Below are 68,436 nucleotides of genomic sequence, written 5' to 3' on the forward strand. Positions count from 1 at the left end.
GATGTGGTCGTTGTTGTGGCAGCTGTATTTGTTGTTGGGGTAGCTGTGGTTGTAGTTGTGGCAGCTGTAGTTGTCGTCGGGGTAGCTGTGGTTGTTGTTGGGGAGGATGTTGATGTAGTTGTGGCAGCTGTGGTTGTCGTTGGGGAGGATGTGGTTGTAGTTGTGGCAGCTGTAGTTGTTGTTGGTGTAGCTGTGGTTGTAGTTGTGCCAACTGTAGATGTTGTTGGGGTAGCAGTGGTGGTTGTTGGGGAGGATGTGGTTGTGGTTGTGCCATCTGTAGTTGTCTTTGGGATAGATGTGGTTGTTGTTGGGGTAGGTGTAATTGTCGTTGGGGAGGATGTGGTTGTAATTGTGGCAGCTGAAGTTGTTGTTGGCGTAGCTGTGGTTGTCGTTGGGGAGGATGTGGTTGTCGTTGGGGAAGATGTGGTTGTAGTTGTGGCAGCTGTAGTTGTCGTTGGTGTAGCTGTGGTTGTTGTTGGGGAGGATGTGGTTGTAGTTGTGGCAGCTGTAGTTGTTGTTGGTGTAGCTGTGGTTGTTGTTGGGGAGGATGTGGTTGTAGTTGTGGCAGCTGTGGTTGTCGTTGGGGAGGATGTGGTTGTAGTTGTGGCAGCTGTAGTTGTTGTTGGGGTAGCTGTGGTTGTCGTTGGGGAGGGTGTGGTTGTAGTTGTGGCAGTTGTAGTTGTTGTTGGGGTAGGTGTGGTTGTCGTTGGGGAGGATGTGGTTGTCGTTGGGGAGGATGTGGTTGTAGTTGTGGCAGCTGTAGTTGTCGTTGGTGTAGCTGTGGTTGTTGTTGGGGAGGATGTGGTTGTAGTTGTGGCAGCTGTGGTTGTCGTTGGGGAGGATGTGGTTGTAGTTGTGGCAGCAGTAGTTGTTGTTGGAGTAGCTATGGTTGTAGTTGTGGCAGCTGTAGTTGTTGTTGGGGTAGCTGTGGTTGTCGTTGGGGAGGGTGTGGTTGTAGTTGTGGCAGTTGTAGTTGTTGTTGGGGTAGGTGTGGTTGTCGTTGGGGAGGATGTGGTTGTAGTTGTAACAGCTGTGGTTGTTGTTGGGGAGGATGTGGTTGTAGTTGTGGCAGCTGTAGTTGTTGTTGGGGTAGCTGTGGTTGTAGTTGTGGCAGCTGTAGTTGTTGTTGGGGTAGCAGTGGTGGTTGTTGGGGAGGATGTGGTTGTAGTTGTGGCAGCTGTAGTTGTTGTTGGGGAGGATGTGGTTGTTGTTGGGGTAGCAGTGGTGGTTGTTGGGGAGGATGTGGTTGTAGTTGTGCCATCTGTAGTTGTCATTGGGATAGATGTGGTTGTTGTTGGGGTAGGTGTAGTTGTCGTTGGGGAGGATGTGGTTGTCGTTTGGGATGATGTGGTTGTAATTGTGGCAGCTGTAGTTGTTGTTGGGGTAGCTGTGGTTGTCGTTGGGGAGGATGTGGTTGTAGTTGTGGCAGCTGTAGTTGTCATTGGGATAGATGTGGTTGTTGTTGGGGTAGGTGTAGTTGTCGTTGGGGAAGATGTGGTTGTAGTTGTGGCAGCTGTAGTTGTTGTTGGGGTAGCTGTGGTTGTCGTTGGGGAGGATGTGGTTGTAGTTGTGGCAGCTGTAGTTGTCGTTGGGGTAGCTGTGGTTGTCGTTGGGGAGGATGTGGTTGTAGTTGTGGCAGCTGTAGTTGTTGTTGGGGTAGCTGTGGTTGTCGTTGGGGAGGATGTGGTTGTAATTGTGGCAGCTGAAGTTGTTGTTGGCGTAGCTGTGGTTGTCGTTGGGGAGGATGTGGTTGTCGTTGGGGAAGATGTGGTCGTAGTTGTGGCAGCTGTATTTGTTGTTGGGGTAGCTGTGGTTGCAGTCGTGGTAGCTGTAGTTGTCGTTGGGGAGGATGTGGTTGTAATTGTGGCAGCTGTAGTTGTCGTTGGTGTAGCTGTGGTTGTTGTTGGGGAGGATGTGGTTGTAGTTGTGGCAGCTGTAGTTGTTGTTGGGGTAGCTGTGGTTGTCGTTGGGGAGGGTGTGGTTGTAGTTGTGGCAGCTGTAGTTGTTCTGGTAGCTGTGGTTGTCGTTGGGGTAGCTGTGGTTGTAGTTGTGGCAGTTGTAGTTGTTGTTGGGGTAGGTGTGGTTGTCGTTGGGGAGGATGTGGTTGTCGTTGGGGAGGATGTGGTTGTAGTTGTGGCAGCTGTAGTTGTCGTTGGGGTAGCTGTGGTTGTTGTTGGGGAGGATGTGGTTGTAGTTGTGGCAGCTGTGGTTGTCGTTGGGGAGGATGTGGTTGTAGTTGTGGCAGCTGTAGTTGTTGTTGGAGTAGCTATGGTTGTAGTTGTGGCAGCTGTAGTTGTTGTTGGGGTAGCTGTGGTTGTCGTTGGGGAGGGTGTGGTTGTAGTTGTGGCAGTTGTAGTTGTTGTTGGGGTAGGTGTGGTTGTCGTTGGGGAGGATGTGGTTGTAGTTGTGGAAGCTGTTGTTGTTGTTGGGGAGGATGTGGTTGTAGTTGTGGCAGCTGTAGTTGTTGTTGGGGTAGTTGTGGTTGTAGTTGTGGCAGCTGTAGTTGTTGTTGGGGTAGCAGTGGTGGTTGTTGGGGAGGATGTGGTTGTAGTTGTGGCAGCTGTAGTTGTTGTTGGGGAGGATGTGGTTGTTGTTGGGGTAGCAGTGGTGGTTGTTGGGGAGGATGTGGTTGTAGTTGTCATTGGGATAGATGTGGTTGTTGTTGTTGGGGTAGGTGTAGTTGTCGTTGGGGAGGATGTGGTTGTCGTTTGGGATGATGTGGTTGTAATTGTGGCAGCTGTAGTTGTTGTTGGGGTAGCAGTGGTGGTTGTTGGGGAGGATGTGGTTGTAGTTGTGGCAGCTGTAGTTGTCATTGGGATAGATGTGGTTGTTGTTGGGGTAGGTGTAGTTGTCGTTGGGGAAGATGTGGTTGTCGTTGGGGAAGATGTGGTTGTCGTTGGGGAAGATGTGGTTGTAGTTGTGGCAGCTGTAGTTGTTGTTGGGGTAGCTGTGGTTGTTGTTGGGGAGGATGTGGTTGTCGTTGGGGAGGATGTGGTTGTAGTTGTGGCAGCTGTAGTTGTTGTTGGGGTAGCTGTGGTTGTCGTTGGGGAGGATGTGGTTGTAGTTGTGGCAGCTGTAGTTGTCGTTGGGGTAGCTGTGGTTGTCGTTGGGGAGGATGTGGTTGTAGTTGTGGCAGCTGTAGTTGTTGTTGGGGTAGCTGTGGTTGTTGTTGGGGAGGATGTGGTTGTAGTTGTGGAATCTGTAGTTGTCGTTGGGGTAGCTGTGGTTGTCGTTGGGGAGGATGTGGTTGTAGTTGTGGCAGCTGTAGTTGTTGTTGGGGTAGCTGTGGTTGCAGTCGTGGTAGCTGTAGTTGTCGTTGGGGAGGATGTGGTTGTAATTGTGGCAGCTGTAGTTGTCGTTGGGGTAGCTGTGGTTGTTGTTGGGGAGGATGTGGTTGTAGTTGTGGCAGCTGTAGTTGTTGTTGGTGTAGCTGTGGTTGTTGTTGGGGAGGATGTGGTTGTAGTTGTGGCAGCTGTGGTTGTCGTTGGGGAGGGTGTGGTTGTAGTTGTGGCAGTCGTAGTTGTTGTTGGGGTAGCTGTGGTTGTCGTTGGGGAGGGTGTGGTTGTAGTTGTGGCAGCTGTAGTTGTTGTTGGGTTAGCTGTGGTTGTCGTTGGGGAGGATGTGGTTGTAGTTGTGGCAGCTGTAGTTGTCGTTGGGGTAGCTGTGGTTGTCGTTGGGGAGGATGTGGTTGTAGTTGTGGCAGCTGTAGTTGTTGTTGGGGTAGCTGTGGTTGTTGTTGGGGAGGATGTGGTTGTAGTTGTGGCAGCTGTAGTTGTTGTTGGGGTAGCTGTGGTTGTCGTTGGGGAGGATGTGGTTGTCGTTGGGGAAGATGTGGTCGTAGTTGTGGCAGCTGTATTTGTTGTTGGGGTAGCTGTGGTTGCAGTCGTGGTAGCTGTAGTTGTCGTTGGGGAGGATGTGGTTGTAATTGTGGCAGCTGTAGTTGTCGTTGGTGTAGCTGTGGTTGTTGTTGGGGAGGATGTGGTTGTAGTTGTGGCAGCTGTAGTTGTTGTTGGGGTAGCTGTGGTTGTCGTTGGGGAGGGTGTGGTTGTAGTTGTGGCAGTTGTAGTTGTTGTTGGGGTAGGTGTGGTTGTCGTTGGGGAGGATGTGGTTGTCGTTGGGGAGGATGTGGTTGTAGTTGTGGCAGCTGTAGTTGTCGTTGGTGTAGCTGTGGTTGTTGTTGGGGAGGATGTGGTTGTAGTTGTGGCAGCTGTGGTTGTCGTTGGGGAGGATGTGGTTGTTGTTGTGGCAGCAGTAGTTGTTGTTGGAGTAGCTATGGTTGTAGTTGTGGCAGCTGTAGTTGTTGTTGGGGTAGCTGTGGTTGTCGTTGGGGAGGGTGTGGTTGTAGTTGTGGCAGTTGTAGTTGTTGTTGGGGTAGGTGTGGTTGTCGTTGGGGAGGATGTGGTTGTAGTTGTAACAGCTGTAGTTGTTGTTGGGGAGGATGTGGTTGTAGTTGTGGCAGCTGTAGTTGTTGTTGGGGTAGCTGTGGTTGTAGTTGTGCCAGCTGTAGTTGTTGTTGGGGTAGCTGTGGTTGTCGTTGGGGAGGATGTGGTTGTAGTTGTAACAGCTGTAGTTGTTGTTGGGGAGGATGTGGTTGTTGTTGGGGTAGCAGTGGTGGTTGTTGGGGAGGATGTGGTTGTAGTTGTCATTGGGATAGATGTGGTTGTTGTTGTTGGGGTAGGTGTAGTTGTCGTTGGGGAGGATGTGGTTGTCGTTTGGGATGATGTGGTTGTAGTTGTGGCAGCTGTAGTTGTTGTTGGGGTAGCTGTGGTTGTTGTTGGGGAGGATGTGGTTGTAGTTGTGCCATCTGTAGTTGTCATTGGGATAGATGTGGTTGTTGTTGGGGTAGGTGTAGTTGTCGTTGGGGAAGATGTGGTTGTCGTTGGGGAAGATGTGGTTGTCGTTGGGGAAGATGTGGTTGTAGTTGTGGCAGCTGTAGTTGTTGTTGGGGTAGGTGTGGTTGTCGTTGGGGAGGATGTGGTTGTCGTTGGGGAAGATGTGGTTGTAGTTGTGGCAGCTGTAGTTGTTGTTGGGTTAGCTGTGGTTGTCGTTGGGGAGGATGTGGTTGTAGTTGTGGCAGCTGTAGTTGTCGTTGGGGTAGCTGTGGTTGTCGTTGGGGAGGATGTGGTTGTAGTTGTGGCAGCTGTAGTTGTTGTTGGGGTAGCTGTGGTTGTTGTTGGGGAGGATGTGGTTGTAGTTGTGGAATCTGTAGTTGTCGTTGGGGTAGCTGTGGTTGTCGTTGGGGAGGATGTTATTGTAGTTGTGGCAGCTGTAGTTGTTTTTGGGGTAGATGTGGTTGCAGTCGTGGTAGCTGTAGTTGTCGTTGGGGAGGATGTGGTTGTAATTGTGGCAGCTGTAGTTGTCGTTGGTGTAGCTGTGGTTGTTGTTGGGGAGGATGTGGTTGTAGTTGTGGCAGCTGTAGTTGTTGTTGGTGTAGCTGTGGTTGTTGTTGGGGAGGATGTGGTTGTAGTTGTGGCAGCTGTGGTTGTCGTTGGGGAGGGTGTGGTTGTAGTTGTGGCAGTCGTAGTTGTTGTTGGGGTAGGTGTGGTTGTCGTTGGGGAGGGTGTGGTTGTAGTTGTGGCAGCTGTAGTTGTTGTTGGGTTAGCTGTGGTTGTCGTTGGGGAGGATGTGGTTGTAGTTGTGGCAGCTGTAGTTGTTGTTGGGGTAGCTGTGGTTGTTGTTGGGGAGGATGTGGTTGTAGTTGTGGCAGCTGAAGTTGTTGTTGGCGTAGCTGTGGTTGTCGTTGGGGAGGATGTGGTTGTCGTTGGGGAAGATGTGGTTGTAGTTGTGGCAGCTGTAGTTGTTGTTGGGGTAGCTGTGGTTGTAGTTGTGGCAGCTGTAGTTGTCGTTGGGGAGGATGTGGTTGTCGTTGGGGAGGATGTGGTTGTAGTTGTGGCAGCTGTAGTTGTTGTTGGGGTAGCTGTGGTTGTCGTTGGGGAGGATGTGGTTGTTGTTGTGGCAGCAGTAGTTGTTGTTGGAGTAGCTATGGTTGTAGTTGTGGCAGCTGTAGTTGTTGTTGGGGTAGCTGTGGTTGTCGTTGGGGAGGGTGTGGTTGTAGTTGTGGCAGTTGTAGTTGTTGTTGGGGTAGGTGTGGTTGTCGTTGGGGAGGATGTGGTTGTAGTTGTAACAGCTGTAGTTGTTGTTGGGGAGGATGTGGTTGTAGTTGTGGCAGCTGTAGTTGTTGTTGGGGTAGTTGTGGTTGTAGTTGTGCTAGCTGTAGTTGTTGTTGGGGTAGCAGTGGTGGTTGTTGGGGAGGATGTGGTTGTAGTTGTGGCAGCTGTAGTTGTTGTTGGGGTAGCAGTGGTGGTTGTTGGGGAGGATGTGGTTGTAGTTGTCATTGGGATAGATGTGGTTGTTGTTGTTGGGGTAGGTGTAGTTGTCGTTGGGGAGGATGTGGTTGTCGTTTGGGATGATGTGGTTGTAATTGTGGCAGCTGTAGTTGTTGTTGGGGTAGCAGTGGTGGTTGTTGGGGAGGATGTGGTTGTAGTTGTGCCATCTGTAGTTGTCATTGGGATAGATGTGGTTGTTGTTGGGGTAGGTGTAGTTGTCGTTGGGGAAGATGTGGTTGTCGTTGGGGAAGATGTGGTTGTCGTTGGGGAAGATGTGGTTGTAGTTGTGGCAGCTGTAGTTGTTGTTGGGTTAGCTGTGGTTGTCGTTGGGGAGGATGTGGTTGTAGTTGTGGCAGCTGTAGTTGTCGTTGGGGAGGATGTGGTTGTAGTTGTGGCAGCTGTAGTTGTTGTTGGGGTAGCTGTGGTTGTTGTTGGGGAGGATGTGGTTGTAGTTGTGGAATCTGTAGTTGTCGTTGGGGTAGCTGTGGTTGTCGTTGGGGAGGATGTTATTGTAGTTGTGGCAGCTGTAGTTGTTTTTGGGGTAGATGTGGTTGTAGTTGTGGCAGCTGTAGTTGTTGTTGGGGTAGCTGTGGTTGTCGTTGGGGAGGATGTGGTTGTAGTTGTGGCAGCTGTAGTTGTCGTTGGGGTAGCTGTGGTTGTTGTTGGGGAGGATGTTGATGTAGTTGTGGCAGCTGTGGTTGTCGTTGGGGAGGATGTGGTTGTAGTTGTGGCAGCTGTAGTTGTTGTTGGGGAGGATGTGGTTGTAGTTGTGGCAGTTGTAGTTGTGGCAGCTGTAGTTGTCGTTGGGGTAGCTGTGGTTGTCGTTGGGGAGGATGTGGTTGTAGTTGTAACAGCTGTAGTTGTTGTTGGGGAGGATGTGGTTGTAGTTGTGGCAGCTGTAGTTGTTGTTGGGGTAGTTGTGGTTGTAGTTGTGCCAGCTGTAGTTGTTGTTGGGGTAGCAGTGGTGGTTGTTGGGGAGGATGTGGTTGTAGTTGTAACAGCTGTAGTTGTTGTTGGGGAGGATGTGGTTGTTGTTGGGGTAGCAGTGGTGGTTGTTGGGGAGGATGTGGTTGTAGTTGTGCCATCTGTAGTTGTCATTGGGATAGATGTGGTTGTTGTTGTTGGGGTAGGTGTAGTTGTCGTTGGGGAGGATGTGGTTGTCGTTTGGGATGATGTGGTTGTAATTGTGGCAGCTGTAGTTGTTGTTGGGGTAGCAGTGGTGGTTGTTGGGGAGGATGTGGTTGTAGTTGTGCCATCTGTAGTTGTCATTGGGATAGATGTGGTTGTTGTTGGGGTAGGTGTAGTTGTCGTTGGGGAAGATGTGGTTGTAGTTGTGGCAGCTGTAGTTGTTGTTGGGTTAGCTGTGGTTGTCGTTGGGGAGGATGTGGTTGTAGTTGTGGCAGCTGTAGTTGTCGTTGGGGTAGCTGTGGTTGTCGTTGGGGAGGATGTGGTTGTAGTTGTGGCAGCTGTAGTTGTTGTTGGGGTAGCTGTGGTTGTTGTTGGGGAGGATGTGGTTGTAATTGTGGCAGCTGAAGTTGTTGTTGGCGTAGCTGTGGTTGTCGTTGGGGAGGATGTGGTTGTCGTTGGGGAAGATGTGGTCGTAGTTGTGGCAGCTGTATTTGTTGTTGGGGTAGCTGTGGTTGCAGTCGTGGTAGCTGTAGTTGTCGTTGGGGAGGATGTGGTTGTAATTGTGGCAGCTGTAGTTGTCGTTGGTGTAGCTGTGGTTGTTGTTGGGGAGGATGTGGTTGTAGTTGTGGCAGCTGTAGTTGTTGTTGGGGTAGCTGTGGTTGTCGTTGGGGAGGGTGTGGTTGTAGTTGTGGCAGTCGTAGTTGTTGTTGGGGTAGGTGTGGTTGTCGTTGGGGAGGGTGTGGTTGTAGTTGTGGCAGTTGTAGTTGTTGTTGGGGTAGGTGTGGTTGTCGTTGGGGAGGATGTGGTTGTCGTTGGGGAGGATGTGGTTGTAGTTGTGGCAGCTGTAGTTGGCGTTGGTGTAGCTGTGGTTGTTGTTGGGGAGGATGTGGTTGTAGTTGTGGCAGCTGTGGTTGTCGTTGGGGAGGATGTGGTTGTTGTTGTGGCAGCAGTAGTTGTTGTTGGAGTAGCTATGGTTGTAGTTGTGGCAGCTGTAGTTGTTGTTGGGGTAGCTGTGGTTGTCGTTGGGGAGGGTGTGGTTGTAGTTGTGGCAGTTGTAGTTGTTGTTGGGGTAGGTGTGGTTGTCGTTGGGGAGGATGTGGTTGTAGTTGTAACAGCTGTAGTTGTTGTTGGGGAGGATGTGGTTGTAGTTGTGGCAGCTGTAGTTGTTGTTGGGGTAGTTGTGGTTGTAGTTGTGCCAGCTGTAGTTGTTGTTGGGGTAGCAGTGGTGGTTGTTGGGGAGGATGTGGTTGTAGTTGTAACAGCTGTAGTTGTTGTTGGGGAGGATGTGGTTGTTGTTGGGGTAGCAGTGGTGGTTGTTGGGGAGGATGTGGTTGTAGTTGTCATTGGGATAGATGTGGTTGTTGTTGTTGGGGTAGGTGTAGTTGTCGTTGGGGAGGATGTGGTTGTCGTTTGGGATGATGTGGTTGTAATTGTGGCAGCTGTAGTTTTTGTTGGGGTAGCAGTGGTGGTTGTTGGGGAGGATGTGGTTGTAGTTGTGCCATCTGTAGTTGTCATTGGGATAGATGTGGTTGTTGTTGGGGTAGGTGTAGTTGTCGTTGGGGAAGATGTGGTTGTCGTTGGGGAAGATGTGGTTGTCGTTGGGGAAGATGTGGTTGTAGTTGTGGCAGCTGTAGTTGTTGTTGGGTTAGGTGTGGTTATCGTTGGGGAGGATGTGGTTGTCGTTGGGGACGATGTGGTTGTAGTTGTGGCAGCTGTAGTTGTTGTTGGGTTAGCTGTGGTTGTCGTTGGGGAGGATGTGGTTGTAGTTGTGGCAGCTGTAGTTGTCGTTGGGGTAGCTGTGGTTGTCGTTGGGGAGGATGTGGTTGTAGTTGTGGCAGCTGTAGTTGTTGTTGGGGTAGCTGTGGTTGTTGTTGGGGAGGATGTGGTTGTAGTTGTGGAATCTGTAGTTGTCGTTGGGGTAGCTGTGGTTGTCGTTGGGGAGGATGTTATTGTAGTTGTGGCAGCTGTAGTTGTTTTTGGGGTAGATGTGGTTGCAGTCGTGGTAGCTGTAGTTGTCGTTGGGGAGGATGTGGTTGTAATTGTGGCAGCTGTAGTTGTCGTTGGTGTAGCTGTGGTTGTTGTTGGGGAGGATGTGGTTGTAGTTGTGGCAGCTGTAGTTGTTGTTGGTGTAGCTGTGGTTGTTGTTGGGGAGGATGTGGTTGTAGTTGTGGCAGCTGTGGTTGTCGTTGGGGAGGGTGTGGTTGTAGTTGTGGCAGTCGTAGTTGTTGTTGGGGTAGGTGTGGTTGTCGTTGGGGAGGGTGTGGTTGTAGTTGTGGCAGCTGTAGTTGTTGTTGGGTTAGCTGTGGTTGTCGTTGGGGAGGATGTGGTTGTAGTTGTGGCAGCTGTAGTTGTCGTTGGGGTAGCTGTGGTTGTCGTTGGGGAGGATGTGGTTGTAGTTGTGGCAGCTGTAGTTGTTGTTGGGGTAGCTGTGGTTGTTGTTGGGGAGGATGTGGTTGTAATTGTGGCAGCTGAAGTTGTTGTTGGCGTAGCTGTGGTTGTCGTTGGGGAGGATGTGGTTGTCGTTGGGGAAGATGTGGTCGTAGTTGTGGCAGCTGTATTTGTTGTTGGGGTAGCTGTGGTTGCAGTCGTGGTAGCTGTAGTTGTCGTTGGGGAGGATGTGGTTGTAATTGTGGCAGCTGTAGTTGTCGTTGGTGTAGCTGTGGTTGTTGTTGGGGAGGATGTGGTTGTAGTTGTGGCAGCTGTAGTTGTTGTTGGGGTAGCTGTGGTTGTCGTTGGGGAGGGTGTGGTTGTAGTTGTGGCAGTCGTAGTTGTTGTTGGGGTAGGTGTGGTTGTCGTTGGGGAGGATGTGGTTGTCGTTGGGGAGGATGTGGTTGTAGTTGTGGCAGCTGTAGTTGGCGTTGGTGTAGCTGTGGTTGTTGTTGGGGAGGATGTGGTTGTAGTTGTGGCAGCTGTGGTTGTCGTTGGGGAGGATGTGGTTGTTGTTGTGGCAGCAGTAGTTGTTGTTGGAGTAGCTATGGTTGTAGTTGTGGCAGCTGTAGTTGTTGTTGGGGTAGCTGTGGTTGTCGTTGGGGAGGGTGTGGTTGTAGTTGTGGCAGTTGTAGTTGTTGTTGGGGTAGGTGTGGTTGTCGTTGGGGAGGATGTGGTTGTAGTTGTAACAGCTGTAGTTGTTGTTGGGGAGGATGTGGTTGTAGTTGTGGCAGCTGTAGTTGTTGTTGGGGTAGTTGTGGTTGTAGTTGTGCCAGCTGTAGTTGTTGTTGGGGTAGCAGTGGTGGTTGTTGGGGAGGATGTGGTTGTAGTTGTAACAGCTGTAGTTGTTGTTGGGGAGGATGTGGTTGTTGTTGGGGTAGCAGTGGTGGTTGTTGGGGAGGATGTGGTTGTAGTTGTCATTGGGATAGATGTGGTTGTTGTTGTTGGGGTAGGTGTAGTTGTCGTTGGGGAGGATGTGGTTGTCGTTTGGGATGATGTGGTTGTAATTGTGGCAGCTGTAGTTGTTGTTGGGGTAGCAGTGGTGGTTGTTGGGGAGGATGTGGTTGTAGTTGTGCCATCTGTAGTTGTCATTGGGATAGATGTGGTTGTTGTTGGGGTAGGTGTAGTTGTCGTTGGGGAAGATGTGGTTGTCGTTGGGGAAGATGTGGTTGTCGTTGGGGAAGATGTGGTTGTAGTTGTGGCAGCTGTAGTTGTTGTTGGGTTAGGTGTGGTTATCGTTGGGGAGGATGTGGTTGTCGTTGGGGAAGATGTGGTTGTAGTTGTGGCAGCTGTAGTTGCTGTTGGGTTAGCTGTGGTTGTCGTTGGGGAGGATGTGGTTGTAGTTGTGGCAGCTGTAGTTGTCGTTGGGGTAGCTGTGGTTGTCGTTGGGGAGGATGTGGTTGTAGTTGTGGCAGCTGTAGTTGTTGTTGGGGTAGCTGTGGTTGTTGTTGGGGAGGATGTGGTTGTAGTTGTGGAATCTGTAGTTGTCTTTGGGGTAGCTGTGGTTGTCGTTGGGGAGGATGTTATTGTAGTTGTGGCAGCTGTAGTTGTTTTTGGGGTAGATGTGGTTGCAGTCGTGGTAGCTGTAGTTGTCGTTGGGGAGGATGTGGTTGTAATTGTGGCAGCTGTAGTTGTCGTTGGTGTAGCTGTGGTTGTTGTTGGGGAGGATGTGGTTGTAGTTGTGGCAGCTGTAGTTGTTGTTGGTGTAGCTGTGGTTGTTGTTGGGGAGGATGTGGTTGTAGTTGTGGCAGCTGTGGTTGTCGTTGGGGAGGGTGTGGTTGTAGTTGTGGCAGTCGTAGTTGTTGTTGGGGTAGGTGTGGTTGTCGTTGGGGAGGGTGTGGTTGTAGTTGTGGCAGCTGTAGTTGTTGTTGGGTTAGCTGTGGTTGTCGTTGGGGAGGATGTGGTTGTAGTTGTGGCAGCTGTAGTTGTTGTTGGGGTAGCTGTGGTTGTTGTTGGGGAGGATGTGGTTGTAATTGTGGCAGCTGAAGTTGTTGTTGGCGTAGCTGTGGTTGTCGTTGGGGAGGATGTGGTTGTCGTTGGGGAAGATGTGGTCGTAGTTGTGGCAGCTGTATTTGTTGTTGGGGTAGCTGTGGTTGCAGTCGTGGTAGCTGTAGTTGTCGTTGGGGAGGATGTGGTTGTAGTTGGGGAGGATGTGGTTGTAGTTGTGGCAGCTGTAGTTGGCGTTGGTGTAGCTGTGGTTGTCGTTGGGGAGGATGTGGTTGTTGTTGTGGCAGCAGTAGTTGTTGTTGGAGTAGCTATGGTTGTAGTTGTGGCAGCTGTAGTTGTTGTTGGGGTAGCTGTGGTTGTCGTTGGGGAGGGTGTGGTTGTAGTTGTGGCAGTTGTAGTTGTTGTTGGGGTAGGTGTGGTTGTCGTTGGGGAGGATGTGGTTGTAGTTGTAGCAGCTGTAGTTGTTGGGGAGGATGTGGTTGTAGTTGTGGCAGCTGTAGTTGTTGTTGGGGTAGTTGTGGTTGTAGTTGTGCTAGCTGTAGTTGTTGTTGGGGTAGCAGTGGTGGTTGTTGGGGAGGATGTGGTTGTAGTTGTAACAGCTGTAGTTGTTGTTGGGGAGGATGTGGTTGTTGTTGGGGTAGCAGTGGTGGTTGTTGGGGAGGATGTGGTTGTAGTTGTCATTGGGATAGATGTGGTTGTTGTTGTTGGGGTAGGTGTAGTTGTCGTTGGGGAGGATGTGGTTGTCGTTTGGGATGATGTGGTTGTAATTGTGGCAGCTGTAGTTGTTGTTGGGGTAGCAGTGGTGGTTGTTGGGGAGGATGTGGTTGTAGTTGTGCCATCTGTAGTTGTCATTGGGATAGATGTGGTTGTTGTTGGGGTAGGTGTAGTTGTCGTTGGGGAAGATGTGGTTGTCGTTGGGGAAGATGTGGTTGTCGTTGGGGAAGATGTGGTTGTAGTTGTGGCAGCTGTAGTTGTTGTTGGGTTAGCTGTGGTTGTCGTTGGGGAGGATGTGGTTGTAGTTGTGGCAGCTGTAGTTGTCGTTGGGGAGGATGTGGTTGTAGTTGTGGCAGCTGTAGTTGTTGTTGGGGTAGCTGTGGTTGTTGTTGGGGAGGATGTGGTTGTAGTTGTGGAATCTGTAGTTGTCGTTGGGGTAGCTGTGGTTGTCGTTGGGGAGGATGTTATTGTAGTTGTGGCAGCTGTAGTTGTTTTTGGGGTAGATGTGGTTGTAGTTGTGCCAGCTGTAGTTGTTGTTGGGGTAGCAGTGGTTGTCTTTGGGGAGGTTGTGGTTGTAGTTGTACCAGCTGTAGTAGTCGTTGGGGTAGCTGTGGTTGTTGTTGGGGAGGATGTTGATGTAGTTGTGGCAGCTTTGGTTGTCGTTGGGGAGGATGTGGTTGTAGTTGTAGCAGCTGTAGTTGTTGTTGGGGAGGATGTGGTTGTAGTTGTGGCAGTTGTAGTTGTGGCAGCTGTAGTAGTCGTTGGTGTAGCTATGGTTGTCGTTGGGGAGGATGTGGTTGTAGTTGTAACAGCTGTAGTTGTTGTTGGGGAGGATGTGGTTGTAGTTGTGGCAGCTGTAGTTGTTGTTGGGGTAGTTGTGGTTGTAGTTGTGCCAGCTGTAGTTGTTGTTGGGGTAGCAGTGGTGGTTGTTGGGGAGGATGTGGTTGTAGTTGTAACAGCTGTAGTTGTTGTTGGGGAGGATGTGGTTGTTGTTGGGGTAGCAGTGGTGGTTGTTGGGGAGGATGTGGTTGTAGTTGTGCCATCTGTAGTTGTCATTGGGATAGATGTGGTTGTTGTTGTTGGGGTAGGTGTAGTTGTCGTTGGGGAGGATGTGGTTGTCGTTTGGGATGATGTGGTTGTAATTGTGGCAGCTGTAGTTGTTGTTGGGGTAGCAGTGGTGGTTGTTGGGGAGGATGTGGTTGTAGTTGTGCCATCTGTAGTTGTCATTGGGATAGATGTGGTTGTTGTTGGGGTAGGTGTAGTTGTCGTTGGGGAAGATGTGGTTGTAGTTGTGGCAGCTGTAGTTGTTGTTGGGTTAGCTGTGGTTGTCGTTGGGGAGGATGTGGTTGTAGTTGTGGCAGCTGTAGTTGTCGTTGGGGTAGCTGTGGTTGTCGTTGGGGAGGATGTGGTTGTAGTTGTGGCAGCTGTAGTTGTTGTTGGGGTAGCTGTGGTTGTTGTTGGGGAGGATGTGGTTGTAATTGTGGCAGCTGAAGTTGTTGTTGGCGTAGCTGTGGTTGTCGTTGGGGAGGATGTGGTTGTCGTTGGGGAAGATGTGGTCGTAGTTGTGGCAGCTGTATTTGTTGTTGGGGTAGCTGTGGTTGCAGTCGTGGTAGCTGTAGTTGTCGTTGGGGAGGATGTGGTTGTAATTGTGGCAGCTGTAGTTGTCGTTGGTGTAGCTGTGGTTGTTGTTGGGGAGGATGTGGTTGTAGTTGTGGCAGCTGTAGTTGTTGTTGGGGTAGCTGTGGTTGTCGTTGGGGAGGGTGTGGTTGTAGTTGTGGCAGTCGTAGTTGTTGTTGGGGTAGGTGTGGTTGTCGTTGGGGAGGGTGTGGTTGTAGTTGTGGCAGTTGTAGTTGTTGTTGGGGTAGGTGTGGTTGTCGTTGGGGAGGATGTGGTTGTCGTTGGGGAGGATGTGGTTGTAGTTGTGGCAGCTGTAGTTGGCGTTGGTGTAGCTGTGGTTGTTGTTGGGGAGGATGTGGTTGTAGTTGTGGCAGCTGTGGTTGTCGTTGGGGAGGATGTGGTTGTTGTTGTGGCAGCAGTAGTTGTTGTTGGAGTAGCTATGGTTGTAGTTGTGGCAGCTGTAGTTGTTGTTGGGGTAGCTGTGGTTGTCGTTGGGGAGGGTGTGGTTGTAGTTGTGGCAGTTGTAGTTGTTGTTGGGGTAGGTGTGGTTGTCGTTGGGGAGGATGTGGTTGTAGTTGTAACAGCTGTAGTTGTTGTTGGGGAGGATGTGGTTGTAGTTGTGGCAGCTGTAGTTGTTGTTGGGGTAGTTGTGGTTGTAGTTGTGCCAGCTGTAGTTGTTGTTGGGGTAGCAGTGGTGGTTGTTGGGGAGGATGTGGTTGTAGTTGTAACAGCTGTAGTTGTTGTTGGGGAGGATGTGGTTGTTGTTGGGGTAGCAGTGGTGGTTGTTGGGGAGGATGTGGTTGTAGTTGTCATTGGGATAGATGTGGTTGTTGTTGTTGGGGTAGGTGTAGTTGTCGTTGGGGAGGATGTGGTTGTCGTTTGGGATGATGTGGTTGTAATTGTGGCAGCTGTAGTTTTTGTTGGGGTAGCAGTGGTGGTTGTTGGGGAGGATGTGGTTGTAGTTGTGCCATCTGTAGTTGTCATTGGGATAGATGTGGTTGTTGTTGGGGTAGGTGTAGTTGTCGTTGGGGAAGATGTGGTTGTCGTTGGGGAAGATGTGGTTGTCGTTGGGGAAGATGTGGTTGTAGTTGTGGCAGCTGTAGTTGTTGTTGGGTTAGGTGTGGTTATCGTTGGGGAGGATGTGGTTGTCGTTGGGGACGATGTGGTTGTAGTTGTGGCAGCTGTAGTTGTTGTTGGGTTAGCTGTGGTTGTCGTTGGGGAGGATGTGGTTGTAGTTGTGGCAGCTGTAGTTGTCGTTGGGGTAGCTGTGGTTGTCGTTGGGGAGGATGTGGTTGTAGTTGTGGCAGCTGTAGTTGTTGTTGGGGTAGCTGTGGTTGTTGTTGGGGAGGATGTGGTTGTAGTTGTGGAATCTGTAGTTGTCGTTGGGGTAGCTGTGGTTGTCGTTGGGGAGGATGTTATTGTAGTTGTGGCAGCTGTAGTTGTTTTTGGGGTAGATGTGGTTGCAGTCGTGGTAGCTGTAGTTGTCGTTGGGGAGGATGTGGTTGTAATTGTGGCAGCTGTAGTTGTCGTTGGTGTAGCTGTGGTTGTTGTTGGGGAGGATGTGGTTGTAGTTGTGGCAGCTGTAGTTGTTGTTGGTGTAGCTGTGGTTGTTGTTGGGGAGGATGTGGTTGTAGTTGTGGCAGCTGTGGTTGTCGTTGGGGAGGGTGTGGTTGTAGTTGTGGCAGTCGTAGTTGTTGTTGGGGTAGGTGTGGTTGTCGTTGGGGAGGGTGTGGTTGTAGTTGTGGCAGCTGTAGTTGTTGTTGGGTTAGCTGTGGTTGTCGTTGGGGAGGATGTGGTTGTAGTTGTGGCAGCTGTAGTTGTCGTTGGGGTAGCTGTGGTTGTCGTTGGGGAGGATGTGGTTGTAGTTGTGGCAGCTGTAGTTGTTGTTGGGGTAGCTGTGGTTGTTGTTGGGGAGGATGTGGTTGTAATTGTGGCAGCTGAAGTTGTTGTTGGCGTAGCTGTGGTTGTCGTTGGGGAGGATGTGGTTGTCGTTGGGGAAGATGTGGTCGTAGTTGTGGCAGCTGTATTTGTTGTTGGGGTAGCTGTGGTTGCAGTCGTGGTAGCTGTAGTTGTCGTTGGGGAGGATGTGGTTGTAATTGTGGCAGCTGTAGTTGTCGTTGGTGTAGCTGTGGTTGTTGTTGGGGAGGATGTGGTTGTAGTTGTGGCAGCTGTAGTTGTTGTTGGGGTAGCTGTGGTTGTCGTTGGGGAGGGTGTGGTTGTAGTTGTGGCAGTCGTAGTTGTTGTTGGGGTAGGTGTGGTTGTCGTTGGGGAGGATGTGGTTGTCGTTGGGGAGGATGTGGTTGTAGTTGTGGCAGCTGTAGTTGGCGTTGGTGTAGCTGTGGTTGTTGTTGGGGAGGATGTGGTTGTAGTTGTGGCAGCTGTGGTTGTCGTTGGGGAGGATGTGGTTGTTGTTGTGGCAGCAGTAGTTGTTGTTGGAGTAGCTATGGTTGTAGTTGTGGCAGCTGTAGTTGTTGTTGGGGTAGCTGTGGTTGTCGTTGGGGAGGGTGTGGTTGTAGTTGTGGCAGTTGTAGTTGTTGTTGGGGTAGGTGTGGTTGTCGTTGGGGAGGATGTGGTTGTAGTTGTAACAGCTGTAGTTGTTGTTGGGGAGGATGTGGTTGTAGTTGTGGCAGCTGTAGTTGTTGTTGGGGTAGTTGTGGTTGTAGTTGTGCCAGCTGTAGTTGTTGTTGGGGTAGCAGTGGTGGTTGTTGGGGAGGATGTGGTTGTAGTTGTAACAGCTGTAGTTGTTGTTGGGGAGGATGTGGTTGTTGTTGGGGTAGCAGTGGTGGTTGTTGGGGAGGATGTGGTTGTAGTTGTCATTGGGATAGATGTGGTTGTTGTTGTTGGGGTAGGTGTAGTTGTCGTTGGGGAGGATGTGGTTGTCGTTTGGGATGATGTGGTTGTAATTGTGGCAGCTGTAGTTGTTGTTGGGGTAGCAGTGGTGGTTGTTGGGGAGGATGTGGTTGTAGTTGTGCCATCTGTAGTTGTCATTGGGATAGATGTGGTTGTTGTTGGGGTAGGTGTAGTTGTCGTTGGGGAAGATGTGGTTGTCGTTGGGGAAGATGTGGTTGTCGTTGGGGAAGATGTGGTTGTAGTTGTGGCAGCTGTAGTTGTTGTTGGGTTAGGTGTGGTTATCGTTGGGGAGGATGTGGTTGTCGTTGGGGAAGATGTGGTTGTAGTTGTGGCAGCTGTAGTTGTTGTTGGGTTAGCTGTGGTTGTCGTTGGGGAGGATGTGGTTGTAGTTGTGGCAGCTGTAGTTGTCGTTGGGGTAGCTGTGGTTGTCGTTGGGGAGGATGTGGTTGTAGTTGTGGCAGCTGTAGTTGTTGTTGGGGTAGCTGTGGTTGTTGTTGGGGAGGATGTGGTTGTAGTTGTGGAATCTGTAGTTGTCTTTGGGGTAGCTGTGGTTGTCGTTGGGGAGGATGTTATTGTAGTTGTGGCAGCTGTAGTTGTTTTTGGGGTAGATGTGGTTGCAGTCGTGGTAGCTGTAGTTGTCGTTGGGGAGGATGTGGTTGTAATTGTGGCAGCTGTAGTTGTCGTTGGTGTAGCTGTGGTTGTTGTTGGGGAGGATGTGGTTGTAGTTGTGGCAGCTGTAGTTGTTGTTGGTGTAGCTGTGGTTGTTGTTGGGGAGGATGTGGTTGTAGTTGTGGCAGCTGTGGTTGTCGTTGGGGAGGGTGTGGTTGTAGTTGTGGCAGTCGTAGTTGTTGTTGGGGTAGGTGTGGTTGTCGTTGGGGAGGGTGTGGTTGTAGTTGTGGCAGCTGTAGTTGTTGTTGGGTTAGCTGTGGTTGTCGTTGGGGAGGATGTGGTTGTAGTTGTGGCAGCTGTAGTTGTTGTTGGGGTAGCTGTGGTTGTTGTTGGGGAGGATGTGGTTGTAATTGTGGCAGCTGAAGTTGTTGTTGGCGTAGCTGTGGTTGTCGTTGGGGAGGATGTGGTTGTCGTTGGGGAAGATGTGGTCGTAGTTGTGGCAGCTGTATTTGTTGTTGGGGTAGCTGTGGTTGCAGTCGTGGTAGCTGTAGTTGTCGTTGGGGAGGATGTGGTTGTAGTTGGGGAGGATGTGGTTGTAGTTGTGGCAGCTGTAGTTGGCGTTGGTGTAGCTGTGGTTGTCGTTGGGGAGGATGTGGTTGTTGTTGTGGCAGCAGTAGTTGTTGTTGGAGTAGCTATGGTTGTAGTTGTGGCAGCTGTAGTTGTTGTTGGGGTAGCTGTGGTTGTCGTTGGGGAGGGTGTGGTTGTAGTTGTGGCAGTTGTAGTTGTTGTTGGGGTAGGTGTGGTTGTCGTTGGGGAGGATGTGGTTGTAGTTGTAACAGCTGTAGTTGTTGTTGGGGAGGATGTGGTTGTAGTTGTGGCAGCTGTAGTTGTTGTTGGGGTAGTTGTGGTTGTAGTTGTGCCAGCTGTAGTTGTTGTTGGGGTAGCAGTGGTGGTTGTTGGGGAGGATGTGGTTGTAGTTGTAACAGCTGTAGTTGTTGTTGGGGAGGATGTGGTTGTTGTTGGGGTAGCAGTGGTGGTTGTTGGGGAGGATGTGGTTGTAGTTGTCATTGGGATAGATGTGGTTGTTGTTGTTGGGGTAGGTGTAGTTGTCGTTGGGGAGGATGTGGTTGTCGTTTGGGATGATGTGGTTGTAATTGTGGCAGCTGTAGTTGTTGTTGGGGTAGCAGTGGTGGTTGTTGGGGAGGATGTGGTTGTAGTTGTGCCATCTGTAGTTGTCATTGGGATAGATGTGGTTGTTGTTGGGGTAGGTGTAGTTGTCGTTGGGGAAGATGTGGTTGTCGTTGGGGAAGATGTGGTTGTCGTTGGGGAAGATGTGGTTGTAGTTGTGGCAGCTGTAGTTGTTGTTGGGTTAGCTGTGGTTGTCGTTGGGGAGGATGTGGTTGTAGTTGTGGCAGCTGTAGTTGTCGTTGGGGAGGATGTGGTTGTAGTTGTGGCAGCTGTAGTTGTTGTTGGGGTAGCTGTGGTTGTTGTTGGGGAGGATGTGGTTGTAGTTGTGGAATCTGTAGTTGTCGTTGGGGTAGCTGTGGTTGTCGTTGGGGAGGATGTGATTGTAGTTGTGGCAGCTGTAGTTGTTTTTGGGGTAGATGTGGTTGTAGTTGTGCCAGCTGTAGTTGTTGTTGGGGTAGCAGTGGTTGTTGTTGGGGTAGCTGTGGTTGTAGTTGTGGCATCTCTAGTAGTCGTTGGGGTAGCTGTGGTTGTTGTTGGGGAGGATGTTGATGTAGTTGTGGCAGCTGTGGTTGTCGTTGGGGAGGATGTGGTTGTAGTTGTAGCAGCTGTAGTTGTTGTTGGGGAGGATGTGGTTGTAGTTGTGGCAGTTGTAGTTGTGGCAGCTGTAGTAGTCGTTGGTGTAGCTGTGGTTGTTGTTGGGGAGGATGTGGTTGTAGTTGTGGCAGCTGTAGTTGTTGTTGGGGTAGCTGTGGTTGTCGTTGGGGAGGATGTGGTTGTAGTTGTGGCAGCTGTGGTTGTTGTTGGGGTAGCTGTGGTTGTAGTTGTGGCATCTCTAGTTGTTGTTGGGGTAGCTGTGGTTGTCGTTGGGGAGGTTGTGGTTGTCGTTGGGGCAGCTGTAGTTGTCGTTGGGGTAGCTATGGTTGTAGTTGTGGCAGCTGTAGTTGTTGTTGGGGTAGCTGTGGTTGTAGTTGTGGCAGCTGTAGTTGTTGTTGGGGTAGCGGTGGTTGTCGTTGGCGAGGATGTGCTTGTAGTTGTGGCAGCCATTGTTGCCGGGGTATCTGTGGTTGTTGTAGTGGCAGTTGTTCTAGAAGCAGCTGTGGTTGTTGTCGTGGCAACTGTAGTTGTTGTTGTAGCTGTAGTTGTTGTAGTTGCAGCTGTTGTTGTTGTCGGGGGGGATGTGGTTGTAGTTTCTCCCGTTGTTGTTGTTGCAGAAGCTGTGATTGTTGTGGCAGATGTACATATTACTGCAAAATTCAGTCTTTGGATGTTTGTATTGTTATTTGTCTGTATTAATCTTTTTTAAATATATCGTTGAACTTACCAACACACAGCAAAATGATGATACAGATCTTCTTCATTGTGGGAGAGTTTTTCAGGCACCTTTTAATAAAAAATGTGTGTGTGTTTATATTCATTTATATTTATATATAAAATTCTTCTTTATAATTATTTTTGGTAACACTTTATTTTAAGGGGTCATTGTTCCTGTGTATCTACCTAATTAATTACAGTGTAATTACCTATGTAACCGTATGTAATAACATGTACTTACATTGTAAATACACTTGTAATAAGAAATGCTTGTGCAAAGAGAGAGGCCACTTTGGCATTTCTTATTACAAGTGTAACAAGGACCTGTTAGTACACTAAAATACACTATGTATTTACAATGTAAGTACATGTTATTACATACGGTTACATAGGTAATTACACTGTAATTAATTAGGTAGATACACAGGAACAAGGACCCCTTAAAATAAAGTGTTACCTTATTTTTAGTTTGCTTCAGGTTTGACAAGGCTTGACAGTCATTCATTTATAAATGGCTTGAGAAAATGTCTTAAAACCTGCCTTGGTATAAATTATTATTTCCTTCATTTTTAAATTTTCTTTCGCATCTATTGTTTTAGCTAAAAAATACCAACAATTTCTATTTAATTGACAAATATTATGTTGTTCAAACTAGGGTGTTCATTGTACCATGAATATTCCATGAATATTCAAGGTTTAACTAACTCAGCAGAGAAGTTCCAGAATTACAATGATACACAGAAAATGTGTCATATTTCAAACAAAGATCACGAGGATACACAAAAAGGACAAAGGTTTTTGTCATTATAATACTTACCAAGTTTTTCTGGTGTGCAGTTGTCCTGACTGCCGTGGCTGAAGTTGTCTTATTCCACCTGTTCAGTATCTTTTGCTGTATGTTGTCTTTTGCTGAATCACCAGCAGTCTTTATAGCCACATTACATGCATGATGACATTGGAATGAGAAGAAATACAGTCCATGATGGATGGATGATGGATGATAGATGATGGATGTGAGTAATGTTTTCTCTGCTGTTTTAGGTGTGGTGAAAACATATTCATCGTTCATTTATTTGGCTGATATTTTAAGTGGAAAAAGAAACTGGCTCAGTAGCATTTCATTCAGTATACAATGTTGGGTTTAGTCTCCATCTGCTCACTTTTAACTTCTAAGTGTCATTATGGAAAATTGACAATTTTAATGAAAAAATACACTTTGTGTATAAAATTTAAACTCTGTTTTGATTACAATATTTCAAGACAAACCATAAACCTTCACTTAACCCCAACAACACACATCCATACTTTTTTTTTTTTTTTTAAGTATATTTTTTGGCTTTTATGCCTTTATTTGATAGCCATAGTAGAGATAGACAGGAAAGGGGGAGGCAGAGAGAGGGGGAATGACATGCAGGAAAGATCTGCCCGACGCGGGATTCGAACCGGGGATGCCTGCGTTGAGGACTGTAGCCTCTACATGGGGCGGCCGCCTTAACCACTGCACCACGCACTGCTCCAACACACAACCATACTTGTACAAAAGTTTACTATCCCTTTACTAGAACCTTGACCTAAACCTACTCCTGTCTCTTACCCTGCAAAGCCCATCGTGTCCTCACTGTGATGGGAGGCACCTTAAGCACATCGTCATCTTTCTTTCTGCTTCCTCATCTTTAATTTCTTTCAATATTTCTTCCTGCTTAATCTCGTTCTGCCTTCCTGCTGTCCTTCCCGCCTTACTCCTTTCCTTATTAGCTTTAGTGAAAGAATGAAAAGCACAAAATACCCTGAAAAACTATTGATAACTTCATTGCAATCATGTGTGTTCTCTTTCTGTTTCTCCTGGCCACACTCTTGGATTTACACAGCACTCTCCTGGCTACACTGTCACTTGAATTATCTTACACATTTTTAATCACATCCTCTGTTTTCTCTTAGTTTCAGGAGGTGACCGAGCAGGACTATGAGAATACACCTACACAGCAGAGTGAGGAGCATATTATAAATGGGATCCTCCCAATCCAGTGGGTGTAACTTTCTTTCTCTTGTGTTAACTCTTGGTTCCATCATCCTGGCAGCTGACGTTCTCTGCTTTAAGAAAACATTCATCAAATAGTTTGCTATTATACATCAGTGAGCTAGTCCTGTGGAATCAGTTGGGTTTGATTATGTTTGTCCTGTGTCACACATTGACGACACCTTTAAAGATGGCCTTGATTTCTTTCATATATTTTATTTTCTTCCTTTATGTTTGTACTGTGTGCACCTACTGCTCAGATTAAGCCCTGTTTATTGTACAGGCATTGACAGACATTGACATTTTGGCACTGCATCAAAAAAAAAAAAAAAATAGTTGTGGGAGCTTAGACAAGGTAGTTTTTTTAAGACCCAGATAACTTTAGGTGCATCTTTTTTTAACTGTGCACAACTGTGCTGCACAAATAACTGCATGACACAGTAATACACACATTTGTCATTACAATTATAATAAAAAACAAACAAAATCTTTTTGTGTGTAGGTTGTCACATCATATCTCCCATACAAGAAGTTATGCAGACAATCTAACATTTGCATACTGCTGTAAAACTCAAATTTTCAACTCTAAAAGTAAAAAAAGTAACTAAGCACTAAGTAACCATGGCCCATTATTTTTTTTTTATATTTTTGCATAGAACATACTGTATGAACAGGTGTGTTTTGATGCCCAAACCACACTAGAAAAACCATCAGTCTGGGGCAGGTTTTCTTGTATGTTTGTTTTTTTGGGGGGGAATTGTCACATAGAATTTGCCCTGAAAGCACAGAAAAGCTGTAGGTTTTACAATGTACAACAGTGTTATTTTTGACATGTTTTGATTTGTATGTCCCCTGGAAACATTTATAATTCACAGCACATTATGAAAAACACTAATTATATTCAAAAATGGTAAAAGAGGGAAACAAAGAACATGCAAACAAATTAATTAATTCACATTTTTCAAAAAGTAATTCATACAAAACCATCAGAACAATGTAATGTAAATGTAAAATATTTATCATTATGAGATACTTTTCTCTCTGGGTTTCACTGATATCGTTGTTGCCATTGTAGTGGTTGTTGTGATAACAGTGTAAAAATCCATGTTTATTATATTATTATATATGGGTGACTGTGGGTGACTGTGGCTGACTCTGTCAAAGTGTCCTTGGGCAACTTACCTCCCCAATCTGTGCATTGGGTGTGTGAATGAGTAGATTTCAAGTGCTGTCTGAATGTGTGTGAAAGGTTGACTGTGGGTGTGAAGTGCTTTGAGTGGTCCTATAAGAGCAAGTCCATTTACCATTTATTATATTATTATATTTATTGTATGCACCACAGTAGAGTAGCACTCCCAATCTCATTGTATTTTAATGTGCAAAAACAATAAAGGCAGTTAATTCAATTCAATTCAGCGTTTTGAATTTGTAGATATTTTACGTCAGTATCCTGAAATCTGTTGTTCTGTTAAGTTTAGAGTGTCCAAGAATGGAAAACATTCATGTAAACACAAAAGGTGTTCTGTTTATAGATAACAAACAAGCTTGTGTGTTTCAGGACACACCTGTCCTGTACACACCCGGTGCACAGCAGGTGTGTACAGTGCTTTTTAAGTAAATGCAATCATTACCATCAGTTCACCGCCTGCATAACTTCAGGCCTGTTTGTCTTCTCTCCACAACACCATTCACAGCCGCACTCTTCCTGCAGTTTCATTATTTTGGTTTTATACTGACAAAGGTCATCTTAAGAATAAACCTCTGACCCTGTGAGACCAAAATGATACAGGCATATTTCCTCTGCAGTAGTATGATAGCAGCTATACTTGAGAATCCACTCAATTGTGGTGATTTTCTAAAACAAGTGCATCTTTATGTCCTGCGCATCAGTGGTTTGGTCTTTTTTCTTTTTCTTTTGACAATATGTTGATTTTAATTGCGTACCCTTTAATAACCTTCCTTTTACTGTATAATCGGCTCAGGACAAGCCTCAACTGGCCATTGTGTTGTTTTGATAATACATTCTGTACTGGCCTTTATTTGTCCTTCAATACTGTCAGTTCATAACAGTTGCATGACACATTAATTGTGACCAGACTTTTGTATCGGTGCATTGTTCTCGTCACTGAATGAGAATTCTATCATAGCCCCACCATGGCTGCATGTACAGTATGTTTGTTCATACTTTGCTATTTTAGTGGCAGAAAAATACACACACTTGACAATGAGACGTGAGTTAATCCTGTTCACATATTCAAAGGAGTTCCAAAAAGTTTTAAGTTCCTTATGAAAAACCTTCACACACTTCCTCTTCACTTCAGTGTTATTTAATACACAGAAACTGATGTGGCACTGAAATAATCATTATTACGTCAGATACCTCATACCCATTTCAACCCAGCATTCATCAGAGGCAATACATCCCACAGGCCGGTGGGTTTTGAGGGGTTAACATTGTCAAGTCTGGCCATAAGGTAAATTTACAGAGCATCTGTTAATTTTAATGTATTCGTAGTTGTAGTGACAGTTTGTCTCGATCCTGGTCGAGATGGATTTTTTCTCAAGACCACAGCTGCATGACATCTTTTTTTCTTTTTTTTTAATTGCAAATGTGTCTCTGTCATTCACTCACTTTGCTTTATGTAATGTAATTCAATAACTTTATGACAACTAAAACTGTAATTGTATGCTTGTGTAACCATCTGAAAAACCTGGTTGCACCAGTGTCAAAAGTGGGAGAATTTAGCAGGTTCTGCGTTATTCTGTTCAATCCATACTTTGGTATCGATTTTATGTAAGACCATCTCTTTTTTTAGCTGAGGATTAATGGAAATATCAAGCCACATCATTATTACAAGGACTGGTACTGAATATATGAATGGTCTTGAAAATGGTCTTGGTTTGGTCTTGGACAACACTAGAATGTAGAATCCAGTGTATTTGGATTGAATTGGATCATACAGTTACAGTGTGTCAGCCACGTTCCCCCCGGGGGACACACTCCTCAGTCGCTTCAAGTCACAGCTGGATCAATACATGCAAAACAGCTCGATCAGTTCAAATCTCTATAGTCAGTCTCACCAGGCCTAGCACTGGTTTGTCTTTTCTATTCTGTAGAACCATTATACATCTTTCAGTTTTACGTCTTCCTACAAAACAAATGTTTTAGTGATTCACCAAAATAACAAAATAAGTGGATGCAAGAAATGACTCTTCTGTTCATCGTTTTTTTTTAATCTAAATCTGATCAGCTGTGACAGTGTCTTCACCTGCAGCAGGTGATGTGATTATGATCTCACAGAAACGTTTGTGTGTTGATGATGTCGATGAGTCTCTGATGGCTCCAGCTTCTGCTTTAGTTTAGATTAATTTTAAAAAACAAATCAGGTGTCAGGGTCCTGTTCTGAAGACTCAGGTTCAGGTTACTTTATTGATACCCGTAGGTAGATTTATTTTGCAGTGAGTTGTCCATTTATATATACATACACATACAGTATATATCAGAACATATGTAACATCATACAGCATATTCATCCAGAAACCCTTCTAAAAAAAGTGCTCAAGTCTCCACCAATAGAAGACCAAGTAAATAACAGCAAGACAGATAAAAGATAATAGAAAACTCTAAGTTTATTAAGATGGAATCTGAATCTGGGATAAAATGTCAAAATTATTATTGTTATTTAACTTGAATGAATAGATAATAAATAAACATATAAATAAATAAATATGTCCTGCACAAGATGTATGCAATTCCAGCCTCAGACTTACATTTTGGGAGGGAAGGGGAGTGGTTGGAAGTCGCGATGTAAGAGGTGGGAGTGGGAGAAGAAGCTAAACAGATCTCTAATGTGAGCAACAAAACAGAACTGCTAAATAACACTGCAGCATGTAATGTCTTTTCCTCCAGTTGTATGGACATCTATGTGTTGATTGCATCTATGCCTTTTCTTCCCATCTCAGCTTCACCCAGACTCCATCTACTTTTCCTGTCCTGGTGACTTCAAAGGTGCTTTGTCCTCTTGTTCCTGTGCTTTAATAGAAGAAGAGTCCCAGCAGCAGGAGGATCATATGCAGTTGGACACAACAGGCGTCACTGGTTGTTGTTGTTGTCGTTGTTGTTGTGGTTGTTGCAGCAGTGGTTGCAGTTGTTGGTGCAGTTGTTGTAGTAGTTGCAGCAGTGGTTGCAGTTGTTGCAGAAGTGGTTGTAGTTGTTGGGGCGGTGGTTGTAGTTGTTGCAGCAGTGGTTGTAGTTGTTGCAGCAGTGGTTGCAGTTGTTGTAGTTGTTGGGGCGGTGGTTGTAGTTGTTGGTGCAGTTGTTGTAGTTGTTGGGGCGGTGGTTGTAGTTGTTGGGGCGGTGGTTGTAGTTGTTGGGGCGGTGGTTGCAGTTGTTGGTGCAGTTGTTGTAGTTGTTGGGGCGGTGGTTGTAGTTGTTGGGGCGGTGGTTGTAGTTGTTGGGGCGGTGGTTGTAGTTGTTGCAGCAGTGGTTGTAGTTGTTGGTGCAGTTGTTGTAGTTGTTGCAGCAGTGATTGCAGTTGTTGGTGCAGTTGTTGAAGTTGTTGCAACAGTGGTTGCAGTTGTTGGTGCAGTTGCTGTAGTTGTTGCAGCAGTTGTTGGTGCAGTTGTTGTAGTTGTTGGGGCGGTGGTTGTCGTTGTTGGTGCAGTTGTTGTAGTTGTTGGGGCGGTGGTTGCAGTTGTTGGTGCAGTTGTTGTAGTTGTTGGGGCGGTGGTTGTAGTTGTTGCAGCAGTTGTTGTAGTTGTTGGTGCAGTTGTTGTAGTTGTTGCAGCAGTGATTGCAGTTGTTGGTGCAGTTGTTGAAGTTGTTGCAACAGTGGTTGCAGTTGTTGGTGCAGTTGTTGCAGCAGTTGTTGGTGCAGTTGTTGTAGTTGTTGCAGCAGTGGTTGCAGTTGTTGTAGTTGTTGGGGCGGTGGTTGTAGTTGTTGCAGCAGTTGTTGTAGTAGTTGCAGCAGTTGTTGTAGTAGTTGCAGCAGTTGTTGTAGTAGTTGCAGCGGTTGTTGTAGTTGTTGCAGCAGTGGTTGCAGTTGTTGGTGCAGTTGTTGTAGTTGTTGGGGCGGTGGTTGTAGTTGTTGCAGCAGTTGTTGTAGTTGTTGGTGCAGTTGTTGTAGTTGTTGGTGCAGTTGTTGTAGTTGTTGCAGCAGTGATTGCAGTTGTTGGTGGAGTTGTTGTAGTTGTTGGTGCAGTTGTTGTAGTTGTTGCAGCAGTTGTTGTAGTTGTTGCAGCAGTGGTTGCAGTTGTTGGTGCAGTTGTTGTAGTTGTTGCAGCAGTTGTTGCAGCAGTGGTTGTAGTTGTTGCAGCAGTTGTAGTTGTTGGGGCGGTGGTTGTACTTGTTGCAGCAGTTGTTGTAGTTGTTGCAGTTGTTGGTGCAGTTGTTGTAGTTGTTGGGGCAGTGGTTGTAGTTGTTGGTGCAGTTGTTGTAGTTGTTGCAGCAGTGATTGCAGTTGTTGGTGCAGTTGTTGTAGTTGTTGCAGCAGTTGTTGTAGTTGTTGGGGCAGTGGTTGTAGTTGTTGGGGCGGTGGTTGTAGTTGTTGCAGCAGTTGTTGTAGTTGTTGCAGCAGTTGTTGTAGTTGTTGCAGCAGTGGTTGCAGTTGTTGGTGCAGTTGTTGTAGTTGTTGGGGCAGTGGTTGTAGTTGTTGGTGCAGTTGTTGTAGTTGTTGCAGCAGTGATTGCAGTTGTTGGTGCAGTTGTTGTAGTTGTTGCAGCAGTTGTTGTAGTTGTTGGGGCAGTGGTTGTAGTAGTTGGGGCGATGGTTGTAGTTGTTGCAGCAGTTGTTGTAGTTGTTGCAGCAGTGGTTGCAGTTGTTGTTGTAGTAGTTGCAGCAGTGGTTGAAGTTGTTGGTGCAGTTGTTGCAGCAGTGGTTGCAGTTGTTGGTGCAGTTGTTGTAGTTGTTGCAGCAGTGGTTGCAGTTGTTGGTGCAGTTGTTGTAGTTGTTGGGGCGGTGGTTGTAGTTGTTGCAGCAGTTGTTGTAGTTGTTGGGGCGGTGGTTGTAGTTGTTGGGGTGGTGGTTGTAGTTGTTGCAGCAGTTGTTGTAGTTGTTGGGGCGGTGGTTGTAGTTGTTGGGGTGGTGGTTGTAGTTGTTGCAGCAGTTGTTGTAGTTGTTGGGGCAGTGGTTGTAGTTGTTGCAGCAGTTGTTGTAGTAGTTGCAGCAGTTGTTGTAGTTGTTGCAGCAGTGGTTGCAGTTGTTGGTGCAGTTGTTGTAGTTGTTGGGGCGGTGGTTGTAGTTGTTGCAGCAGTTGTAGTTGTTGGGGCGGTGGTTGTAGTTGTTGCAGCAGTTGTTGTAGTTGTTGCAGCAGTGGTTGCAGTTGTTGGTGCAGTTGTTGTAGATGTTGGGGCGGTGGTTATGGTTGTTGGGCCGGTAGTTGTAGTTGTTGCAGCAGTGGTTGTAGTTGTTGGGGCGGTGGTTGTAGTTGTTGGGGCGGTGGTTGTAGTTGTTGCAGCAGTGGTTGCAGTTGTTGGTGCTGTTGTTGTAGTTGTTGGGGCGGTGGTTGTGGTTGTAGGGGCGGTGGTTGTAGTTGTTGGGGCGGTGGTTGTTGTTGTTGGGGCGGTGGTTGTAGTTGTTGCAGCAGTTGTTGTAGTAGTTGCAGCAGTTGTTGTAGTTGTTGCAGCAGTGGTTGCAGTTGTTGGTGCAGTTGTTGTAGTTGTTGGGGCGGTGGTTGTAGTTGTTGCAGCAGTTGTAGTTGTTGGGGCGGTGGTTGTAGTTGTTGCAGCAGTTGTTGTAGTTGTTGCAGCAGTGGTTGCAGTTGTTGGTGCAGTTGTTGTAGATGTTGGGGCGGTGGTTGTGGTTGTTGGGCCGGTAGTTGTAGTTGTTGCAGCAGTGGTTGTAGTTGTTGCAGCAGTGGTTGCAGTTGTTGGTGCAGTTGTTGTAGTTGTTGGGGCAGTGGTTGTAGTTGTTGGTGCAGTTGTTGTAGTTGTTGCAGCAGTGATTGCAGTTGTTGGTGCAGTTGTTGTAGTTGTTGCAGCAGTTGTTGTAGTTGTTGGGGCAGTGGTTGTAGTAGTTGAGGCGATGGTTGTAGTTGTTGCAGCAGTTGTTGTAGTTGTTGCAGCAGTGGTTGCAGTTGTTGTTGTAGTAGTTGCAGCAGTGGTTGAAGTTGTTGGTGCAGTTGTTGTAGTTGTTGCAGCAGTGGTTGCAGTTGTTGGTGCAGTTGTTGTAGTTGTTGGGGTGGTGGTTGTAGTTGTTGCAGCAGTTGTTGTAGTTGTTGGGGCAGTGGTTGTAGTTGTTGCAGCAGTTGTTGTAGTAGTTGCAGCAGTTGTTGTAGTTGTTGCAGCAGTGGTTGCAGTTGTTGGTGCAGTTGTTGTAGTTGTTGGGGCGGTGGTTGTAGTTGTTGCAGCAGTTGTAGTTGTTGGGGCGGTGGTTGTAGTTGTTGCAGCAGTTGTTGTAGTTGTTGCAGCAGTGGTTGCAGTTGTTGGTGCAGTTGTTGTAGATGTTGGGGCGGTGGTTGTGGTTGTTGGGCCGGTAGTAGTAGTTGTTGCAGCAGTGGTTGTAGTTGTTGGGGCGGTGGTTGTAGTTGTTGGTGCAGTTGTTGTAGTTGTTGCAGCAGTGATTGCAGTTGTTGGTGCAGTTGTTGTAGTTGTTGCAGCAGTTGTTGTAGTTGTTGGGGCAGTGGTTGTAGTAGTTGGGGCGATGGTTGTAGTTGTTGCAGCAGTTGTTGTAGTTGTTGCAGCAGTGGTTGCAGTTGTTGTTGTAGTAGTTGCAGCAGTGGTTGAAGTTGTTGGTGCAGTTGTTGCAGCAGTGGTTGCAGTTGTTGGTGCAGTTGTTGTAGTTGTTGCAGCAGTGGTTGCAGTTGTTGGTGCAGTTGTTGTAGTTGTTGGGGCGGTGGTTGTAGTTGTTGCAGCAGTTGTTGTAGTTGTTGGGGCGGTGGTTGTAGTTGTTGGGGCGGTGGTTGTAGTTGTTGCAGCAGTTGTTGTAGTTGTTGCAGCAGTGATTGCAGTTGTTGGTGCAGTTGTTGTAGTTGTTGCAGCAGTTGTTGTAGTTGTTGGGGCGGTGGTTGTAGTTGTTGCAGCAGTTGTAGTTGTTGGGGCGGTGGTTGTAGTTGTTGCAGCAGTTGTTGTAGTTGTTGCAGCAGTGGTTGCAGTTGTTGGTGCAGTTGTTGTAGATGTTGGGGCGGTGGTTGTGGTTGTTGGGCCGGTAGTTGTAGTTGTTGCAGCAGTGGTTGTAGTTGTTGGGGCGGTGGTTGTAGTTGTTGGGGCGGTGGTTGTAGTTGTTGCAGCAGTGGTTGCAGTTGTTGGTGCTGTTGTTGTAGTTGTTGGGGCGGTGGTTGTGGTTGTAGGGGCGGTGGTTGTAGTTGTTGGGGCGGTGGTTGTAGTTGTTGGGGCGGTGGTTGTAGTTGTTGCAGCAGTTGTTGTAGTAGTTGCAGCAGTTGTTGTAGTTGTTGCAGCAGTGGTTGCAGTTGTTGGTGCAGTTGTTGTAGTTGTTGGGGCGGTGGTTGTAGTTGTTGCAGCAGTTGTAGTTGTTGGGGCGGTGGTTGTAGTTGTTGCAGCAGTTGTTGTAGTTGTTGCAGCAGTGGTTGCAGTTGTTGGTGCTGTTGTTGTAGATGTTGGGGCGGTGGTTGTGGTTGTTGGGCCGGTAGTTGTAGTTGTTGCAGCAGTGGTTGTAGTTGTTGCAGCAGTGGTTGCAGTTGTTGGTGCAGTTGTTGTAGTTGTTGGGGCAGTGGTTGTAGTTGTTGGTGCAGTTGTTGTAGTTGTTGCAGCAGTGATTGCAGTTGTTGGTGCAGTTGTTGTAGTTGTTGCAGCAGTTGTTGTAGTTGTTGGGGCAGTGGTTGTAGTAGTTGGGGCGATGGTTGTAGTTGTTGCAGCAGTTGTTGTAGTTGTTGCAGCAGTGGTTGCAGTTGTTGTTGTAGTAGTTGCAGCAGTGGTTGAAGTTGTTGGTGCAGTTGTTGTAGTTGTTGCAGCAGTGGTTGCAGTTGTTGTAGTTGTTGGGGTGGTGGTTGTAGTTGTTGCAGCAGTTGTTGTAGTTGTTGGGGCAGTGGTTGTAGTTGTTGCAGCAGTTGTTGTAGTAGTTGCAGCAGTTGTTGTAGTTGTTGCAGCAGTGGTTGCAGTTGTTGGTGCAGTTGTTGTAGTTGTTGGGGCGGTGGTTGTAGTTGTTGCAGCAGTTGTAGTTGTTGGGGCGGTGGTTGTAGTTGTTGCAGCAGTTGTTGTAGTTGTTGCAGCAGTGGTTGCAGTTGTTGGTGCAGTTGTTGTAGATGTTGGGGCGGTGGTTGTGGTTGTTGGGCCGGTAGTAGTAGTTGTTGCAGCAGTGGTTGTAGTTGTTGGGGCGGTGGTTGTAGTTGTTGGGGCGGTGGTTGTAGTTGTTGCAGCAGTGGTTGCAGTTGTTGGTGCTGTTGTTGTAGTTGTTGGGGCGGTGGTTGTGGTTGTAGGGGCGGTGGTTGTAGTTGTTGGGGCGGTGGTTGTAGTTGTTGCAGCAGTTGTTATAGTAGTTGCAGCAGTTGTTGTAGTTGTTGCAGCAGTGGTTGCAGTTGTTGGTGCAGTTGTTGTAGTTGTTGGGGCGGTGGTTGTAGTTGTTGCAGCAGTTGTAGTTGTTGGGGCGGTGGTTGTAGTTGTTGCAGCAGTTGTTGTAGTTGTTGCAGCAGTGGTTGCAGTTGTTGGTGCAGTTGTTGTAGATGTTGGGGCGGTGGTTGTGGTTGTTGGGCCGGTAGTTGTAGTTGTTGCAGCAGTGGTTGTAGTTGTTGCAGCTGTGGTTGCAGTTGTTGTAGTTGTTGGGGCAGTGGTTGTAGTTGTTGGTGCAGTTTTTGTAGTTGTTGCAGCAGTGATTGCAGTTGTTGTAGTTGTTGGGGCAGTGGTTGTAGTAGTTGGGGCGATGGTTGTAGTTGTTGCAGCAGTGGTTGCAGTTGTTGTTGTAGTAGTTGCAGCAGTTGTTGTAGTAGTTGCAGCAGTTGTTGTAGTTGTTGCAGCAGTGGTTGCAGTTGTTGGTGCAGTTGTTGTAGTTGTTGGGGCGGTGGTTGTAGTTGTTGCAGCAGTTGTAGTTGTTGGGGCGGTGGTTGTAGTTGTTGCAGCAGTTGTTGTAGTTGTTGCAGCAGTGGTTGCAGTTGTTGTAGATGTTGGGGCGGTGGTTGTAGTTGTTGCAGCAGTTGTTGTAGTTGTTGCAGCAGTGGTTGCAGTTGTTGTAGATGTTGGGGCGGTGGTTGTGGTTGTTGGGCCGGTAGTTGTAGTTGTTGCAGCAGTGGTTGTAGTTGTTGGGGCGGTGGTTGTAGTTGTTGCAGCAGTGGTTGCAGTTGTTGGTGCTGTTGTTGTAGTTGTTGGGGCGGTGGTTGTGGTTGTAGGGGCGGTGGTTGTAGTTGTTGCAGCAGTGGTTGTAGTTGTTGGGGCAGTGGTTGTAGTTGTTGGAGCGGTGGTTGTAGTTGTTGCAGCAGTGGTTGTAGTTGTTGGGGCGGTGGTTGTAGTTGTTGGGGCGGTGGTTGTAGTTGTTGCAGCAGTTGTTGTAGTTGTTGCGGCAGTGGTTGCAGTTGTTGGTGCAGTTGTTGTAGTTGTTGGGGCGGTGGTTGTAGTTGTTGCAGCAATGGTTGTAGTTGTTGGGGCGGTGGTTGTAGTTGTTGCAGCAGTGGTTGTAGTTGTTGGGGCGGTGGTTGTAGTTGTTGATGCAGTGGTTGTAGTTGTTGCAGTTGTTGGTGCAGTTGTTGTAGTTGTTGGGGCAGTGGTTGTAGTTGTTGGTGCAGTTGTTGTAGTTGTTGCAGCAGTGATTGCAGTTGTTGGTGCAGTTGTTGTAGTTGTTGCAGCAGTTGTTGTAGTTGTTGGGGCAGTGGTTGTAGTTGTTGGGGCGGTGGTTGTAGTTGTTGCAGCAGTTGTTGTAGTTGTTGCAGCAGTTGTTGTAGTTGTTGCAGCAGTGGTTGCAGTTGTTGGTGCAGTTGTTGTAGTTGTTGGGGCAGTGGTTGTAGTTGTTGGTGCAGTTGTTGTAGTTGTTGCAGCAGTGATTGCAGTTGTTGGTGCAGTTGTTGTAGTTGTTGCAGCAGTTGTTGTAGTTGTTGGGGCAGTGGTTGTAGTAGTTGGGGCGATGGTTGTAGTTGTTGCAGCAGTTGTTGTAGTTGTTGCAGCAGTGGTTGCAGTTGTTGTTGTAGTAGTTGCAGCAGTGGTTGAAGTTGTTGGTGCAGTTGTTGCAGCAGTGGTTGCAGTTGTTGGTGCAGTTGTTGTAGTTGTTGCAGCAGTGGTTGCAGTTGTTGGTGCAGTTGTTGTAGTTGTTGGGGCGGTGGTTGTAGTTGTTGCAGCAGTTGTTGTAGTTGTTGGGGCGGTGGTTGTAGTTGTTGGGGTGGTGGTTGTAGTTGTTGCAGCAGTTGTTGTAGTTGTTGGGGCGGTGGTTGTAGTTGTTGGGGTGGTGGTTGTAGTTGTTGCAGCAGTTGTTGTAGTTGTTGGGGCAGTGGTTGTAGTTGTTGCAGCAGTTGTTGTAGTAGTTGCAGCAGTTGTTGTAGTTGTTGCAGCAGTGGTTGCAGTTGTTGGTGCAGTTGTTGTAGTTGTTGGGGCGGTGGTTGTAGTTGTTGCAGCAGTTGTAGTTGTTGGGGCGGTGGTTGTAGTTGTTGCAGCAGTTGTTGTAGTTGTTGCAGCAGTGGTTGCAGTTGTTGGTGCAGTTGTTGTAGATGTTGGGGCGGTGGTTATGGTTGTTGGGCCGGTAGTTGTAGTTGTTGCAGCAGTGGTTGTAGTTGTTGGGGCGGTGGTTGTAGTTGTTGGGGCGGTGGTTGTAGTTGTTGCAGCAGTGGTTGCAGTTGTTGGTGCTGTTGTTGTAGTTGTTGGGGCGGTGGTTGTGGTTGTAGGGGCGGTGGTTGTAGTTGTTGGGGCGGTGGTTGTTGTTGTTGGGGCGGTGGTTGTAGTTGTTGCAGCAGTTGTTGTAGTAGTTGCAGCAGTTGTTGTAGTTGTTGCAGCAGTGGTTGCAGTTGTTGGTGCAGTTGTTGTAGTTGTTGGGGCGGTGGTTGTAGTTGTTGCAGCAGTTGTAGTTGTTGGGGCGGTGGTTGTAGTTGTTGCAGCAGTTGTTGTAGTTGTTGCAGCAGTGGTTGCAGTTGTTGGTGCAGTTGTTGTAGATGTTGGGGCGGTGGTTGTGGTTGTTGGGCCGGTAGTTGTAGTTGTTGCAGCAGTGGTTGTAGTTGTTGCAGCAGTGGTTGCAGTTGTTGGTGCAGTTGTTGTAGTTGTTGGGGCAGTGGTTGTAGTTGTTGGTGCAGTTGTTGTAGTTGTTGCAGCAGTGATTGCAGTTGTTGGTGCAGTTGTTGTAGTTGTTGCAGCAGTTGTTGTAGTTGTTGGGGCAGTGGTTGTAGTAGTTGAGGCGATGGTTGTAGTTGTTGCAGCAGTTGTTGTAGTTGTTGCAGCAGTGGTTGCAGTTGTTGTTGTAGTAGTTGCAGCAGTGGTTGAAGTTGTTGGTGCAGTTGTTGTAGTTGTTGCAGCAGTGGTTGCAGTTGTTGGTGCAGTTGTTGTAGTTGTTGGGGTGGTGGTTGTAGTTGTTGCAGCAGTTGTTGTAGTTGTTGGGGCAGTGGTTGTAGTTGTTGCAGCAGTTGTTGTAGTAGTTGCAGCAGTTGTTGTAGTTGTTGCAGCAGTGGTTGCAGTTGTTGGTGCAGTTGTTGTAGTTGTTGGGGCGGTGGTTGTAGTTGTTGCAGCAGTTGTAGTTGTTGGGGCGGTGGTTGTAGTTGTTGCAGCAGTTGTTGTAGTTGTTGCAGCAGTGGTTGCAGTTGTTGGTGCAGTTGTTGTAGATGTTGGGGCGGTGGTTGTGGTTGTTGGGCCGGTAGTAGTAGTTGTTGCAGCAGTGGTTGTAGTTGTTGGGGCGGTGGTTGTAGTTGTTGGTGCAGTTGTTGTAGTTGTTGCAGCAGTGATTGCAGTTGTTGGTGCAGTTGTTGTAGTTGTTGCAGCAGTTGTTGTAGTTGTTGGGGCAGTGGTTGTAGTAGTTGGGGCGATGGTTGTAGTTGTTGCAGCAGTTGTTGTAGTTGTTGCAGCAGTGGTTGCAGTTGTTGTTGTAGTAGTTGCAGCAGTGGTTGAAGTTGTTGGTGCAGTTGTTGCAGCAGTGGTTGCAGTTGTTGGTGCAGTTGTTGTAGTTGTTGCAGCAGTGGTTGCAGTTGTTGGTGCAGTTGTTGTAGTTGTTGGGGCGGTGGTTGTAGTTGTTGCAGCAGTTGTTGTAGTTGTTGGGGCGGTGGTTGTAGTTGTTGGGGCGGTGGTTGTAGTTGTTGCAGCAGTTGTTGTAGTTGTTGCAGCAGTGATTGCAGTTGTTGGTGCAGTTGTTGTAGTTGTTGCAGCAGTTGTTGTAGTTGTTGGGGCGGTGGTTGTAGTTGTTGCAGCAGTTGTAGTTGTTGGGGCGGTGGTTGTAGTTGTTGCAGCAGTTGTTGTAGTTGTTGCAGCAGTGGTTGCAGTTGTTGGTGCAGTTGTTGTAGATGTTGGGGCGGTGGTTGTGGTTGTTGGGCCGGTAGTTGTAGTTGTTGCAGCAGTGGTTGTAGTTGTTGGGGCGGTGGTTGTAGTTGTTGGGGCGGTGGTTGTAGTTGTTGCAGCAGTGGTTGCAGTTGTTGGTGCTGTTGTTGTAGTTGTTGGGGCGGTGGTTGTGGTTGTAGGGGCGGTGGTTGTAGTTGTTGGGGCGGTGGTTGTAGTTGTTGGGGCGGTGGTTGTAGTTGTTGCAGCAGTTGTTGTAGTAGTTGCAGCAGTTGTTGTAGTTGTTGCAGCAGTGGTTGCAGTTGTTGGTGCAGTTGTTGTAGTTGTTGGGGCGGTGGTTGTAGTTGTTGCAGCAGTTGTAGTTGTTGGGGCGGTGGTTGTAGTTGTTGCAGCAGTTGTTGTAGTTGTTGCAGCAGTGGTTGCAGTTGTTGGTGCTGTTGTTGTAGATGTTGGGGCGGTGGTTGTGGTTGTTGGGCCGGTAGTTGTAGTTGTTGCAGCAGTGGTTGTAGTTGTTGCAGCAGTGGTTGCAGTTGTTGGTGCAGTTGTTGTAGTTGTTGGGGCAGTGGTTGTAGTTGTTGGTGCAGTTGTTGTAGTTGTTGCAGCAGTGATTGCAGTTGTTGGTGCAGTTGTTGTAGTTGTTGCAGCAGTTGTTGTAGTTGTTGGGGCAGTGGTTGTAGTAGTTGGGGCGATGGTTGTAGTTGTTGCAGCAGTTGTTGTAGTTGTTGCAGCAGTGGTTGCAGTTGTTGTTGTAGTAGTTGCAGCAGTGGTTGAAGTTGTTGGTGCAGTTGTTGTAGTTGTTGCAGCAGTGGTTGCAGTTGTTGTAGTTGTTGGGGTGGTGGTTGTAGTTGTTGCAGCAGTTGTTGTAGTTGTTGGGGCAGTGGTTGTAGTTGTTGCAGCAGTTGTTGTAGTAGTTGCAGCAGTTGTTGTAGTTGTTGCAGCAGTGGTTGCAGTTGTTGGTGCAGTTGTTGTAGTTGTTGGGGCGGTGGTTGTAGTTGTTGCAGCAGTTGTAGTTGTTGGGGCGGTGGTTGTAGTTGTTGCAGCAGTTGTTGTAGTTGTTGCAGCAGTGGTTGCAGTTGTTGGTGCAGTTGTTGTAGATGTTGGGGCGGTGGTTGTGGTTGTTGGGCCGGTAGTAGTAGTTGTTGCAGCAGTGGTTGTAGTTGTTGGGGCGGTGGTTGTAGTTGTTGGGGCGGTGGTTGTAGTTGTTGCAGCAGTGGTTGCAGTTGTTGGTGCTGTTGTTGTAGTTGTTGGGGCGGTGGTTGTGGTTGTAGGGGCGGTGGTTGTAGTTGTTGGGGCGGTGGTTGTAGTTGTTGCAGCAGTTGTTATAGTAGTTGCAGCAGTTGTTGTAGTTGTTGCAGCAGTGGTTGCAGTTGTTGGTGCAGTTGTTGTAGTTGTTGGGGCGGTGGTTGTAGTTGTTGCAGCAGTTGTAGTTGTTGGGGCGGTGGTTGTAGTTGTTGCAGCAGTTGTTGTAGTTGTTGCAGCAGTGGTTGCAGTTGTTGGTGCAGTTGTTGTAGATGTTGGGGCGGTGGTTGTGGTTGTTGGGCCGGTAGTTGTAGTTGTTGCAGCAGTGGTTGTAGTTGTTGCAGCTGTGGTTGCAGTTGTTGTAGTTGTTGGGGCAGTGGTTGTAGTTGTTGGTGCAGTTTTTGTAGTTGTTGCAGCAGTGATTGCAGTTGTTGTAGTTGTTGGGGCAGTGGTTGTAGTAGTTGGGGCGATGGTTGTAGTTGTTGCAGCAGTGGTTGCAGTTGTTGTTGTAGTAGTTGCAGCAGTTGTTGTAGTAGTTGCAGCAGTTGTTGTAGTTGTTGCAGCAGTGGTTGCAGTTGTTGGTGCAGTTGTTGTAGTTGTTGGGGCGGTGGTTGTAGTTGTTGCAGCAGTTGTAGTTGTTGGGGCGGTGGTTGTAGTTGTTGCAGCAGTTGTTGTAGTTGTTGCAGCAGTGGTTGCAGTTGTTGTAGATGTTGGGGCGGTGGTTGTAGTTGTTGCAGCAGTTGTTGTAGTTGTTGCAGCAGTGGTTGCAGTTGTTGTAGATGTTGGGGCGGTGGTTGTGGTTGTTGGGCCGGTAGTTGTAGTTGTTGCAGCAGTGGTTGTAGTTGTTGGGGCGGTGGTTGTAGTTGTTGCAGCAGTGGTTGCAGTTGTTGGTGCTGTTGTTGTAGTTGTTGGGGCGGTGGTTGTGGTTGTAGGGGCGGTGGTTGTAGTTGTTGCAGCAGTGGTTGTAGTTGTTGGGGCAGTGGTTGTAGTTGTTGGAGCGGTGGTTGTAGTTGTTGCAGCAGTGGTTGTAGTTGTTGGGGCGGTGGTTGTAGTTGTTGGGGCGGTGGTTGTAGTTGTTGCAGCAGTTGTTGTAGTTGTTGCGGCAGTGGTTGCAGTTGTTGGTGCAGTTGTTGTAGTTGTTGGGGCGGTGGTTGTAGTTGTTGCAGCAATGGTTGTAGTTGTTGGGGCGGTGGTTGTAGTTGTTGCAGCAGTGGTTGTAGTTGTTGGGGCGGTGGTTGTAGTTGTTGATGCAGTGGTTGTAGTTGTTGCAGCAGTGGTTGTAGTTGTTGGGGCGGTGGTTGTAGTTGTTGGGGCGGTGGTTGTAGTTGTTGCAGCAGTGGTTGCAGTTGTTGGTGCTGTTGTTGTAGTTGTTGGGGCGGTGGTTGTGGTTGTAGGGGCGGTGGTTGAAATTGTTGCAGCAGTGGTTGTAGTTGTTGGGGCGGTGGTTGTAGTTGTTGAAGCAGTGGTTGTAGTTGTTGCAGCAGTGGTTGTAGTTGTTGGGGCGGTGGTTGTAGTTGTTGCAGCAGTGGTTGTAGTTGTTGCAGCAGTGGTTGTGGTTGTTGCAGCAGTGGTTGTAGTTGTTGGGGCGGTGGTTGTAGTTGTTGCAGTTGTGGTTGTTGGTGCCGTGGTTGTAGTTGTTGGTGGAGTTGTTGGTGCAGCGGTTGTAGTTGTTGGGGCGGTGGTTGTAGTTGTTGGGGCGGTGGTTGTAGTTGTTGCAGCAGTGGTTGCAGTTGTTGGTGCAGTTGTTGTAGTTGTTGGGGCGGTAGTTGTAGTTGTTGCAGCAATGGTTGTAGTTGTTGCGGCGGTGGTTGTAGTTGTTGCAGCAGTGGTTGTAGTTGTTGGGGCGGTGGTTGTAGTTGTTGCAGCAGTGGTTGTGGTTGTTGCAGCAGTGGTTGTAGTTGTTGGTGCAGTGGTTGTAGTTGTTGCAGTTGTGGTTGTTGGTGCCGTGGTTGTAGTTGTTGGTGGAGTTGTTGGTGCAGTGGTTGTAGTTGTTGCAGCAGTGGTTGTGGTTGTTGGTGCAGTTGTTGTGGTTGTTGGTGCAGTTGTTGGTGCAGTTGTTGTAGTTGTTGGAGCAGTGGTTGCGGTTGTTGCGGCGGTGGTTGTAGTTGTTGGGGCGGTGGTTGTAGTTGTTGCAGCAGTGGTTGTGGTTGTTGTTGCAGCGGTTGTAGTTGATGCAGCAGTTGTTGTGGTTGTTGGTGTAGCTGTTGTAGTTGTTGGTGCAGCGGTTGTAGTTGTTGCAGCAGTTGTTGTGGTTGTTGGTGCAGTTGTTGTAGTTGTTGGTGCAGTTGTTGTAGTTGTTGGAGCAGTGGTTGCGGTTGTTGCGGCGGTGGTTGTAGTTGTTGGGGCGGTGGTTGTAGTTGTTGCAGCAGTGGTTGCAGTTGTTGGTGCTGTTGTTGTAGTTGTTGGGGCGGTGGTTGTAGTTGTTGCAGCAGTTGTTGTAGTTGTTGGGGCAGTGGTTGTAGTAGTTGGGGCGATGGTTGTAGTTGTTGCAGCAGTTGTTGTAGTTGTTGCAGCAGTGGTTGCAGTTGTTGTAGTAGTTGCAGCAGTGGTTGAAGTTGTTGGTGCAGTTGTTGTAGTTGTTGCAGCCGTGGTTGCAGTTGTTGGTGCAGTTGTTGTAGTTGTTGGGGAGGTGGTTGTAGTTGTTGCAGCAGTTGTTGTAGTTGTTGGGGCGGTGGTTGTAGTTGTTGGGGCGGTGGTTGTAGTTGTTGCAGCAGTTGTTGTAGTAGTTGCAGCAGTTGTTGTAGTTGTTGCAGCAGTGGTTGCAGTTGTTGGTGCAGTTGTTGGGGTGGCGGTTGTAGTTGTTGCAGCAGTTGTTGTAGTTGTTGGTGCAGTTGTTGCAGCAGTGATTGCAGTTGTTGGTGCAGTTGTTGTAGTTGTTGGTGCAGTTGTTGTAGTTGTTGCAGCAGTGGTTGTTGTTGTTGGTGCAGTTGTTGTAGTTGTTGCAGCAGTGGTTGCAGTTGTTGGTGCAGTTGTTGTAGTTGTTGGGGCGGTGGTTGTAGTTGTTGCAGCAGTTGTAGTTGTTGGGGCGGTGGTTGTAGTTGTTGCAGCAGTTGTTGTAGTTGTTGCAGCAGTGGTTGCAGTTGTTGGTGCAGTTGTTGTAGTTGTTGGGGCGGTGGTTGTAGTTGTTGCAGCAGTTGTAGTTGTTGGGGCGGTGGTTGTAGTTGTTGCAGCAGTTGTTGTAGTTGTTGCAGCAGTGGTTGCAGTTGTTGGTGCAGTTGTTGTAGATGTTGGGGCGGTGGTTGTGGTTGTTGGGCCGGTAGTTGTAGTTGTTGCAGCAGTGGTTGTAGTTGTTGGGGCGGTGGTTGTAGTTGTTGCAGCAGTGGTTGCAGTTGTTGGTGCAGTTGTTGTAGTTGTTGGGGCGGTGGTTGTGGTTGTTGGGCCGGTAGTTGTAGTTGTTGCAGCAGTGGTTGTAGTTGTTGGGGCGGTGGTTGTAGTTGTTGGGGCGGTGGTTGTAGTTGTTGCAGCAGTGGTTGCAGTTGTTGGTGCAGTTGTTGTAGTTGTTGGGGCGGTGGTTGTGGTTGTAGGGGCGGTGGTTGTAGTTGTTGGGGCGGTGGTTGTAGTTGTTGCAGCAGTTGTTGTAGTTGTTGCAGCAGTGGTTGCAATTGTTGGTGCAGTTGTTGTAGTTGTTGGGGCGGTGGTTGTAGTTGTTGCAGCAGTGGTTGTAGTTGTTGGGGCGGTGGTTGTAGTTGTTGGGGCGGTGGTTGTAGTTGTTGGGGCAGTGGTCGTGGTTGTTGGTACAGTGGTTGTAGTTGTTGCAGCAGTGGTTGTGGTTGTTGGGGCGGTGGTTGTAGTTGTTGCAGCAGTGGTTGTAGTTGTTGGGGCAGTTGTTGTAGTTGTTGCAGCAGTTGTAGTTGTTGGGGCAGTTGTTGTAGTTGTTGGGGCAGTTGTTGTGGTTACTCCAGTATTACACTGACTGGTTTCACAGCAGCTTGGATTGCTGACGGTACCAATACTTTCCAGGAAGGGCAGACTTCCCACGCTGGTTGCAGCATCACACATGTTTGAAGATGCACAGCCCGAGATTGGTGTGGTTGTGGACCCACTTGTCACTGCAGATGAAGGAATTATTGTTCTGTAAATGTACATATTCTCTCTTAATTCCAGCTTTATATAACTAAACAAAAGTGACAGACGTGAAAAATGTTGTGGTAAGCGTAATAGTAGCCACTTCTTAATTGAGAATAGTTCGACTCAATGTCATTGGATTTAGAGCAAAAGAAAATGATTGCTAATCATTTAAGTCTGTTTGTGAGCAAAAACCTCAAACTAAAATAAAGTGCAGTCAGCACAAATGTCATATAAGAAGAACACTCACCACTTGCTTGAAAGCAGCGATCTTCAGATCCAGTACACTGTAATGAAGTTGTGCATTGAGATGTGAAACATGACAGGCTGTTGGCGGCCTGAGGAGTCGGGACTGAAACAGAAAACAACATTTAAGTGAAAATAGAGTTTCCAGTATTTTTGGTCTTCAATAAGATCGCAGTCATCCCTCTGTACTTACAGGGTAGAGTTTGTGAGTTGCAGTCATCTGTGTTGTTGCAGCACTGAGCTGATGCCAGTGCACTTTGAGCACTCAAGTCCACTGAAAATGTCTGAGCACCTGTGGCTGGACACAGGGAGGGCGCTGCACAGCCTTTGGTGATTTGCTGTGTTGGAATTCCACCTGAAACAGCTACACAGCCCAAGTGCAGTTTGTTAATGTTGATGGAAAACACACATGTATTTTAGTGAAAAGTAATCGACAACATGAAGAGGAGACTACCTGAAATAGAGGCTGTCACACACATGGTCTCTGTGGTACATGCCACTGATGATGTTGTTGAACATGCTTGATTCGTGCAAGTCAGACAATTCAGTGCTTGAGCTGCAGTGGAGAGAAAAATAGATGTCAAGGCAAAGGTGTGCAATCTTTAGGGTTACAGTGTTTGATGTTTTATTAAAGCTCAGAAATCTAATTATCATTGTTGCTGTTATCACAAACACTTCCTTCACACCTGGTGATAACATGTGTCTCAGGTGGTCTGATCACAGGTGAGTTCAGGTGTGAACACACCCAAGACTCGTTCAGGATGCATCTGAGACCTACTGACGTTCTGTAAAGGACCGCCCACTCTACGGTTGTCCTCGGAAGGACCCCTCACTCTCTCCTGACATCCTCGGAAGGAAGGACCACCAATTTCACCGAAGTCCTCTGAAGGACCGACCACTTCACTGATGTCTTCTTAAAGGAGAAGTGCCGTTTTTTTTTACAATTTGTACCTTATTTCTGGCATAAAATACAGTCGTTTACTCACCTGAATAACTATGGTTGCATTAAGAGTCCTTGGGCGATATTTAGATCCATTTGAGAGCCGCGTATATCCATATGGTGAGAGTGATCAGGGCACCCAAATGCAGCCTCTAAATACCACATTATCTACCCCGAAACTTGTTCATTTCACCAATATTTTGTTTTGACTGCTCTAATGATGTCCTCTAAAGGACCGACCACTTTACTGACGTCCCGGCCGTTTTCAAATGGGTAAAACTTTCAAATGAAACTTTAGGGTTACACAAACACATTGTCAACAGATCTGTTGGTTTATTGGCTAAAAACAGCATCTGATCACAAGTGATCAATAGAGGCATTTTATATCATGTGAACAGGCACTCCCAGCAGTTCACTGTGAGGGGAACAGGGCCAAGGATTTTAAGATGTAGTTGTTGCTATGGTTACAAATGATTTAAAGGGACAACGATGAGTTTCAGAAAGTGAAATGTTCTCACACTACATTTCCCATGAGCCTCCGTGCGAACGGTGAAATTCTTGGACCGGCGCAAGAAGAATGTTTTCATTGATCAAGAACGAAAGTTGGAGGTTGGAAGACAATCATGATACCGTCGTAGTTCCGACCATAAACGATGCCAACTAGCGACCCGGCGGCGTTATTCCCATGACCCGCCGGGCAGCGTCTGGGAAACCTAAACTAGGAAATGCTGGGCGAATCGACCACTAAATAATAATATTAAAATAACGATAGAGACAAAACGATATATTTATCGAAAATGGACCCATTAACAAGTGGTAACGTAGATTCATCCACATTATCCCCCTGGATTTAGATAGTTTCACATGATCAGCTCTGGTTGATTGAAATAATTAAAGCAGATATCAGTGGCACGGCCGTTTCGGCTAATGCTGTGTTCAAGGCAGGCTTTTGAAACCGTAAGTTACAGCTTCAAGTCACAACTACGACTTGGTAGCGTTCCAGGTAACCCGTAGCTCGTGTTTTTACCGTCCTGTTGTCTGTGAAAGTTCCCTATAACGGCCACTCGTAACTTCCGACCCGTGAACTCGTACCAGATCGAACTGGTATGACTTCACAGGAAGGAAAAACACAAAGTACGAGTTTCCTTGAACGCACCATGAGTTAGCAGCCCCCGCCCTTGTCAGGCATCAATTGGTCCTCGTGCTACGTCACCACATTCACGCGCATCCCTTGGCTGCACACACAGCCCTTCATGCCGTTCTCTCCCCTCATTGGATAACACTTGTATCCCACAAGGAAAATTTTCTCCTCGGGTTACAGCAGAGCAGAGTGACGGAGAGACTCGTGTTTAGGCTGAAATACTTCATGTAAGTGATTGCTGATGGAAAATAGGACTATTTAGGACTTATATTAACAAAAACATTCCACTGATATCTGCTTTAATCATCTTTTATTTAGTTCTCGTTTTTATTTATCTGTTAAATATTGGTTGTCTCGTACCTGCAGAATCTCTACAGTAAGAAGAGGTGGTCTTACCTGAGCTGGCAAGCGCCCAGACCAGAGTCAGAGAGAGGATCAGCTTCTTCATGATGAACAGGTGAGTGGATGGTGACAGTGCAGCTGATCAGCCTGCTGGACTTTATATAGCTACCGTACAGGTGCTGTAGGTTCATGTGTACCAACGTCAGGGTTTGGGTGTGTTCCCATTATTTTCATTCAGACTGTCATCCCTTCTTTTGTTCAGTGGACAATTATGTTAATACCTTTTTCACGCCCTTTATAGTTTCATCAATTAATATGTTTGTTTAAATAAGAACCAAAACCAGAATGATGACGGTTAAATTCCTGAATTCCACAATTCCAGTTGTAAATATAAAGAGCCACAACAATAAAACAGTCTCCTGTGTTAATGTTGGGGCTGATCAGTGTTAACAACTTAATTAACATGTTCTCATTTTGCTAATATGTAAAGCACCTTGAGCTGTCTTGTTGCGGAAATGTGCTATACAAATAAACTTGCCTTGCCTTAATAAGATCTATGATTGGAATTAACTGGAAAGAGCATTTCCTGAAGAAAATGCGTGTGAATGCTGAAAGCCATTGCTACAAATATTTCTGAAGCAGGAATCAAACCCATGACCTCATGATTGTTAACCCCTTGGCCACAGACCACCGGAAGTTCAATGAGCTCTATGCTATCATAAATCAAAGACTGTCAGGTGATCGCTGAATAGATGAAAGTCTTGTGAACAATTTACAAGTTGAATCAAGTGTGTAACAAAGTATGTTAAAGTAGTAAAATTTGACATGTAAAAAATATGTGCAAGGAATCAAACCCACAACTTCCTGAAGTACAGACTGATGCTTTGACCGCTGAGTCTTACTGAGATATTGTGTTTATGAGAATATGACTGACATACTGAAAACCTGGACTGTAACTGACAATGACCGATGAGCTGTATATTTTATTTTTATTTATCATAAATGCCACGTCTAAAACCAGAGGATCTGTTTCTATGTGCAACTGACAAGTCTGTGTTATAATCAGTATACAGATTATGCACTTGATGTTTGTTGCATGTGTGGAATATCAAAATGTAAAATCACTTGGGCGGGACAAAGAACAATAATAACAACGCTTCAGACCTTTGTTGTTGTTTCCACTCGGATATTGTTCCAATAAGCAACGAACGGCTTGACATACCTGCTCCTCCCTCCCTCACACCTCACACGCTATACATCACACAGCATTACTCACCCATTCACTGACAGAGGACTGTAGTCTCTGAGCTCCACCCACTGTTTGACAGCCTTAATGTGTGTGTTTTTTCATTTTATTTTCTACAGTTTGCAGTGCTCTTGAATACCACTTGAGGAGTGTTACTGTAGGTGACACAGCTGAAAAGCATGAAATAAGTAGTGTGGAGCAAGTATGGGAAAGTATGGAATGAAGCTGCTTTTGGCATCTCTGCTCACCTTTCTTGCCTGAATGTCTTTTTGACCTTAAAATAATGTTTCTAAGCTCAAGTCGCTCTGTCAATAAATTCAAGTGTTGTCATTAAATTTGACTTTAATACAGTATGAAACTGCCTTAATGTGTGCGTTTTAAGAGGTAGATTTTTTTTCTCTACTCCAATACTATAGAAACTTTTGTACAATTAAATCCTATTGCCTGACTCCAACCACTAGCTTATTTATGACAAAAAGTTATATAACTTTTAACTAAGTACTTAGATTTGGAAAAGGTGTTTGTTTTTTTACACACATTGTTTTGGCTTTTTTCTGCCTGAGGTAGACAGGAAAGGGGGAGGCAGAGAGAGGGGGAATGACATGCAGGAAAGGTCTGCCCGATTCGGGATTTGAACCGGGGACGCCTGCTTTGAGGACTGTAGCCTCTACATGGGGCGGTCGCTTTAACCACTGCGCCATGCACCGCCCCTTTTTTACACACTTTATGTAGGCTATTAATAAATGTTCCTGTTACCATGTATGGTAACTTCACTGACAGTGATTTGCAGCAAAGAAAATACTAATACTCTAATACTCTTCAACAATGGTTCAAATCTGAAAGTATTTCAATGAGCACCCCATAACGGGTTAAACTTATTTAGACCTATACAACTGAATATAGCTACATTTTACTGACACATTCATTTGACAGCACAAAAACAAAATGTTAAGAAGTTAAACAAAGAGCTGTCGAATCATTGGCAGACTAAGAGTTGGATGTTGTTTGTTATGGTTAAATGACAACAGGTTATTTTTACTGTCGTCTCATTATCTATGTTGAGTCTGGAATAAAGTCTATCTATCCATCCATCCATCCATCCATCCATCCACAGGGTATCCGCGGGGTCTTGAATAGTATTAAAAGGTGATAAATCAATTTTGGGAAAATTAAGACCCTTAAAAAGTATTAAAAAGTATTTTCACAACTTTATAAAGTCTTACATTTTGAAGGTATTTTTTTCTGAATTAGCTGTCCAAGAGTTTGAGTCCTAAAAACATTGTAAAAGTGTGTGAATGAATTTTATTAAAAAACAAAGATGAACCGGTACATAAAGAAGAAAAGAAGATTGTTGTTTTTGTTTTTTGAGAGTGGAGCAATGTTTTTTTTTTTTTTTTTATAAACTTTGCCTTTGATTTATTATCCTAGCCTATTTTGAATTCTGTTGTATCATAGTGGTTAGTCTTTATCAAAAACTGAAACTGTTAAGTTAAAAGTGTCACTGATGTGAATGGTTACAGCTTGATGTGGCAGTGAGGTATTGAAAAATATTGAAAAGGTCTTGAAAAAGTCTTTAAAAGGTATTAAAATTAAATTCAAGATTCCTGCTGTATATACCCTGATCCATCCATCAATATACAACTTAATTCTGCATGCCAAGTAATCAACACGGCCAAAGTAAACACAGCATTGTTCTTAAGGAGGTGCTGCCTTGTTGTTGTTCATTGCCACACCTGTTGCTCAGCTGATGCCCAGCTGCTCTCTATTTATAACTTTTTCCTTTATATTTCCGGTTTTCCTTTACATGTGTTTGGAACACACCTCATTTCGTTTCAAACGTAAACATGTGAGTAACACAAAATACAGTGGCGTCTAATTTACCTGCTCTTTGAAGAGATACACCACCAAGCAGACGGGGACCTCGCTCCCTCTCTCCACAGATTCATCCTGTGAAGAATAAATTAATAAGGAGGATGGCTTTTTGATAATTACATCCAAAAAAAAAGACAAAGAAGAATACAGTTTGCTTCCTACCTTCTGCCCCCTCGGTGCCGCTGGGTGTAGCTACCTTCTGCCCCCTCAGTGCTGCTGGGGGTAGCTACCTTCTGCCCCCTCGGTGCTGCTGGGTGTAGCCCCCCCTCACCTTCTGCCCCCTCGGTGCTGCTGGGTGTAGCCCCCCCTCAGTGTAGCTACCTTCTGCCCCCTCAGTGCTGCTGGGTGTAGCTACCTTCTGCCCCCTCGGTGCTGCTGGGTGTAGCTACCTTCTGCCCCCTCAGTGCTACTGGGGGTAGCTACCTTCTGCCCCCTCGGTGCTGCTGGGTGTAGCTACCTTCTGCCCCCTCGGTGCTGCTGGGGGTAGCTACCTTCTGCCCCCTCGGTGCCGCTGGGTGTAGCCCCCCCTCAGTGTAGCTACCTTCTGCCCCCTCGGTGCTGCTGGGTGTAGCTACCTTCTGCCCCCTCGGTGCCGCTGGGTGTAGCTACCTTCTGCCCCCTCGGTGCCGCTGGGTGTAGCTACCTTCTGCCCCCTCAGTGCTGCTGGGTGTAGCTACCTTCTGCCCCCTCAGTGCTGCTGGGTGTAGCCCCCCCTCCGTGGAGCTACCTTCTGCCCCCTCCGTGCTGCTGGGTGTAGCTACCTTCTGCCCCCTCAGTGCTGCTGGGTGTAGCTACCTTCTGCCCCCTCAGTGCTGCTGGGGGTAGCTACCTTCTGCCCCCTCGGTGCTGCTGGGTGTAGCTACCTTCTGCCCCCTCGGTGCTGCTGGGTGTAGCTACCTTCTGCCCCCTCAGTGCTGCTGGGTGTAGCTACCTTCTGCCCCCTCAGTGCTGCTGGGGGTAGCTACCTTCTGCCCCCTCGGTGCTGCTGGGTGTAGCCCCCCCTCAGTGTAGCTACCTTCTGCCCCCTCGGTGCTGCTGGGTGTAGCTACCTTCTGCCCCCTCGGTGCTGCTGGGTGTAGCTACCTTCTGCCCCCTCAGTGCTGCTGGGGGTAGCTACCTTCTGCCCCCTCGGTGCCGCTGGGTGGAGCTACCTTCTGCCCCCTCGGTGCCGCTGGGTGTAGCTACCTTCTGCCCCCTCGGTGCCGCTGGGTGTAGCTACCTTCTGCCCCCTCGGTGCTGCTGGGTGGAGCTACCTTCTGCCCCCTCGGTGCTGCTGGGTGGAGCTACCTTCTGCCCCCTCGGTGCCGCTGGGTGTAGGTGTAGCTACCTTCTGCCCCCTCGGTGCTGCTGGGTGTAGCCCCCCCTCAGTGTAGCTACCTTCTGCCCCCTCAGTGCTGCTGGGTGTAGCCCCCCCTCAGTGTAGCTACCTTCTGCCCCCTCGGTGCTGCTGGGTGTAGGTGTAGCTACCTTCTGCCCCCTCAGTGCTGCTGCTGGGTGTAGCTACCTTCTGCCCCCTCGGTGCTGCTGGGTGTAGCTACCTTCTGCCCCCTCAGTGCTGCTGGGGGTAGCTACCTTCTGCCCCCTCGGTGCTGCTGGGGGTAGCTACCTTCTGCCCCCTCGGTGCTGCTGGGTGTAGCTACCTTCTGCCCCCTCGGTGCTGCTGGGTGGAGCTACCTTCTGCCCCCTCGGTGCCGCTGGGTGTAGCTACCTTCTGCCCCCTCGGTGCCGCTGGGTGTAGCTACCTTCTGCCCCCTCGGTGCCGCTGGGTGGAGCTACCTTCTGCCCCCTCGGTGCATTTAAAAATAAAAATAAAGCTCATTGGTTTAAACAGACGGGTCCATGAACGCCTCCCAGCTCATCAGTGCAAAGAAACTGGTCCATGAACGCCTCACAGCTCATCGGTACAAACAGATGGATCCATAAACGCCTCACAGCTCATCGGTACAAACGTACGGGTCCATGAACGCCTCACAGAAACACAGGTCAGGAGGAAGACGTGGATTGAACCTGGTTGATCACACCTGCAGAGACCTTAAAGGAGCAGTTCGTCATTTTCATCCCACACGCACTTCATCTCTCACCTTATAAATTCCCCTATTTATTTAATAATTATTAGCAATGTAACCAAAATACTTAAATGGGATAATTAATGGATTCAAACATATGACGATTTTTTAATATATTCTCATTGAAAGACCAAAAAGACTTTAAAAAGTAAATTTAGGAATTCACTGCATCAGTTTAGTGCATCCATACGTGGCCAGTTTGAAAATGGCTAAACTCGTCATCACTAATTAAACCCTAACCTTAATTAACAGTATAATCCATTAATTAACCCCAATTTTGGTGTAAATTTGCTTTCGTAATAATAGTTTCATCCATTAAAACCCATTGATAATTCCTTATCTCACTCCAATTATCAGCTCGTATTAATGAACCTGCAGAAAATCCCATGAAAAAAAAATCCTCCATCTGCTCCTTCACTTCCACATAAAGAACAAACTCTGTTATTGCATCAACACATGGCGTGAACAGACCTGTTGTGTTTGTCTGAATGGTCTGAATCTGTGTAGCTACCTTCTGCCCCCTCAGTGCTGCTGCTGGGTGTAGCTACCTTCTGCCCCCTCGGTGCCGCTGGGTGTAGCTACCTTCTGCCGCCATGACAGAACGGCCACACAGGCCCTGACACATGCTGACCAGGCCACAACACAGAGGGCAATAAAACACTGATTCACAGCCCTCGGTGCTGCTGGGTGTAGCCCCCCCTCAGTGTAGCTACCTTCTGCCCCCTCAGTGCTGCTGGGTGTAGCTACCTTCTGCCCCCTCAGTGCTGCTGGGTGTAGCTACCTTCTGCCCCCTCAGTGCTGCTGGGTGTAGCTACCTTCTGCCCCCTCAGTGCTGCTGGGGGTAGCTACCTTCTGCCCCCTCGGTGCTGCTGGGTGTAGCCCCCCCTCAGTGTAGCTACCTTCTGCCCCCTCAGTGCTGCTGGGTGTAGCTACCTTCTGCCCCCTCAGTGCTGCTGGGGGTAGCTACCTTCTGCCCCCTCGGTGCTGCTGGGTGTAGCCCCCCCTCAGTGTAGCTACCTTCTGCCCCCTCAGTGCTGCTGGGTGTAGCTACCTTCTGCCCCCTCGGTGCTGCTGGGTGTAGCTACCTTCTGCCCCCTCAGTGCTGCTGGGGGTAGCTACCTTCTGCCCCCTCGGTGCTGCTGGGTGTAGCTACCTTCTGCCCCCTCGGTGCTGCTGGGGGTAGCTACCTTCTGCCCCCTCGGTGCTGCTGGGTGTAGCCCCCCCTCAGTGTAGCTACCTTCTGCCCCCTCGGTGCTGCTGGGTGGAGCTACCTTCTGCCCCCTCGGTGCCGCTGGGTGTAGCTACCTTCTGCCCCCTCGGTGCCGCTGGGTGTAGCTACCTTCTGCCCCCTCAGTGCTGCTGGGGGTAGCTACCTTCTGCCCCCTCGGTGCTGCTGGGTGTAGCCCCCCCTCAGTGTAGCTACCTTCTGCCCCCTCAGTGCTGCTGGGTGTAGCTACCTTCTGCCCCCTCAGTGCTGCTGCTGGGTGTAGCTACCTTCTGCCCCCTCAGTGCTGCTGGGGGTAGCTACCTTCTGCCCCCTCGGTGCTGCTGGGTGTAGCTACCTTCTGCCCCCTCGGTGCTGCTGGGTGTAGCTACCTTCTGCCCCCTCAGTGCTGCTGGGTGTAGCTACCTTCTGCCCCCTCAGTGCTGCTGGGGGTAGCTACCTTCTGCCCCCTCGGTGCTGCTGGGTGTAGCCCCCCCTCAGTGTAGCTACCTTCTGCCCCCTCGGTGCTGCTGGGTGTAGCTACCTTCTGCCCCCTCGGTGCTGCTGGGTGTAGCTACCTTCTGCCCCCTCGGTGCTGCTGGGGGTAGCTACCTTCTGCCCCCTCGGTGCTGCTGGGTGGAGCTACCTTCTGCCCCCTCGGTGCCGCTGGGTGTAGCTACCTTCTGCCCCCTCGGTGCCGCTGGGTGTAGCTACCTTCTGCCCCCTCGGTGCTGCTGGGTGGAGCTACCTTCTGCCCCCTCGGTGCTGCTGGGTGGAGCTACCTTCTGCCCCCTCGGTGCCGCTGGGTGTAGGTGTAGCTACCTTCTGCCCCCTCGGTGCTGCTGGGTGTAGCCCCCCCTCAGTGTAGCTACCTTCTGCCCCCTCAGTGCTGCTGGGTGTAGCCCCCCCTCAGTGTAGCTACCTTCTGCCCCCTCGGTGCTGCTGGGTGTAGGTGTAGCTACCTTCTGCCCCCTCAGTGCTGCTGCTGGGTGTAGCTACCTTCTGCCCCCTCGGTGCTGCTGGGTGTAGCTACCTTCTGCCCCCTCGGTGCTGCTGGGTGGAGCTACCTTCTGCCCCCTCGGTGCTGCTGGGGGTAGCTACCTTCTGCCCCCTCGGTGCTGCTGGGTGTAGCTACCTTCTGCCCCCTCGGTGCTGCTGGGTGGAGCTACCTTCTGCCCCCTCGGTGCCGCTGGGTGTAGCTACCTTCTGCCCCCTCGGTGCAGCTGGGTGTAGCTACCTTCTGCCCCCTCGGTGCCGCTGGGTGGAGCTACCTTCTGCCCCCTCGGTGCCGCTGGGTGGAGCTACCTTCTGCCCCCTCGGTGCCGCTGGGTGGAGCTACCTTCTGCCCCCTCGGTGCTGCTGGGTGGAGCTACCTTCTGCCCCCTCGGTGCCGCTGGGTGTAGGTGTAGCTACCTTCTGCCCCCTCAGTGCTGCTGGGTGTAGCTACCTTCTGCCCCCTCAGTGCTGCTGGGTGTAGCTACCTTCTGCCCCCTCGGTGCTGCTGCTGGGTGTAGCTACCTTCTGCCCCCTCGGTGCTGCTGCTGGGTGTAGCTACCTTCTGCCCCCTCGGTGCTGCTGCTGGGTGTAGCTACCTTCTGCCCCCTCGGTGCTGCTGCTGGGTGTAGCTACCTTCTGCCCCCTCGGTGCTGCTGCTGGGTGTAGCTACCTTCTGCCCCCTCAGTGCTGCTGCTGGGTGTAGCTACCTTCTGCCCCCTCAGTGCTGCTGGGGGTAGCTACCTTCTGCCCCCTCGGTGCTGCTGGGTGGAGCCCCCCCTCAGTGTAGCTACCTTCTGCCCCCTCCGTGCTGCTGGGTGTAGCTACCTTCTGCCCCCTCAGTGCTGCTGGGTGTAGCTACCTTCTGCCCCCTCAGTGCTGCTGGGGGTAGCTACCTTCTGCCCCCTCGGTGCTGCTGGGTGTAGCTACCTTCTGCCCCCTCGGTGCCGCTGGGTGTAGCTACCTTCTGCCCCCTCAGTGCTGCTGGGTGTAGCTACCTTCTGCCCCCTCAGTGCTGCTGGGGGTAGCTACCTTCTGCCCCCTCGGTGCTGCTGGGTGTAGCCCCCCCTCAGTGTAGCTACCTTCTGCCCCCTCGGTGCTGCTGGGTGTAGCTACCTTCTGCCCCCTCGGTGCTGCTGGGTGTAGCTACCTTCTGCCCCCTCGGTGCTGCTGGGGGTAGCTACCTTCTGCCCCCTCGGTGCTGCTGGGTGGAGCTACCTTCTGCCCCCTCGGTGCCGCTGGGTGTAGCTACCTTCTGCCCCCTCGGTGCCGCTGGGTGTAGCTACCTTCTGCCCCCTCGGTGCTGCTGGGTGGAGCTACCTTCTGCCCCCTCGGTGCTGCTGGGTGGAGCTACCTTCTGCCCCCTCGGTGCCGCTGGGTGTAGGTGTAGCTACCTTCTGCCCCCTCGGTGCTGCTGGGTGTAGCCCCCCCTCAGTGTAGCTACCTTCTGCCCCCTCCGTGCTGCTGGGTGTAGCCCCCCCTCAGTGTAGCTACCTTCTGCCCCCTCGGTGCTGCTGGGTGTAGGTGTAGCTACCTTCTGCCCCCTCAGTGCTGCTGCTGGGTGTAGCTACCTTCTGCCCCCTCAGTGCTGCTGGGTGTAGCTACCTTCTGCCCCCTCAGTGCTGCTGGGTGTAGCTACCTTCTGCCCCCTCGGTGCTGCTGCTGGGTGTAGCTACCTTCTGCCCCCTCGGTGCTGCTGCTGGGTGTAGCTACCTTCTGCCCCCTCGGTGCTGCTGCTGGGTGTAGCTACCTTCTGCCCCCTCGGTGCTGCTGCTGGGTGTAGCTACCTTCTGCCCCCTCGGTGCTGCTGCTGGGTGTAGCTACCTTCTGCCCCCTCGGTGCTGCTGGGGGTAGCTACCTTCTGCCCCCTCGGTGCTGCTGGGGGTAGCTACCTTCTGCCCCCTCGGTGCCGCTGGGTGGAGCTACCTTCTGCCCCCTCGGTGCCGCTGGGTGGAGCTACCTTCTGCCCCCTCGGTGCCGCTGGGTGGAGCTACCTTCTGCCCCCTCGGTGCCGCTGGGTGGAGCTACCTTCTGCCCCCTCGGTGCCGCTGGGTGGAGCTACCTTCTGCCCCCTCGGTGCCGCTGGGTGGAGCTACCTTCTGCCCCCTCGGTGCCGCTGGGTGGAGCTACCTTCTGCCCCCTCGGTGCCGCTGGGTGTAGGTGTAGCTACCTTCTGCCCCCTCAGTGCTGCTGGGTGTAGCTACCTTCTGCCCCCTCAGTGCTGCTGGGTGTAGCTACCTTCTGCCCCCTCAGTGCTGCTGCTGGGTGTAGCTACCTTCTGCCCCCTCGGTGCTGCTGGGTGTAGCTACCTTCTGCCCCCTCGGTGCTGCTGCTGGGTGTAGCTACCTTCTGCCCCCTCAGTGCTGCTGCTGGGTGTAGCTACCTTCTGCCCCCTCGGTGCTGCTGCTGGGTGTAGCTACCTTCTGCCCCCTCGGTGCTGCTGCTGGGTGTAGCTACCTTCTGCCCCCTCGGTGCTGCTGCTGGGTGTAGCTACCTTCTGCCCCCTCGGTGCTGCTGCTGGGTGTAGCTACCTTCTGCCCCCTCAGTGCTGCTGCTGGGTGTAGCTACCTTCGTCCCCCTCAGTGCTGCTGCTGGGTGTAGCTACCTTCGTCCCCCTCAGTGCTGCTGCTGGGTGTAGCTACCTTCTGCCCCCTCGGTGCTGCTGCTGGGTGTAGCTACCTTCTGCCCCCTCGGTGCTGCTGCTGGGTGTAGCTACCTTCTGCCCCCTCAGTGCTGCTGCTGGGTGTAGCTACCTTCTGCCCCTTTCTCAATACAGCATCAAATCCAGACTCCTGAGAAGAAGAAGAACTTGGCAGGTTGATCTCAGAAGTCCAGTCTTTCAGATTAAGGGGCCGTGTCCACCAGACGCGTTTTCAGCGCTCTGGGTGTCTACTTTACATTCAAACCCTATTGAGTTGGGCGCTCACAGCGCTCAGCGCCCTCGGCGGTAAAACGCCCTCGGCACTTGCTTCTTTTTGTCGCGGCGCTCAGAGCGCTTCGAGTTGAAATCTGTTCAACTTTTAGAACAGCGCTACGCTCGTCAATGTCACTTTTCCCCGCACTGACCAATCAGAATCAAGAAGGGGCGGGACATACGTTACCGACAGCAACACAACCGGAGACGTGGCTCGGTTTATATCATGACCCACACTTGTATTGAAGGTAGGCCGACCTCAGGGTCCATGTCAAAAGCTGCCGCTAATGCTATTGTGTATTTCTGACACTCGTTGTAGTGTTTACATTAAACAAGGCCGGAACACGGAAGTGTCAGAGGACTCGTTTTGTAACCTAGCAACAGCGGCATTCTGACGAGGGAGAGAGAGCGCTAAGCGCTGGGAAAGCAGCGCTGAGAGCACTGTCAGAGCTGAAAGCGCGTCCGGTGGACACGGCCCCTAAGACTGGGAGTCAGAGTGAGTGCAGTAAAAGATGTTAACATCCAGGCTGTAATGTGTATTAAAAAATCACACTTAAAGGGATAGTTCAACATTTTTGGCAAATTGGCCCATTACCATAATCCCTATAGTCATAGCAGTAGGTTTGTTACCTTTAATTGTCAGTGCAAGCTATTTTTAGAACGGTGGAGCAGAGCCGTGAGCTGCTCAGAGCTACGCTACGGAGGCTAAGGGAATTTCTTGGTTTCCCTCATCAAACTCATCAAATAATCCAACAACTCCAAAACGCTCTGGTGGACAAGTTGTGACCTGCACATTCACCACGCTATGAGATAATAACACAACGTTACCACACAGAGTTGTTTTAGAGGGAAATTCATGCAAAACCGCTGATGCACGTTGCCTTCAGGGACAGTTTTTCGGCAAGCAGTCTCTGCATTTGCCTCTAAAACAACTCTGTGTGGTAACGTTGTGTTATTATCTCATAGCGTGGTGAATGTGCAGCTCACAACTTGTCCACCAGAGCGTTGTGGAGTTGTTGGATTGTGTATTTGATGAGTTTGATGATGAGGGAAACCAAGAAATCCCATAATGAGCCTCCGTAGCGTAGCTCTGAGCAGCTCACGGCTCTGCTCCGCCGTTCTAAAAACAGCTTGCACCGACAATTAAAGGTAACGAACCTACTGCTATGACTATAGGGATTATGGCAATGGGCCAATTTGCCAAAATGTTGAACTATCCCTTTAAACATGGACTGCACTGCCTTGTTTATATGGATTTACATATATTATTTCTGCCTTTGCCTACTTAGTGCTGTGTTGTTTTAATTCATGGTCGTTGCTGCAGACACACTAGTTCCTCTGAGCAGCGAGGAGTAAAAAGAGAAGATGGAGGAAAAGAAAGCCAGACTCTATTTGTTCTACGCAGCCCAGGTGAAAAGGTGAAAAGGTGAAGGTCATGTTTCACTTCTAAAGAGATGAAGTCACCAAGACCAGGATATGATTAGGTCATTGGAGCTTAGCTGTTTGAAAATTATACACAGCCATGTGGCTCAGACCGTTCACTGCCTTCTTTGTGTTGGAAAGCAACAACTGTTAAAGGGATAGTTCACCCAAAATTAAAATTTCACTCATTATCTACTCACCCTCATGTCGACTAAGAGCTGTGAGAATTTTCAGAGTCCTCCGTTCCTTCTCTGAGTTACGGGGGGTCCGCGTAGCAGTATTTGTCCATATAATGGTTGTCAATGGATACCAACTGTCTTCGTAACAAAAAGACACACCAAAAAACATCCAAATACCTCCATACTGCTCGTCTGTAATGTCCCTCTTGTATTGAAGCCCCGACATGAGAAATTGTTCTGCGGGTCAGTGCAAATCACACGAGATTTGCACTGACACAGGAAGAGCAGTGAACCGAGACACTATGGAGGCATTTGGATGTTTTTTGGTGTGTCTTTTTGGTCGAAGAAAGTTGGTATCCATTGACAACCATTATATGGACAAGTACTGCTGCGTGGACCCCCCCGTAACTCAGAGAAGGGACGGAGGACTCTGAAACTTCTCACAGCTCTTAGTCGACATGAGGGTGAGTAGATAATGAGTGAAATTTGAATTTTGGGTGAACTATCCCTTTAATGCCTGGTTTGTTAGTTTCTTCCTTTTCAGGGAAGTTGTTGTTGTTGTTGTCAACTCTATAGGTAGGAAGACCTAGTGTACATCCTGCTCAGAAATGCATTTTAAAGAGGACGAGTTAAAGGCCTAGTGCAACCTTTCCCTCATTTGATAATGTCTGAGCGACGACATGACTGTTTAATGTTAACCTTTCTCGTGCTGTGGCGTCTGTCAGAACACACAGCCGCTGTAAACACACTGTTGGAGCAGAGACACGGCAGCCACACTACACACCCTGCACTGAGAGGATGCTGCACAAGTTTGAAAAAAAAAAAAAATCACACACACAATCACTGACTGGTTAATGCGACTCACGCGGTCGCTCCGACACTTTTCCTACAGGAACAGCAGCCCAGGGTGAGACATGACCAATGCATTTCACCCGTCTGCACCGCACCTAACAGCTCACTGTGTCAATCTGTGAAGGAATTCCCTGTGTGTGTGTGTGTGTGTGTGCTCCGTGTGATGATGTTGCTTCTTGCTGTTGTGTGTGTGTGTCGGTGAACTTGTCAGGCAGAGTGAATGTAGTCAGTTGACATTTTTAGGTTTTCCTGAACACTCACTTATGCTGTAATTCTGGTGTAAAGAGAACAGAGTGACTTGTCTTTATTATATTTCCATCTCTGAATGATGTGTAAACTCCGGTGTCTTTGGGGACTTTTCTGAACAGTCTGATTCACTTATAAAGCTCCGAACTGTTCTCGGAAAAGAGGATTTCCTGTTTTTCCTAGAAAGGACTGTTCACTCTGGCCACCACCTGTTTGACCCGCTGCCCTCCAACAGGTGCTACAGAGCCAAACTCACACTCACTAGACACAAACACTTGCTTTCCTGAGTCTGTTTGTGCTCTAATTTAATAATTACACAACAACAAAAAACGTATTTGTGCAGCTTTCATTACTCCCGTGCAATTTTCCACTATACCAATCACTGAGACACACAATATTAATCTGTTTATACTGGGATTATATTGATGAGTGTAAAGCTATCTCTTGTAATTGCTTTCATTTTTAATACACCATCCAGGAGTAGTGCTCCCATTTCCACTGTATGTTTCACCGTACAATGACAATAGAGGCTTTTCTTTCTTTCTTTCTTTCTTTCTTTCTTTCTTTCTTTCTTTCTTTCTTTCTTTCTTTCTTTCTTTCTTTCTTTCTTTTTCATAGGGTTCAATGGTAGAATAGTGGGTATTGAACTGCATCTAAAGCTGAAGTTCACCACCTGCCTTCTTCAGGTTAACAGAGAACATCAAGATGGTTAGACTCAGTAAGTAAGTGTACCTATTTGTTAGTTTGTTACAGTGGCTGACACCATGTTGTTTTGATCTCTATAATGATGAGGTTTAAAGGGATAGTTCAACATTTTGGCAAATTGGCCCATTGCCATTCGTTACCTTTATTTGTCGGTGCAAGCTGTTTTTAGAACGGCGGAGCAGAGCCGTGAGCTGCTCAGAGCTACGCTACGGAGGCTAATGGGATTTCTTGGTTTCCCTCATCAAACTCATCAAATACACAATCCAACAACTCCACAACGCTCTGGTGGACAAGTTGTGACCTGCACATTCACCACGCTATGAGATAATAACACAACGTTACCACACAGAGTTGTTTTAGAGGCAAATGCAGAGACCGCTTGATGAAAAACTGTCCCTGATGGGAACACGCATCAGCGGTTTTGCATGAATTTACCTCGAGAACAACTCACAACTTGTCTACAAGAGTGTTGTGGAGTTGTTGGATTGTGTATTTGATGAGGGAAACCAAGAAATCCCATTAGCCTCCGTAGCGTAGCTCTGAGCAGCTCACGACTCTGCTCCGCTGTTCTAAAAAACAGCTTGCACCAACAATTAAAGGTAACGAACCTACTCCTATAGGGATTATGGCAATGGACCAATTTGCCAAAATGTTGAACTATCCCTTTAAGGTTTATCAATGAAGCAAGTATGATAGCTAACACCCAGTATGTCTTCTGCTACTGTGACCTTTTAAATCCATTTTAAACAACCACCTGATGCATTCCGAGGTCTTGAAAATATATCTGAGATCACAGAGGCACATTTTTAAACGTTCCTCGTCGTCAACAGTATAATCAGGTAACATGTGTCAGTGCCTCAGGCAGCAACACTTCAAAAATACACTTCAGTGAACCAGTGGTGGGTCAGATTTGCAGGGGTAAATTATGGGAAATATGTTGTAAGAGCCCAAGGGTGGCAAAAAAGATGTTACATTTCCTATCAAGATAATTCCATCCTTAATATACTCCGAAAACGAAATGCTATCTCCAGTATGCATTTGATTCTATGATTTTATTCAACAGCTTTATTGGCAGAGTAATTAATTTGTGATCATCTGAACTAAAGTGTATCTGAAATGATGTTACACTTATGTTTTACTTCAAGAGTTGGTCAAATTAGATTAGAAATAGCCAAATATATTCCCTCACAAGTTCCCAGAATTCCCAGGACAGGATTGTGTGGAGGCTCAGGTCTGGGGAAGACTACAAATCATTCCTGCTGCACCGAAGCTTCTCAAGACTCAGTAACGTCAACTGTTCTTTAATGGAAGTGGGAACAAGCAGGACTGTGACCCAGGACCTCATGGTCATTCTGGCCGAGCTCCAGAGGTCTGTGTGCAGAAACGTAACCGCCGATTCTAGCATCACATCTGGTTTCCAGACATGACATTTAGAATTGAGGTCAAACAGTTTAATCTTGTTTCATCAAACCAGAAAATCTTGTTTCTCAGTTTTATCTTCAAACTCCGAGAGGCTTTCATGCAGCTTTCACAGCAGAGACTCTTCCATCTGGACTCTCTGCCATAAAGGCCAAATCTCTGGAGTGTTGGAGTGATGGTTGTCCAGGAAGCTTCTCCCATATGGCTCTGTTGTTCCACTGTAGATATGAATAATCACAAACAGGGACAAAAGTGTGTGTGTGTGTGTGTGTGTGTGTGTGTGTGGCAGTTTCCATGCCACCATCCTTTTTTAACTAGGCCTATCTCTCACAGATAATTTGAATTTCTTGCTTTGAAAGTGTCTCAGGGGGGTTGAAGGTTGTTAGTGATGCCCTCAGCAAAAACTGAGACCTTATCAAAACCTGCCTTCAATCATTTAATCTTTGTTTCAGGTTGTCAGAATCTCTTCTCGGTTTATATAGATATTTGAAACTTTTGAAACTGGTGCTTGTTCTTAAAAGAGATTTTAAGATATATGTGAGCAAGCTTTTCTTCTTTTCTCTCATTAATAATGTAGAACTGGCTTGGAGATACTTTGATTATGCTTTTACTAAAATTGGCACCATTTACAGGGAAAGTCCAGATGTCCTTGGTTTTCCCCTCAGCTGACCAAGTCCACTAGAAGGAATGGATGCTGCCTGGACCAGGACCAGGAAATCCAAATCAATCTCAGGGTGAGTGGTCGACTGTTAGACAGCTACCTTTTAAACTACTTGTTGCTTCAATGATCCTAAAACATATTGAAAAGTATTCTTCTCATTTGGAAATGGAACCTTGAATGAGTTGCCAACCTTCACTGGAAATGACTCATGTTGATTCTTTATGTCCAGATCCAAAACAGCCTCAGAGCGCTCGCTCTCGCGCTCGCCAATCCCAATTAATTCTATGCTTCAATTTCTCAATCTTACTCTTCTTGGATCCTGACAAATGCACATGTCCAGACGAAACTGATCCTTCCTTCTCAAGTTAGCTGGAGACTTTATATCCTGATATTGCTAAACTTTCAAAAATCTCCCTAACTAGTCCTTGAAAAAGTTTGTTACTAAACACCTTATATAGTCTTTGGATAAAAATGTTACTTTATAACAAAGGTCAGTCAGACTCTTGGTAAAATGCAGTGGAGTCAATAACAGCTGCTACCTAAGTGGTCAGTGACATTATTGAGGCATGAAATAAATGTTTTACAAATCTTCCACTTTGTCCAAGGCTTATGAGACAGCTGACCATCTCACTTTGGCAGAATGACTCTGCAATAACTTGTCAGCGAGAACACGATGTGTCCAGTGCCTCCTCTTCCTCCCTGAATCAGAAGGCGTGCCACAGGGCTCTATACTAGGACCACTGCTCACATGCAACTGGCTGCACAGCATCAAACAGACATGGATGAGCTTGTAACTTGTTGAGTTGAGTGATTGTTTTTCACAGCTATTCTGCTTGAATTATGTTTTTGATGATGTTGTGGTAATAAAATCTAGGATTTCTGCAGCAATAGAGCAGCAGCTCCCAGGGTAACATGTAGTTTCAATGGGGCTCATTTCAGTTATTATCTCATACTGAGAACCAGCTTTACTGTGAAATCAGCTGGATGAAAATCCTGTATATGTGAGCAGAGAGAAGGTAAGAAGAAGAAGCTAACACTGAATGCAAATTTATATGATGATGTAACGAGTATGCTAATTTGTAAATTTTGTCATAGCATAGCAACAAACCCAGGACTTTTTTCGCAGCTTTTTTCTACTCTCCATCGAAAGCAGTTGTTTATAATGTTTCCGCAACAGTTTCCACTGTTTCTACAGTCTACTTTGATCTGGGTTTGATTCCTGGGCCTGGCTCATTTCTGGGTGAAGCTTGTGTGGGTTCCCTCTGGCTCCTGGCATGTGAATGCTAGGTTCATTGGCAACACATTGCCTGTAGGTGTGAATGTGAGTGTGTGTGTGGTGTTTGTCCCTATGTGACCCATGGTTCGGTCTACCCTTCCTTCACATTTTGACATTTTGCGACCCTGCACGGGTAAGCAGTGTCTGTCCTGACCATTATACAATTTTTTCAATAATTATTCTTCACATTTTAAACACGTAGCGAGAGGAGAGGACCCCCGTGTTAATGTTCTGTGGCAGAAACGTCTGGAAAGGATTTAAAGGGATAGTTCACCCAAAATTGAAATTTCACTCGTCATTTACTCCCCCTCATGTGGACTAAGGGCTGGGAGAAGTTTCAGAGTCCTCCGTGGCTTCTCTGAGTTACAGGGGGTCTCGGTGTAGCAGTGCATGTTCATATAACGGTTGCTAATGGATACCAACTGTCTTCGTAACAAAAAGACACACGAAAAAACATCCAAATACCTCCATGCTGCTCGTATGTAATGTCCGTCTTGTATTGAAGCCACGAAATGCGAAATTTTCCCGAAAAATATCAAATAAGTCTATATTTCAAGCTTGTTTGTAGCGGAAGCTCCTCTTCCTGGTTCGTCCAATTTGGATGGACCAGGGTCCAGGGCTTCGAGAAGCTTCCGCTACAAAACAAGCTTGAAATATAGACTTATTTAATTATTTTTCGGAACAATTTCGCATTTCGGGGCTTCAATACAAGACAGACATTACATACGAGCAGCATGGAGGTATTTGGATGTTTTTTCGTGTGTCTTTTTGTTACGAAGACAGTTGGTATCCATTTGCAACCGTTATATGGACATGCACTGCTACGCCGAGACCCCCTGTAACTCAGAGAAGCCACGGAGGACTCTGAAACTTCTCCCAGATGATGAAGGTGAGTAGATAATGAGTGAAATATCAATTTTGGGTGAACTATCCCTTTAACCAGACACATTAACCCGAGCAGAGACAAAATGCCAGCAGCACTGCAGAGTTGTTCACCTGCTAAAAAATCACATGCAAATCAACCACTAAGTCTTGCTCTCTTCCCTGGCTGCTGTAATAGAAGTGAAAGTGAGAGTCACCACTATTTTCTATAGACTGTGGCTCAGCGGTTGACTCACTCTCAGAGCCTTCAGTGTTTTAAAGCAGCTCAGTGGGGCACAGCTGTCACTGCAGGAGCAAACATCTGGATTCACGGCTGATAAGCCACCTTTGTCAAAATGCCTGGATTTGTCTGCCTTTGTTTCTTTTGTTAAATCCACAGTTGAGGACACACCTGCACACACACAGCGTTATCCGTGTCCTGATTATGACTTGTCCTGCTGTGTGTAATATTCTAATGTTTCATGGAACATAAGTAACCAGGTTAGTCTGTGATTTCTACATAGTGATGTGATCAAATGTCAGGGAAGAGGAAAGACAACAGGTTAGTAGAGTCCTCCTGCAGTCTCAGGTCTCTAGTGCACCGAGCGGTGTAAATGGTAAATGGATTGCACTTACACACCACTTGTCTAGTCTTATCGACCACTCCGAGCGCTCTACAATGGAGGCCACATTTCAGCCATTCACACGGATTCGTACAGATTCTTCCTACACACAGAGTGCTTTTTCTAGCCTTTCTTTTCTACCATGCACACACGTTCACACAGCCTGCGGACCAGACTGCCTCACCGACCAATCAGATGCATGATGAGCTATAGGCACTGATATTCCATCTCCAGCAAACCACAGGCTGCATAAACAGGAAAAACTACTCTTTTAAATTTTCTATTTACCATTTTTCTACAAAACATTTTAAAGATAGTAATTTGGGCAAACAAACAAACAAGAAAATCTTCTTTTATTATACACTGATGCAGCAAAGGGAACAGTTTTGGTGATTTTCTTTTCACTTTTTATGTGGAAAATCAAAAATGATGAACGTTATACAGAAGACCAAGGGTCTAACTGTCACAGTGTGCAGCAGTGTGCGGCGCTGTGAGCTTGTTGCTGCACATTAATCATGTTCTCTAGCTTAGCATGTTTACATTTGCTGTATTTTACAATGCAAGTGCTGAACAAAGCATATGAGCATGCCTAAAGCCAGACATCTAACAGAGTTGATACGCCTGTTGGATTCTGTAAAATGCATATAAATGTAAGATTTTTTTTTTTTTTGCAGTGTGTGTAATTGGACATTCTGCTTTAGTTGAATGGAGATAAAGAGGAAGGTGGTGCTGCTGCTTTGTCCCTTCTGCCTCCCTCTTGTGGTGCATCCTTTTAATCTTCCCCTGTCTGCTTTGCCTTATGGCCTTTATTGACCCCTGCCCTCCTATCCATCCTGCCCCCTCCTCCACTCAGACAGCCAGTCTGTTGGCCAGAGGGGTCAGTGAGGACGGTCACTGTCAAGTGGTGTTTGAAAGACATGCCATTTTCTCCCCCCCCTACACACACACACACACACTTTAAATACAAAGGCCAGAGTGGTGAGGCGAGGGACATCACCTGACTATCCTCACAGATTGGTGTGGAACATTTTCACATTCATAAAAGATGAATGGCTTTTTTTTTTCTCATTATATGGTATCGATCCATTCTTATTGTTTCGATTTCTTTCCAGCTAATGCGTTGTTGAGAACCCGGCTCTTTGCTGTGTTTACTTTCTGCGAGGAGATTTGTATAAGGTTCATTTGGGTATTACAACAAAATTGCCTCCTCTTGCCACATGAACACATTAAGCTCATAATGCGGCGCCGCGTTACACATCACAGGACCACGCATTCATTTTCTGTCAGCTGCTATCAGCCTAAGCCGTTACGTGAGCTTGTGAAAGATGCTGACATTATTGTTTCCTTGCTTCCTTCACTTGGACTACACTCACTCACCCCGAGGAGGGAGAGCAGAGCGAGGTGATGGAGGAGGGAAACAAAAAACAAAGGGGGTGGGGATGTCTGTCTGGCCACCATGTTGACCTCATTGACCACAGCAGGACCAGGCTCGTATGCATCCACACACGCACGCACGCACACACACACTTGAAGCGACCTAATCAATATGTAACTAAGGAAGGAGGGCGGATGATGGAGAGAGTGGGGGAGAAGTTGCAGAGGATGGAGGAGGGTAAAGGAACGGTGTCAATGAACATACAAGCAGAAGAAGGCAGCGTTCAGGTGCCGCTGACGGATGCAAACCAACCACACAATGCAGATAAGCTTGGAGGAATATTTAAAAATGCTTTTATAACCATTGATATCAACCATGGAGGACGGTGCACAGTGAGTGTGTGTGTGGTCACAGAAGCATCACGTGTCTGGATTTAAGAAAATCTTCAAACAAGAGATTTATATGAAGAAAAACAAAATGAAAAGGTTCAAAGAAACAGAAGGATGAGAAGCAACAGGATCCATTTCTAATAAATGAAGCTGGATTTAGGTGGATTTTTATTTATTTTTTTATTTTTTTACAGTGTGTTGGTTAAGTGACCTTTACACACACTTGTTTTAATAAAAAAAGAAACTGTCAGACTGTCCTTTAGACTATATAATATATATAACTACATAATTTGAGCACACAACACACACGCAATAAGCTTATGCAATGAAACTGTAAGACATCACGTATGAAAATATCAGTTTAATGCATGAGTTCAGATGTTTCACATGACAAAGTCACATGTATTTCTGTGCAACATCCATGTGAAGCAGCTATTTACATTCAATCTTTAGGTATTTTAAATGTTAATTCAGGTTGGACAAGCACATGTGGTGCACGACAACACATACAACTATCAGGAGATGTACAACACATGACGCTCGTTTCACGCTGCTCACACATGATTTTGGAAAGATTCACATGTGAGATGTACGTTTTGCGCTTAACACAAGAAATATACATTTGATTTTTACAGCGCAGAATGTAAGACATCACATGTAGCAACGTCAGTTTAACATTTGATGTCATAGTTCAGACACATAGGCTACACATATTTCAGATGTGATAAATGTTCTTAGTAAACAAGGGTAGTTGATTTTTAGATATTCCGACATATGCAATGTAAAATTATATACAGTATTGCTTATTTGACATTTCATTTGTAGCTAAATTGTGTCACAGAAAGGCACAGGTGCTTTTAATGCTCACATATGAACTTTAGAACTGAGCTAAAGCAAATCAGTTACAGAACAAAGATCCACCAACCAAGTGTTTGTAAATTGAGCATCTATCTATTAAGAATATGATAAACAGGAAGGACATGCAGCTGCATCAAAGGGTTAACTGTCTGGGTCCAGGAGAGTGAGAAGTGTGATCCATGTTGTGCGCGTGCATGTGTGTGTGTGTGTGTGTGTGTGTGTGTGTGTCTTGGAGCGGTGTCAGTAAGTGCAGCTCTATAATGTCAGCCTTGAAGTGTGAACATGTTTGAAGGCAGCAGCGAGGGAGAGGGAGAGGGAGAGGGAGGAGGAGATAGCGAAGGAGGGCATGTGAGAGAGGAGTGGAGGAGGGGAGCCGGGTAGACAGAGAAAAGGAAGGAGAGAGAGAAAGAGAGGGGGGGAGGAGAGACAAGCCGAGTGTGCACAATATTCATTCAAACTGACAGAGGCTGTGTGTGTCCTGGTTTGCACTTCCCATTGCTCCTCGCTCTCTCTCTCTTTCCCTCTCTCTCCCCTGTCTCTCTCTCTCTATCTCTCTCTCTCTCTCTCTCCAGACAGTCTGCAGTTTACAGCAGCAGAGAGGAGACACCGGAGAGCCAGAGGAGAGGAAGAAGGAAGAAGAAGAAGAGAAGAGATTGTGAAAAATGACAAGGAGAAAGAAGGAGCCGGAGGAAGCAAGAGCAGAGAGGAAGTGATGAAAAGAAAGTGGGGATTTGGAGAGGAGCAGAAGATGAGAGGGGAGGATGAAAGAAAGAGAGAGGGGAGGGGTAAAAAAAAAGGAGATATAGAGACGGAGGAATGCAGAGAAAGAAGGACGGCGACATGTTGGGTAAGTCAGTTTGCACCTTCCTTTCCTACATTTTACCAGATGGATTATTGTGCACGCGGCCGGCGGGGTCTGACTGATCCCAGAGCAGCCCTACCCGCCTGCCTGGCTGATCCCAGAGCAGCCCCGGCTGGCTGGCTGTGGGAGAGGCTGGCTCTGCCGGCAGACATGAATGCGATGTGACAGTGTGTCAGTGGATGTTTGCCGACACTGATGTGCAGCAGGATGCAACGCCCAGACAGACAGAGACAGAGACAGAGAGACAGAGACGGAGCAGAGTTCAGCACGGAAATGGATGTAGTAAAGAACAGCCAGGTGGCATGCCAACACTAAAGTGAGTGTAATAACACAATGTGCATTTTCATTCATGGTTTCTCATGTGACTGAAGGATGGCCATGTTTAGTATTTTATTTACAAGTGCATTTGGTTTTTTTTGTCTGTTTTTTTAATAGGAAAATGTGTAAAGATGCACATTTAGATACACAAGGTGCACATGTTGTTCATCTGTTGTGTGTGTGTGTGTGTTTTGTGTTGTATTGACGGTCCCACTTCAAATGTATGAATGAATGACAATTAGATGAAAGTACTGATGATGTGTGTGTGTGTGTGTGTGTGTGTCTGGAACAGGTAGTGAGACAGACGGGGTCACACATCCGTCCAGCAGCCGGTGGTGGTGGGGGGGGAGAAGGGCCGTCGCCGTGGCTGTGGCTCAGGTAACAACACTCTGACATTTGTGTGGCTCAGGTAACAGCACACACACACACACACACACACCAACAAAATATGCATGCACACACACAGACACACACACATCTGTATGCAGCAACAACGTTGGCCTGAAGCGATGCAGAACACTAACTCTACTTCTCAAGAAACGTCTGAACTCGGACACACGCACACGTCAGTGAACTCAACTCAGGTCACACACACACACACACACACACACACACACACACACACACAGACCAGCAGTTTCCCCAATAATAGTGGTGCCTCCCATGAACTCATTCACCGTGGGGTCATGGGTTCAAGTCCCAGGAGGGGGAGGGGGAGCGAGTAAGCGATTGGGAGAAGTGAGGGAGGGAGGGAGGAAGGAAAGGAGGGAGGGAGGGAGGGAAAGAGGACCAACTCTCACTCACTCACTCACTCACTCACCCCCCCTCCCCTCACACACACACACACACACACACACACACACACACACACACCCCGCCACCACCCACCGTATGTCTGTCTGTCTCCCTCTCCCCTCCCCCTCTTTTTCTTTACCTCACAGCCACAGTCTGTCTTCCTATTCAGGACCGTATGCATTCACATGCAACCATGCACACACACACACACACACACACACACACACACACACACACACACACACACACAACACGCTACTGCATGACTGTGTGTGTATTTATGCATTCATGTGTTGGATGTGTTACTGTGTGTGTGTGTGTGTGTGTGCAATCAGAATCAGAATCTGAATCAAAAAACCTTTATCATCACCTGCAGAAAGCAGTGGAAATGTTTCTTAGACGTGTGCATGAAAGAGACACAAGTTAAAGAAAAACACAATTTAACATAACAACAGATGATACAGAATGACACAGGTAAACACACGCATGTGCATGTGCATGTAGAGAGGTAAAAGGATCCATCTCTTGCGTGAACGTTGTTATCAGTGTGTCACTGCAACACAGCGCTGGGAGCAGCCACAGTCTGGGTGGAGCAGTACACAGACAACACACACACACACACACAGCAGTGCAGGGCAAATGTGTCACATTTTATCCCGGCAGCAGCACTCAGGACTATTTTTAGCTACTTCCCATGTGCCCTTGAGCAAGACACCCAATCACCTGCCTGCACACACACCTGCTCTGTTGATTCAGTTTCAGCAGCTCCACCTGGATGTTCATCACATCTGTGGAAAGCTTCAAATAGACAGACAAACATTAGATGCTGCTGCGTATATTAAACAACAACAGTAAAGACAGTGTGGCGACTCAGGATGTGGAGCTTCCACTTGTAGAATTTTTTTTTTCATTTTTTATAATAACTTAAAAAATTCAATCTTTGTCCTGAGATAAAAAAGTCTAATCCTAACTAACATAGCAACTTCATGTTTAATCAGTTCCACATGCCTCAGCACACACACTTGCTTTGCGCGAGTAAAAAACATTTACAACACAATGTTTTCCCACTCTGCACATGAGCATGAAAACACACACACACACACACACACACACACACACACACACACACACACACACACACACACACAGACACACACACAGACACACACACGCATAGATGCACTCAAACACCCACACACACAGCCTCTCTTTCATAGGAAACAAGAGCAGCCGACCTTTGACCTTTACCATTCAGCCTGTCTGGAAAATACCAAGCCTGGAATCGATCAGCGCTCCTCTCGCCCCAGACACCCCACCCTCCAACCCCCACCTCTCTTTATTCTCTCCACTCACCCTTGACTCCCCACCTTCCCCGTTCTCACCCCCCCACCTCCCCTTCTCCATCATCACACAATCAGGCCGACAGCAGTTAGGCCTCTGAGCAGGCAGCGGGGTTTAGGCTTCACTGTATGACCACACACACTCATACAGGCTTATCTATGCAGGCACAACACAACACACACAGGTAAGACAATGTATCTAACCCTTATAGGAAATATAAGACTTATAGGAAAACACAAATACAAATGTAGCTTTAGAGACAAAGGGATGGGACTTATTTTCTTATTTTACTGTGACAGAGTTGTGCAAACAAAACGTTTTTTATTTTTTTTATTTCATTTGCAAACTCAAATTGACACATTTCATCAAATGAAAATGCCAGTGTTAAAGGGATAGTTCAACATTTTGGCAAATTGGCCCATTGCCATAATCCCTATAGTCATAGCAGTAGGTTTGTTACCTTTAATTGTCGGTGCAAGCTGTTTTTAGAACGGCAGAGCAGAGCCGTGAG

The 68,436-nt window shown here is 47.8% G+C and overlaps 1 protein-coding gene across 1 annotated transcript; it reads right to left on the minus strand.

The window, feature by feature from the left end:
* Positions 1-24,370: 24,370 nt before the first annotated feature.
* Positions 24,371-43,554, minus strand: LOC146983783 (uncharacterized). Its single transcript, XM_085785321.1, has 11 exons — positions 43,503-43,554; positions 41,480-41,581; positions 41,219-41,389; positions 41,030-41,131; positions 40,619-40,763; positions 37,633-37,744; positions 33,303-33,606; positions 32,377-32,549; positions 30,295-30,576; positions 27,727-28,269; positions 24,371-24,376 (listed from the first exon to the last, which is right to left on the minus strand). Exons 1-11 carry the CDS (start codon positions 43,552-43,554, stop codon positions 24,371-24,373), a joined length of 1,992 nt encoding a protein of 663 aa, XP_085641447.1.
* Positions 43,555-68,436: the final 24,882 nt, after the last annotated feature.

The sequence above is a fragment of the Trachurus japonicus genome, chromosome 8 (genome assembly GCF_045865225.1).
Source record: "Trachurus japonicus isolate A0001 chromosome 8, Traja_1.0".
Lineage (NCBI taxonomy): Eukaryota > Metazoa > Chordata > Actinopteri > Carangiformes > Carangidae > Trachurus > Trachurus japonicus.

Excerpts from the sequence above, each read along its gene's own strand:
- LOC146983783 (XM_085785321.1), bottom strand. The coding sequence starts at position 43,554 with ATGAAGAAGCTGATCCTCTCTCTGACTCTGGTCTGGGCGCTTGCCAGC. Across the intron at positions 33,607-37,632 it reads CCGCCCCTACAACCACAACC|ACCACCGCCCCAACAACTAC; the intron begins ACCGCCCCAACA and ends GCAACAACTACA. Across the intron at positions 32,550-33,302 it reads AACAACTACAACAACTGCAC|CTACAACCACCGCCCCAACA; the intron begins CAACAACTGCAA and ends CTGCTGCAACAA.